Genomic DNA, 63,813 nt, shown 5'->3' with positions numbered 1-63,813 from the left:
AAAAGAATTTTAGAAAGATAACAAAATACGACTTATTAGTCAACTCCGAACATCTATACTAGTCTGACAAGCCTCTAAGAAAATCAATAAAACCAGCGAGCCATTGAGACATGCCCCAACTGACTACTACTCAGTTATCAAATGTAAACAATTTTGTGAAACCAACATCAAACATCACGTCCTCGGAACATGAGGACTCATCACAACAGAGAATGTAGAACAGCGTGTCCAAAGAATCACTGTCGAACCTGGAACTGAGTACCTGAACCTAGTTTCCGAGAAAATGCAAACCACACCGAAGATGCGGGTCAGTACCATGGAAAGGAACCAAGTATATGGGGGTGTATGAAGTTGTATAAACATCATCATCATAAATATTTATAAGAAATATGTAGGATGTATGAAAGACTCATATAGCCCAAAGAAAATCATCATAATCATGAGAGGATGAAATAAGTACAATAACACATGTGAGTCATCATATAATTTGTCAATCACTTTCAGTTCATCAAGAATATCAATTCTCATAATGTAAATATCATATAAATCTTTTGAAAGAATAACTTTCACAATTCCACTTTCAAATCACTTCACCATTCACCATAGACACAAGGAAATACACACACACTGGGAGATCCTATAACCAACATAAACCATGTGAGCTACATGGAGTCCAACGTACAACCCACATTGGGGAGAGCCGTTCTATCCTTGCCATCGGAGTAGGACTATCAATATCAAATCCATACAAAATAGTGACAACTATATAAATCAGCCTCAGGCTCACTCCTAAGGGGGCACGTAGTTTTAGGGAATTAAGGTCGTTTTATACCTCCGACTCGATGCTAAAGATTTCTCCCGGACTTAGCTCAGATCATTTCAAAGAAAATCCACAATATTCAGTAATATATAAATATACATCGGGAGCCATTATGCTTCTCATCTATCAAAATCAATCACGTTGTGGATTTCTTTCACACTCGAGTTCAAAACAACTCCATTAAGACCAAAAGGTCAAATCATTCAAAATATCTCAAATATTCAACATCAACGTGCTTATAACACACATTTTCTCAAAAAAACACAATTTCCAATGGGGATTCACGACCCAAATATCAAAATCATGATAAATATCGTTCAAGATTCATGATTTATATCTCCACATATGTAAATTCATCTTTCAAAATCATAAACATCAAGATTTCATAATAATCATCATAAGATATGGGTTCATGCTTAAAACTCATAAAAATCAAATAAAAATCATGCCTTTGTAAAGAAAATTACTTTTGGGCACAAGAACGAAAGAGAGTTCTTGTTGAAAAACCCCACATACCTTGAATGATGAACTTTAGATCGATACTCATTTTTGAGATGTTAATCGTGCCTTTGAATGATGGTTCTTGGAGTTCTTAAACTAGGAATCTTGAATAAATTTGCAGAATTAATGGTGAACTTTGGAGGTTCTTGAAGTTGGATGTAGGAGCTTAGGGTTTTCTTTTTGAGGGAATTTGATGAAATATAACATATAATGCTTCTAATAGGCTTTAATATAGGGTTTGGACGGATTTTGGATGAGGGGGAATGACTAAAACTCCCCTAAAAATCAAATAATTCTCGAATCTATCCTTTGGTGGACTGTTTTGATAGTCTGAAGTAGATTAACCATAACATTTTACTCCAATATCCAAATTGGATGAAACCAATTTCATTAGAAAGAAGACTCATATATTTCCGTTAATATATAGTATCTCACCCAGATCATTGTGTACGAGGAGTTATGATCGTTTGAAGTTGACCCAAAAATTTGCTTTTGATAGGCTGAAGTAGATCGACCATAACTTTTTGCTCTGATAGACAAATTGGATGAAACCAATTTCATTGGAAAAAGGAATCGCAGAGCTTTTCGTCGATATATAGTAAATCACCTAGATCATTATGTACAAGGAGTTGTGATTGTTTAAAGTTGGAGCAAAAATATGTCAGGCCTCAGTACTTTTTCCTACACGTTTTACTGTTCACTACTATTCACGGTTCGATCGGAATGTTCATAAATCGTCGCTCATGTGTCCATTTTGTATGATCCACATATCGTTGGAAAGCTCTTTCCATACTCTACGCAATGGTGGGTCAAAATCTAAGACATTCCACAGGGAAAAATTTATAATTCATTCTAGAAGATAGAACCCAACACGTTTACGCACAAAATTTCAACAAAAAATTTCCCGGGGTATTACATCATACCCCCCTTGGAAACATTCATCCTCGAATGATGCTAGACATGCCAAGATTAGATAGGGAATAGAGCATACACCTGAAACCATTCGTTAGACTCATCACCACATCATTTTTCACTCTGAATGCAACATAGAATGCATAAATTCAAGAAACTACGGCTGGACACATAATAAATGACAGCTGAACTGCTGCAACTTTTATCAAAAGTGCATGATTTAGGAAAGAACGGTACCTTCGGCTTGATCGGAGTTCTCGAAAAATAGGTGCGGGTACTTGGATCACATATCCACCTCAGCTTCCCAAGTTGCACCCTCAAGAGATTGGTTTCGCCACAACACCTTGACCAAGGGAACTTCTTTGTTCCTTAGTCTTCGGACACTGAAATCAAGAATCTCAACAGGAATCTCATCTAAAGAAAGATTTTTTTGAATGTCAGCACTTATAGAGGAATCCACTACCACAGCATTGCTAATATGCTTTCTAAGCATGGAGACATGGAATATTGGATGAACAGAGGACAACTCGGAAGGCAAATCGACCTCATAAGCTACCTTACCAACACGGCTAAGAATTTTGTAAGGACCAACATAACGGGGACTAAGCTTCCCTTTCTTTGCGAATCTCTTCACCCTCCTCATGGGTGAAATTTTTTGATACACTAGGCCACCAACTTCAAACTCAAGGTCTCTCCTTCTAACATCCGCATATGACTTCTGATGACTTTGCGCAGTTTTCAACCTTTCCCTAATCAACTTAACTTTTTCCATAGCCTCAAATACCAAAGCAGGACCACTCACAGCCGCTTCACCCACCTCGAACCAAGCTATAGGTGATCTACACTTCCTCTCATATAAGGCTTCAAACAGAGACATTCCAATACTAGAGTGGAAACTGTTATTGTAAGCAAACTCTACCAACGGTAAGTGATCATCCCAACTTTCCTTAAAGTCAAGTGCACAAGCACTCAACATATCCTCTAAGGTCTGGATGGTCCACTCAGCCAGACCATCAGTCTGCGGATAAAAAGCAGAACTCAAAAGCACTTGGGTACCTAGACCCTTCTGAAAAGCTTTCCAAAATTGCGAAGTGAACTGAGTACCTCTATCCGAAATGATAGACAAGGGAATTCCATGCTTTCTGACTAGCTCTCAGAAATAAAATCTAGCATAATCCTTAACAGTATATGAAGTATGAACAGGAAAGAAATGAGCAGACTTAGTCAACCTATCAACCACAACCCAAATGGAATCATGATAGCATCGGGAAGGAGGTAAACCAATCACGAAGTCCATATTTATCTCTTCCCACTTCCAGGTGGGAATACTAAACTCTTGCATCATACCACCAGGTCTTTGGTGTTCAACCTTAACCTGTTGGCATGTTGCACACTTAGCTACAAATGCTGCTATATCTTTCTTCATGCCACTCCATCAATAGATTTCCCGCAAGTCTCGGTACATCTTGGTGGCACCAGGATGAATAGAATATCATGCCCCGTGCGCTTCATCCATAATCCTCTGTCTCAGATCATCAACATTTAGGACACACAATCTACCCTGCAATCTCAATACACCATCTTCGTTTTGGGAGAAAACCTCTACTTTTTGGTCCTTGACTAACTCCTTCAGTTTGACCAAACTAGCATCTAAGTATTGCTTTTCCTTCAATTCCGAAACCAAGAAGGATTCGGAACTACTCTGAACCCCTATACTACCTTCAGCAGAGTCAAACAACCTAACCCCCAATCTATCCAAACGATGTACATCATGAGCCAACTCTTTCTTACCTTCTACCATATGCGAAACACTACCCATGGACACTCTACTTAGGGCATCCGCCACAACATTGGCCTTGCCCGGATGGTACAGACACTCATATCATAGTCCTTTAACAATTCTAACTATCATCTCTACCTAAGATTCAATTCTCTCTGGGTAAACACATATTGCAGACTCTTATGATCAGTTAAAACATCAACATGGACACCATACAAATAGTGTCGCCAGATTTTGAAAGCAAACACAACAGTAGCCAACTTAAGATCATGGGTGGGGTAATTTTTCTTATGGGGTTTCAACTGTCTAGAAGCATAAGCCATCACCTTACCCTTCTGCATCAATACGGAACCCAACCCAACTCTCAAAGCATCACAGTACACCACAAAACCATCAACACCATCAGGCAAAGTCAAAATAGGGGCTAAAGTGAGTCGAGTGTTCAACTCCTGAAAACTCTTCTCACAAGATTCGGACCACAAGAACTTCACTTTCTTTTGGGTCAACTGAGTCATAGGAGACGCTATAGAGGAGAAACCCTCAATAAAACGACGGTAATATCCAGCTAAACCCAAGAAACTTTGGATATCGGTTGGAGAAATAGGTCTAGACCAATTTCTAACAGCTTCGGTCTTTTGGGGATCAACTCTAATACCCTCGAAAGAAATGATATGACCCAAAAAAGCAACTAACCTTAGCCAAAAGTCACACTTATTGAACTTGGCAAACAACTTTTGATCTCTAAGGGTTTCCAAGACAGTTCGGAGATGATCAGAATGTTTATCCTCACTACGGGAGTACACCAGTATATCATCGATGAGCACTATGACAAACATATCTAGATATGGTTTGAACACTCGATTCATGAGGTCCATGAAAGCTGCTGGGGTATTAGTTAACCCGAAAGACATAACAAAAAACTCAACATGGCCATAACGAGTTCAGAAAGCGGTTTTCAGGATGTCACACTCCCTAACTTTGAGTTGATGATAGCTGGAAAGAAATTCTATCTTTAAGAAATAACTTGCACCTTGCAATTGGTCAAACAAATCATCTATTCTCGGAAGGGGGGTACTTATTTTTTACGGTGACTTTATTCAGTTGGTGGTAATCAATGAACATACGCAAAGAGCCATCTTTCTTTCTCACAAACAATACAAGAGCACCCCAAGGACAAACATTGGGCCTTATGAAACCCTTATCTAGTAGATCTTTGAGTTGCTCTTTAAACTCCTTAAGTTCTGCAGGGGCCATATGGTAAGGAGGAATAGAAGTGGGCTGAGTATCGGGAAGAAGATCAATTCCGAACTCTATCTCTCTATCTGGAGGTATCCCTGGGAGATCATCCAGAAAGACATTAGAAAACTAATTGACAACGTTAACAGACTGGAGAGTTGGAGTCTCAGACTTAGTGTCTTTGACTCTAACCAAATGGTAAATACACCCCTTGGAAATAATCTTTTTAGCTTTAAGGTAAGAGATAAAATGACTCTTGGGTGATACAGAATTCCCAGACCACTCAAACACGGATGCACCTGAAAACTGAAACTTGACCACTCAGATCCGACAATCAATAGAGGCATAAGAAGAATACAGCCAGTCCATACCTAAAATCACATCAAAATCTACCATGTCTAACTCAATCAAATCATCCAACAAGACTCTATGAAGAACGGTAACAGGACACTTTTTATACACTTTCTGGGCAACAATCGAATCACCCACTGGGGTAGAAACTAGGGTAGGATCAAGAATAATCTCAGGACTCATTTCAAAATTCACAGCAATCAAATATGTAACAAATGAGAAATTGGATCCAGGATCCATTAAAGCATACACATCAAACTAAAATATATGAAGCATACCAGTAACAATATCGGCAGAGTCCTCCTGTTCCTGGCGGGACGGTAAAGCATAGAATCTATTTTGGTGCTGCCCGCCAGCATTGCTAGAAGAGGCGCCCTAAGCTGGGGCTGGGCAAGTCGCTGGAACTAGAGCACTAACCGTCTGAGTCTGGGTCTGAGGGCGATAGTCAAAATGCCCTTGCCCATCCTATGGACAATATCTAACTTTGTGACCCATGTCACCACACTAGAAATAACTTTTCTTCTTACCCCAATATTCACCCGAATAAGCCCTACCACGCTTAGGAAACAGGGGACGATTTGGCTTACTGCCAGCACTGTACTGGGACCTAGATGCATATGACCTGCTACCTTGCTCCTACCTACCTCTAGGCACGAGAGCACTAGAAGATGATGGTGCTGGCATAGACGAACGATCCTTATACTGAGGGCGACTCCCTCCCTATGATTTAGTCTGACCCTGTTCCTGCTACTCGGACCTAGCTCTTATATTCCCTCTCATTCTATCTCTCTCCTTAATCTTGTCTGCCTCAATCTATTGGGCATGAGTCATCAGCCTAGAAAGATTCATATCACTATTCAGCATAGCATACCTATACTCCTTAACCACAAAACTAGACACTACAGTCATAAATTTACTCATACTAGCCCGATTATTAGCCGCTAAGTTAGGAGCATACTTGGCCAACTGATTGAACTTTAGACAGTACTCCCTAACAGTCATAGAGCCCTGTCGCAGGTTCATAAACTCTTCCATCTTCGCCTCCATTATCTCCAAAGGGAAAAACTTATCCAGGAATGCATCCTGGAACTCTTGCCAAGTTGTAGGGACAGCTCCCTTACCTCTACTTTTCCTCCAAGAAACAACCCAGTCATAAGCAAGGTCTTTCAACCTATACGCAACCAACTCCACACTGTGTTCCTCAGATACATGCATCACCTGAGTAATCTTCTGCACCTCCTCTAAAAATAACCATGGATCCTCATCAGACTTGGACCCATAAAATTCCGACAGATTCATCCGTATAAAGTCACGGATCCTGGCAGCAGCTGAATCACCTCCCTGTTATTGTGGAGCCAGGGCCGGGTTAGCCTGAACATTTATAGTAACAGCTTGGGCCAGTGCCTGAAAGGCTGCTAAAATTTAGCATGAGACCCATTTTTATTCAATGGGTCAGCGGGTTGAGGTTGCTGACCATCATTATTTCTTCTCGCTCGACGTAGAGGCATATTTCTGAAAGAGGAGAGCACAAATCAATAGCAGAGAGAGACACTTTAAGCATAATATACTTCTTAAAGAAAGAATCACATTTTTTCCTAAAATGTCTTGTAGCCTCTTACTCATAGATGTGGCGCACTACACACCGATGACCAAGACTCTACTTAACGCGGCTTATCAGACTCTGTAGGACACCTTAAAACCTTAGGATTTGGTATCAAGTCTGTAACGCCCTAGAAAATGGGTCTCGGAGCGTCAGATGGTGCTTCAGGCTACGAGTAGCCCTAAGATAACCCTTCGAGCCATTTTCATTCAATTTAACACAAATCAATGGGGTTTCCATAATAACCCTCAAATATCAACAGAGTAATCATCATCCAAGAATAAAAGAATTTCAGAAAGATAACAAAATACAACTTATTAGTCAACTCCCAACATCTATACTAGTCTAAAAAGACTAACAAAATCAATAAAACCAGCGAGCCATTGAGACATGCCCCAACTGACTACTACTCAGTTATCAAATGTAAACAATTCCGTGAAACCAACATCAGACATCATGTCCTCAGAATATGAGGACTCATCACAACAGAAGATATAGAACAGTGTGTCCAAAGAATCACTGTCGAACCTCGAATTGAGCACCTGAACCTACATTCCGAGAAAATGCAGCCCACATCCGAAGATGTGGGTCAGTACCATGGAAAGAAACCCAGTATATGGGGGTGTATGCAGTTGTATAAACATCATCATCATAAATATTTATAAGAAATATGTAGGATGTATGAAAGACTCACATAGCCCGAAAAAAATCATCAGAATCATAAGAATGAAATAAGTACAATAACACATGTGAGTCATCATATAATTTGTCAATCACTTTCAGTTCATCAAGAATATAAATTCTCATAATGTAAATATCATTTAAATCTTTCGAAAGAATAACTTTCACAATTCCACTTTCAAATCACTTCACCATTCACCATATACACAAGGAAACACACACACACTGGGAGATCCTATCACCAACATAAACCATGTGAGCTACATGGAGTCCAACGTACAACCCACGTTGGGGAGAGCTATTCTATCCTTGCCATCAGAGTAGGACTATCGATATCAAATCCACACAAACTAGTGATCACTGTATAAATCAGCCTCAGGCTCACTCCTATGGGGGCACATAGTTCTAGGGAAGTAAGGTCGCTTTATACCTCCCACTCGGTGCTAAAGATTTCTCCTGGACTTAGCTCAGATCATTTCAAAGACAATCTACAACAAAACAATTTCAGTAATATATAAATATACATTGGGAGCCATCATGCTTCCCATCTATCAAAATCAACCACGTTGTAGATTTCTTTCATACTCGAGCTCAAAACAACTCCATTAAGACCAAAAGGTCAAATCATTCAAAATATCTTAAATATTCAACATCAACGTGCTTATAACATACATTTTGTCAAATAAAACACAATTTCCAATGGGGATTCACGACCCAAATATCAAAATCATGATAAATATCGTTCAAGATTCATGATTTATATCTCCACACATGTAAATTCATCTTTCAAAATCATAAACATCAAGATTTCATCATAATCATCATAAGATATGGTTTCATGCTTAAAACTCATAAAAATCAAATAAAAATCATGCCTTTGTAAAGAAAATTACTTTTGGGCACAAGAACGAAAGAGAGTTCTTGTTGAAAAACCCCGCATACCTTGAATGATGAACTTTAGATTGATACTCATTTTTGAGATGTTAATCGTGTCTTTTAATGATGGTTCTTGGAGTTCTTGAACTAGGAAGTTGGAATCTTGAATAAATTTGCAGAATTAATGGTGAACTTTAGAGGTTCTTGAAGTTGGATGTAGGAGCTTAGGGTTTTCTTTTTGAGGGAATTTGATGAAATATAAAATATAATGCTTCTAATAGGCTTTAATATAGGGATTGGACGGATTTTGGGTAAGGACGAATGACCAAAACACCCCTAAAAATCAAATAATTCTCGAATCTATCCTTTGGTTGACTTTTTTGATAGTCTGAAGTAGATCAACCATAACGTTTTACTCCGATATCCAAATTGGATGAAACCAATTTCATTAGAAAGTGGACTCTCATATATTTCCGTTGATATATAGTATCTCACCCAGATCATTGCGTACGGAGAGTTATGATCATTTGAAGTTGACCCAAAAATTTGCTTTTGATAGGCTGAAGTAGATTGACCATAACTTTTTGCTCCGATAAACAAATTGGATGAAACTAATTTCATTGGAAAGAAGACTCGCAGAGCTTTTCTTTTATATAGAGTAGATCACTCAGATCATTATGTACAAGGAGTTATGATCATTTAAATTTGGAGAAAAAATACGCCATGCCTCAGTACTTTATCCTGCATGTTTTACTGTTCACTACTATTCACGGTTCGATCGAAATGTTTATAACTCATCGTTTGGGTGTCCGTTTTGGATGATCCATATATTGTTGGAAAGCTTATTCCATACTCTACGCAATGGTGGGTCATAATCTAAGACATTCTGCACGGAAAAATTTATAATTCATTCTAGAAGATAGAACCTAACACATTTACGCACAAAATTTCAAAGAAAAATTTCTCGGGGTATGACATATATAAGGCAATTAATCAAGCCAGTTACCTCTATAGTCAATCACACAAGTCCGAAGCATATCTTCCAATGTATGAATTGTTCTTTCCGCTTGTCTATCCGACTAAGGAAGGAAAGCGGCACTAAGAATCACCTTAGTTCCCAAACCTCTCTGAAACAAATGCCAAAATTGTGATAAAAACTGAGTACCTGATCTGACATGAAAGAAACAGGCTCCCCATGCAACTTTGCAATCTCTTAGAGGAACAACTTCGCATAATCCTCTGTCGAGTAATTAGTCCTCACTGGCAACAAGTGAGCAGACTTAGTCATCCTATCCACGATATCCACGATAACCCAAATAAAATAAAATTGATTCCTAGATCAAGAAAGACCGGTAACGAAATTCATATTTATCACTTTCCACTTCCACATAGACAACTCAATTTCTTGACACAACGCTCTAGGTCGCAAGTGCACAACCTTCACTTGTTGACACCATGAATTTAGCTACAAACCTGGCCATAACTCACTTCATATTTCCACTAATAAATCTCCTTAATATCATGATACATTTTTGTTGAACCAGGATGAATGGCATAAAGTCAGTCATGAGCCTCTGTCAAGATCCTTTCTCAAAATCTATCTACATCTGAAACACATAATCTGCCTTGGTACCTCAAGATACCATCACCAGAATCTCATAAGCTATAACCTTCTGTTGTCTGACATCTCCATTAATCTTCATTAAGACACAATAAATTACCTATTTCTCTGTTTTTTCAGTACTAAGATATTATGCACCACCTTTTGCACAAACATATGACTATCCTCGAAATCCAAGAGATGAACTCTAAGATTAACCAAACGGTGAATATCTTTCACCAAATCCTGCTTATCCTCATCTACATGAGCTATACTCCCCATGGATAATCTTCTATGAGCATTAACAACCACATTAGCTTTACCTGGATGGCAATGAAGACTCATATCGTAGTCCTTGATTAGCTCAAGCCAACTCTTTTGCCTAAGATTTAGCTCTTTCTGAGTGAATGCGTATTACAGGCTCTTATGATCTTAATAAATATCAACATAAATTCCATACAAATAATGTTTCCAGATCTTCAGTGCAAACACCACGACTAATAATTCCAAATCATGAGTGTATAGTTCTTCTAATGAACTTTCAACATTCTAGAAGTATAAGCAACCATCTTTCCATGATGTATTAATACACAACCTACTCCCACTAGGATGTATCACAATAAACCACAATTTCATCATTACCCTCGGGCAGGGTCAAAACTAGAGTTGAAGTCAACTTATCCTTCAACTTCTCAAAATTACCCTCATAAGCATTAGACTATAAAAACTTTACCTTCTTTTAAGTCAGCTCTATCAAAGGGGCAGCAATCGACTAGAAGTTTTCCACAAACCATCTATAATAACTGGCCAAACCAAAGAAGCTCTGAATATTGATTGGATTCGCAGTCATAGGACACTTCTTAACTAATGCAACTTTCTGTGGATCCACCATGATCCCTTCACAAGAAACAACATGACCCAGATAAGTCACAATATTCAACCAGAACTTACACTTAGAGAACTTAGCATACAAAAACTGATCTGTTAGGGTCTGCAACACAAGTCAAAGGTGATCAACATAATATGACTCACTCTTTGAATACACCAGAATATCATCGATAAATACAATCACAAACAAATCCAGGAACTAATGGAAAACCCAATTATAAGATCCATAAATACAGTTGGGCATTGATCAAACCAAAAGACATCATTAGAAACTCAAAATATATGTACCAGGTTCAGAAAGTAGTATTTGGGATATTCGTCTCCCTAATTTTCAACTAATGGTACCCAGACCAAAGATCAATCTTAGAGAATAATTTAGCACCCTTAAGTTTATCGAAAAGGCCGTTAATACTTAGAAGAGGGTACATATTCTTTACGATTAATTTATTCAATTGATAGTAATTAATACACATTCAAAGGTATCCATCCTTCTTACGCACAAACAAAATGGGTGCACCCTACAGGGACATACTAGGATGGATGAAACCATTGTCTAAAAGATCTATCAACTGCTTCATGAGTTCCTTTAACACAACTGGAGCCATTTTAAATGGAGGGACAGAGATAGGATGAGTGTCTGGAATAACATCAATCCCAAAATTAATCTCCTTATCAGGAGGAATACAAAGAAGATCATCAGGGAATACCTTAAAAAATTCACAGATCACATGGATAGTTTGCAATGAAGGACCTTCAAATCTAGAATCCTTAACATGCATTAAGTGATAGAGGCACCCTTTACAAACCAATTTCTGAGATCTAACATTAGAAATAAACCTTTCCATAGGTACTAGGGAACTACCCTCCCACTCAATAACCACTTCATTTGGGAATTTGAAGACGACCTTATGGGTACAATAATTTAAAGAAGCATAACATGAATGCAACCAATCCATCCCAAGTATGATATAAAAATCCAGCGTATATAACTCTATTAGATCAACCAAAGTTTCTATATCATTAATAGACACCATACATCCCCTGTAGACACTCATAGCAACCATAGAGTCATCCATCTAGGTAGAAATAAAAAGGTAATCCAAAATACACTTGGTTCCAATACCAAAATATACAACCACAAATAAGGTCACATAAGAGAGAGTACATCCAGGATTAAGAAAATAGTGCACATCACGAGAAAAGTGTTTCAACATACCAATAACGATATCAATGGATACCTTGGACTCCTAGCGTGTAGTAAGAGCATAGAGATAGTTTCGACCAGTGATAAAGTTAGAAGAAGACATAGCACCCTTTGGTGTAGGAGCTAATGCAATAACAACATGAAACTTGTTTGCTCCAAAACCAACCTTAGAAGGATAAGCTCTCTGCAGGTGACCAATCTTACCACACTTAGAGCACTTGTTTCTCCCTTCTTTGCAAAACCCACGGTGCATCTAACCAAAAAATCTATGAGGATATGATGGAGCTGACTGAGCCCCACTAGCTTGAGACTGGGTACTATCCTCCCTAAAACCATCACCACTCTACATACGGTGATCACCTAATAGCTTCGGGTAGGGAGCACTAGACGTTGAGTAGGAACCAAAGTTGACCCACTTCTTCTTAGACTATTTTCCTCTATCTCCACCATTTTTATGTTGACTTCCACTCTGATACTAATATCAAAACTTCATACTATACCTTTCCCCAAATTCAGCTTGGTTCTTCTACTCTACTTTAACTTGCTACATATGGACCACAAGCGGAGAAATATCTATATCCTTGTTTAACAAGGCAACTTTGATTTCTAGAATTAAGTCTTTGGACAACCCTAAAGAGAGCTTCCTCATTCTAGCCTTCATGCTTGAAATAGAACAAAAAAGGGGAAACAATCCTAAATGCTTCGTATCCCCTCCCTTATAAGTGTGGTGTGGTACACACCCATATAGGAGACTATATTCAACTCGACTTTGTTGGACACCCAAGTTCTAAAACTAGGCTCTGATACGATATTTGTCATGACCCAAACCAGAGCCTGGTCGTGACAAGTATCTCAATTCCTATGTGGACCAGAGATCACCCCCTGCACCTAACCAACCATTGCCGAGGACTAGTATAATTACTAAATTGCTAATTTTTTTATTTTTTTATAATAAGTTTAAGTGTTAACAACTTGATCTTAGCAGTTAAATTTTTACAGGATTAGCTGACTACAGGACTGGCGAGAGATAAAGAGTTGGTAGAGCCTTTTGTAGAACCATAACTGATATTTCAACAAAGGAAAAGAGCTCACTACCCAATTTAACAGGTTTAAATAGTTGAACAAAGAAATGATCCAGTTGATCCTATCGATCCAAATGTTAGAAATATCCCAGCTCCAGTTATCCTAGTTGTTCCTGCTCAACCTACTGCTAGACTTGTTCATGAGGTGGAAATGCCACTCACAAACCATATGAATAACAGTATTTGCAAGCCTGAGCCAAGTGGTCGATTTGAATTGAAGTAGAATATGGTGTAATTATTGAATTCAGTGGGGCAATTCTTTGGCCTTTCACATGAAGACCCGTAACAGCACATATAGACCTTCCTAGAAATAAGTGATACTTACATTCATGAAGGGGTGAATACTGATTATGCCAGATTGACACTCTTTCTTTTTTCTTTAATTAGGGAAGCAAAAAGGTGATTTTATGATGAACCACCACTGTCTATCACTTCATAGGACGATCTAGCTTAGAAGTTTCTTATATTTTTATTTTTATCAGGGAAGACTGCACATTTGAGTAGCGATATTTTGAGTTTTAGACTGAAAGAAAGAGAGAATCTCTACCAAGCTTGGGAAAGATTTAACGGTTTACTCAGAAATTTCCCTCACTATCATTAGTCTAATGATGTTCTTGTTCATATTTTCATTGAAGTGTTGGAGCCAAATACCAAGATTCTTTTGGATTTAGCTGCAGTGGATAAGCTCTTGAGAAGACTTATGATGAATTACATACATTGCTGAATAGGATTTCATAAGGGAATCCTTATTGGCATACTGATTCGAGAAGTGCTCCTAAGAAGGTTGCAGGGGTATTAGAGGTAGACCATTTTACTGCATTACAAGTACAGATTGCAGTAATGCAAAATCATATGATTACTCATCTTAATAACCTAAAGTTCGGGGCTCCACAAGCATCAGCTACAGCTAATGCAGTCCAACAGGCAAATTCTTGGTGTGAGATTAGTGGAAGTAGTGAGCATGCAGTAGATGCTTGTACGGCTAATCAAGATTCTGTCAACTATGTGGGGAAAGTGAATCATCAGGGATAACAAAATTTTTGTAATACATATAATACCAACTGGAGGAACCATCCCAATTTCTTATAGGCTAGAAAGCAGGCATAGAACACTAATCAATATAAGGGGCTAGTGCAATAAAATCAATAACAGGTTCAGAATAATTAAGCTGCTAATCAAACAAGTAATATAGAAGAGATGATGAAGCAACTTTTAGCTCAACAATTGTATTTTGTAGCATAAGTGAAGACTCTACAAGCATAATTTGTAGTAGAGTTGAAGAGTCAACAGTTGCTTACTAGAAATTTAGAGTTGCAACTCGGTCAGATTACAGGAGCACAAAATATAAGACCTCAAGGAGGCCTACCTAGCGACACAGAGGCAAATCCAAAGAAGGTAAATATAGTTACAAGAAGGAGTGGGTTGCAATTAAAGGAGGCGGTACATGAGCATGTTAGTCCCACAACCAATAATGATGACTCTAAAGACAAGGAGGAGCAAGAGGTCAAATAAAAAGTTGTATGTGATGAAAATCAAGTGGAGAAGAAGACTTTACCTTAACCTTCCCCTCAAAGGCAAAGTAAGTATTAAGAGGAGGCGAGTTACTAAAAGTTCTTGGATCTTTTAAAGCAGGTTCACGTAAATCTTCCTCTTATTGATATTCTGTAGAGTGTTCTAAAATATGCAAAATATCTAAAGGACATTTTAGAAAATAAGAGATAGTTGATAAAGTATGTTACAGTTGCACTTACTGAGGAGTGCACATCCAAGATTCAAAACAAACTACCTACGAAGCTGAAGGATCCAGATAGTTTTACTTTGTAGATCACAATTGGATAAACCATCAGTGCTCGTGGATTATGTGACTTGGGATCTATCATGAATCTTATGCATATATCATAGTTCCATAAGATGGGTCTTGGGAGTCCCAAACCCACTACTATTGTTTTACGGTTGGCAGATAGGTCCCTTGCTAGGCCGGATGGTATTATTAATGATATTTTGGTGCAAGTAGGATCACTAATCTTTCTATTGGACTTTGTAATTCTTGACTTTGAAGATGATCCAGTTGTCCCATTTATTTTAGGATAGCCTTTCTTAGGAAAAGGATAATCATTAATTGATGTAGTAGCATGGGAGATGATAATAAGAGTGCATGACAAATTTGAGGTTTTTGATATATACAAGGCACTGAAATTACTAGCTAAATATGAAGAGTTGTCTGCTATATCCATTATAGATCTCGAGTTTGATCAGTATTGGCAGATGATCCATTAGAGCGAGCTTTGGCGGGTCGTGATCTTTAGCAGATGTAGAGGCATTAGCGTTAATTCAAGTCATGAATTCAGCAATCATTGAAATAAGAAAATTACCTTTTAAGCCATTGAATAGGACAATTGGGTCATTCCCCAAATCCTCAATTGATGAAGCTCCAAAATTGGAGATTAAGTTTCTACCTCCTCACTTGAAATATGTTTACCTTGGTGACAATGATACCTTTCCTATTATTTTGTCTATAGGTTTATCTGATATACAGGTAAAGAAAATAATAACAGTCTTGAAAAGAAGGATGAAGGCGATTGGGTGGCAGATGTCTGACATTACATGGATAAATCCTGTTTTTTGTATACACAAGATACATATGGAAGAAGGTTTCAAACAAAGGGTGCAACAACAACGTAGGTGGAATCCAGTGATGAAAGACGTTGTGTGAAAAGAGGTCATCAATTGGCTCGACAATGGGATTGTTTATCCAATTTTAGACAGCAAGTGGGTAAGCCCAATACATTGCATCCTAAAGAAAAGTAGTATGATCGTGGTTATAAATGAAGCAAATGAGCTAATTCCCACTCGCATGGTGACTGGATGGAGAATCTGTATTGACTACTGGATGCTAAATGAAGCCACAAGAAAGGACCACTATCCCATTTCTTTCATTGATCAGATGTTGGATAGGTTGCAGGGCAGGAGTACTACTATTTTCTTAATGGTTACTCGGGTTATAATCAGATCGTGATTGCACCCAAGGAACAAGAGAAGACTATTTTTACTTGTTTATATGACACATATGCATTCAGACGCATGCCTTTTAGCCTCTACAATGCACATAAAATATTTCAGAGATGCATGATGGTGATACTCTATGACATAGTTGAAGAATTTGTCAGGGTATTCAATGACAATTTCTCTGTTTATGGTGATTTTTTTTATAAATGCTTGCTGAATCTAGATCGAGTCCTAGCTCAATGTGAAGAGATAAATTTGGTGCTAAACTAGGAAAAATGCCACTTTTTGGTGAAGGGGGGAATAGTCCTTGGCCATAAAGTGTCATGTAAAGGACTTGAGGTAGATAGAGATAAAACTAAAGTGATTGAGAAGCTGCCACATCCAGTAACAGTCAAAGGACTGTGAAGTTTCTTAGGGCATGCAGGTTTCTACAGGCGTTTTATTTAGGAATTTTTGAAGATTGCAAGCCCAATGTGTAAATTGTTAGAAAAAGAGGAAAAGTTTAATTTTGGGGAAGATTGTCAAGAAGCCTTTGAGAAGTTGAAAAAGAAGCTAATAGAAGCTCTTATTTTGATTTATCCAGATTGGGAGTTGCCATTTGAATTGATGTGTGATGCAAGTGATGCGACTGTTGGAGCTATTTTGGGGCAAAGAAAAGACAAGGTCATCCGTTCTATTTATCATGCTAGCAAAGTTTTGAATGATGCTCAGATGAACTATACAGTCGTGGAAAAGGAGATATTAGTGGTGTTTTACGCATTCGGCAAATTTAAATCTTACATGGTGGGCACTAAAGTTATTAGTCACACAAACTATGTGGCCATCAAATATCTTTGCAATAAAAAGAATTCAAAGCCTCATTTGATCCGGTGGATTTTATTACTGCAAGAGTTTGACCTGGAGGTTCATGATAGAAAAGGAGAGGAGAATCAAGTAGCATACTATTTGTCATGACTGGAGTATCATGAACATATTGTGGATGACTCTATTTGTATTCAGGAAGAATTTTCAAATGAGAAATTGTTGGCTCTAGATGCGTGTGAGCTTCCATGGTATTCTGATATTGTGAACTTAGTAGCATATTCTGTTTATTCTCCCAAATCCACCACTCAACAAAGAAAGAAACTGCTTCATGATTCTTGTTCTTATATATGGGATGAGTGGTATCTTTTCAAGTAGGGTCCTGATGGAATTATATGTAGATGTATTTCGAAAGATGAATTCACACAATTTCTACATAAGTGTTATTCATCCCCTTATGGTGGATATTATGGAGGAGAAAGAATAGCCCAAAAGGTTTTGCAATTTGGTTTCATTTGGCCAACATTATTTTGAGATGCAGTAGCTTTCGTAAAAAGTTATGATCAATGCCAAAGGTTAGGTGCAATTTCTAGTAGTCATGAGATTCCCCTAAACAACATCATTGAAGTTGAAGTATTTGATGTTTGGCGGATTGATTTTTTGGGAACATTCCCACCATCAAATATTAACTTGTACAAATTAGTGGTGGTTGATTACATATCTAAGTTGGTGGAAGCTATAGTTTGTCCGACTAATGATGCGAGAGTGGTACTAAAATTTATGAAAAAACATGTATTTTCTTGATTTGGCATGCCTCGAGCTATAATCAGTGATGGAGGTATGCATTTTATTAACACTTGGTTTAAAAATATTTTAGCTAAATATGGTGTTAGTCACAAGGTGGCCACTGCATATCATCCACAAATAAGTGGTCAAGTTGAGATGTCCAACAGAGAGATTAAAGAGATACTGCAAAAGACTATAAATGGGCAATGAAAAAATTGGGCCAAGAAGCTAGATAATGCATTATGGGCATTTTGAACAGCTTATAAGACACCCATTGGAACCTCTCCATATCGTTTGGTTTACGAAAAAGTATGTCATTTGCCTGTAGAGCTAGAACATTAAGCTTATTGGGCCATTAAAAAGTTAAATCTTGAGATAAAGGCCATGGGAGAGAAGAGATTGTTGCAGCTTGTTAAACTTGATGAGTTTTATATCCACGCTTATAAAAATTTCAAGTGTTACAAGGAGAAAACAAAGTTATAGCACGACAAGAAAATTTAGGACAGAATGTTTAAACCCGGACAACTTGTTTTGCTATTGAATTCAAGGTTAAAGTTGTTTTCGGGAAAATTGTGATCTAAATGGTTTGGGCCTTTTGAGGTGGTGAAAATAATGCCCCATGGAGCATTTGAACTTTGGAATAAAGAGAACACTAAGACTTTTTTGGTGAATGGACCACATGTGAAGCATTATTGGGCTGATCATGGAGATAAGCACAATGTGTCCATCACTTTTGCTGATGAGTGGGATTGAGCTAACTCGTGCCATGATGAAAAATAAGATGTTATGTGGGAGGAAACCCACAATTGTAATGTAATATACAGTTTAATTTTTAGTTGTTAAAGATAAAGAGAAAAATATAAAAAGATGAGTTGTGCCACGACAAAAACTAAGGCACTGAGTGGGAGGCAACCCACTTTCTCTTGTAATATTTTCTTGTTTTTGTTTGATTTGTAAGGATGAAAAAATTGGAACTAAGGAGAACATCATTGTTCAAGGAAGCAATCAGGTTTACAAAAATTGATGTGTGTAAGTCAGGTGCAAAAAATCAGGTTAAAAGGTTGAGAAATGCCTTGGGAATGTGAACTGGGAGGACAGCGCATCGCGAAGCTGGCAAAAATGGCAATTGTCAAATTTCAGTGGCCTGGCATGATACCCATGCATCGAAATGTCTGGAAAATTAACAATTGTCAAATTACAATGGCCTGGCGCTATACTACAATATCGCAGTGGGTTGTTAAGTGGAAATTGGCACTTTTCAGTGTACTGACATAAATTTCTAAATTAACCTAACCCAACCCGTCCCTCTATATATAACCCCTCAACCCTATATCCCTTAATTTCTCATCTTCAGCGTCGCCTCCCATCCCCTTAAACCAACTAACTCTCTCAAATTTCCTTAAGATTTTATCTTTCTATCAACAACTGAGGTAAGTGCTTCAAGGCTTAAATTTTCCCTCTGTTGAATTGAGAATTTCAATATTTTTGGGCATGAATTGGTTATATTCTTCATAATTGTTGTGCATTATAGCCCTATATGCTACAATTTTCCTTTAAAGTTTTGTGAATCCTTCATCATAGTCTTCATAATATTGCATTGATTTGTTTAATTGGTGAGATAGTGATGGATTAACTAAAGTGCAGGGTTATACTTAGGTTTTAATTGGGTAATTTGACTGCTTGGGGACATTAATTTATCAAATATGTGTGGTAGGACATAGGTTGAATTATATATTTTGGAATCCATGTGGTACATTTATTGGAGATATTTTGAGTTTGAGTTTTTATAAGAAAATCTTGTTGACCATACTTTACATTTTGTTGATTATACACAATTTACATTTTGTTGATTATACACAACGTATGAATGTGTTAAGCATAGGGTAATGTACGTCACCACGAAGAAAATTCTAAGTACCTTGCATGGTGATGATGGACTGATGTGTAACAATTAAGTGTGGGGTAAATTAAATTGGTGCTAGGCCTATGAGTGAATAAGATTTGCAAGTCTTGATTGACAATACGAATAGAGAGTTATACAAACTGTGGAATTTTGGGTTAGTGTGTGTGATTGAATCGTTATTGTAATATTGTGCACACCTTGATTGTCGACCCTTGATTTAATATATAGTGAAGTTAATGAATATTCCAACTTGTATCTACTTGTAATTATCTCACAATCACATTAAAGAGATGTAACGAATAGGGAACATCACTGTGGATAGTTGTCTATGATCTAAAATTTGATTTAATATATGAGGATTGCTTGAGTTAATGACCTACTAGGGTCCTAGTTTGTTCTGGTTTAGCTGAAATTTGATGTTGCTTAAATTATGGACCCATGTTCTAGTTCTAAATATTTAGAATATGGGGATGTCTAAGTACCCTATTCTTATGTAGGTGTAATTGAGCTAACAATTAAGTGTGGGGTGACGATTGTGACCTGCCCACACCTAGTTCAAGTTAGCACAACTTAAGACTCAATTACTCACTTATTTGTTGCATGTATAGAATGACAGGCACCATGGATCCCCAACAACTATAAGGAAAAACTAAGGCTGGTCCCTCTACACGAGCTAGGAAATTGTAACGCCCCAAAATCGGGTCCTGACACGTCACACGGTGGTTAGTATCACAAGTGACCCCAAGCTAACCCTTCTACTTGCATAACTCATAAGCAACTGAACAAAAAGTATAAATCTATACAAATCTATGGAAAATAACTCTTTTCTGAATATGATAGATACAAAACTAAATTTACAAGATTACAACTCTGCTTTTACAACCAAAACTAAAATGGAATACATCAACTTCTACTGACTGTCTATGAAGCCTCTACTAGTACTGACTATAGGTAGCTGGGTCATGACTCCCCACTATCCCAACTCAATACGGTTGGATAAAGAAAATACAACACTTCTCGAACTATATAACTAACTCAAGCCCTTGAATCAAAAGGACTCATCACCTACTGACTGGACGTCGCGAACTGACTGGATCTAAAGATGTACACTATACCTTGTACCTACATTCCGAGAAAATGTATCCCACATACGAATATATGGGTCAGTACCATGGAAACGTACCGAGCATATGGAGGTGCAATGCATTTATAAAATATTATCTTAATATCATCACAGTTATAAAATTATGCATGCTGATATAAATGACTCACTTAGCTCGAATTAAAATCATCATAATCATAAGAGAGTAAAATATATCGGGTGAAACATTTGAGTCATCATAATAAATATCAATTCACTTCCATCTCAATTCCAAATCATCAACGTAATCAAATCTCATAACAATTCTCTTTGGAATATATGTTCATTAAATCTTTCAAAAACAATGACTTTCTCAAACTCAGTCTTTCCAACAAATATGTTTTCATCTCAAATAGAAGAATAAGACTTTGAATACACACACACATTGGGATTCTCTTACAACCGACATAAACCATGTGAGCTACATGGAGTCTAACGTCTAACCCACGTTAGGGAGAGCTGTCCTATCCTTGCCATCGGATTAGGACCTTAAATCATCAATCCAAACACTAGTGATCACTATATAAATTAGCCTCAGGCTCACATCCTATGGGGGAACGTAGTTCTAGGGAAGTACCAAAACAGCTATACCTCTCGCTCGGTGCTAAAGACTACTCCCGAATTTAGCTCAAATATTTTCAAAAGAAAATTCACTAATAAACAGTTCAACAATTCACAATGAGAGCCATCTTGCTACCCTTTTTATAATAATCAATAAAAATGGATTTCTTTTCTCATCTCGGGTTCAAAAACACCCCTTTTTATGACCGAAAGGTCAAAGATTCTTCATCATCTCAAATCATTCAAACTCAAGGTGTTTATAACACATGATTTCTCAAAAACAACAATCTCAAATAGAGTTCAAAACTCATGTCTCAATATCACATTAAAACTTATCAAAATTCAAGCTTTACATCATAAACATATATAAATCCCTTTAAAATCTGGAAAATTCAGTTATAAAGTACAAAATATCATCATTCTCATATAATTCCGCTTCTAAAATATCAAAATATCATAATCTCGTGATAATCAATATAGGATATAAGTTCATTCTTCAAAATCATAGTAAAACATATGAAATCCATAACTTCGTAAAAGAAAGTATTTCTGGGCACAAGAATGAAAGAGTGTTCTTATTGAAAAAAAACCCCACATAACTTAAAATTGAAGCTTTGAATGACTTTTCAAATGACGTAATGCTATTCACGAACTTTTGGGTGTCACTCGTAGCCTTCGTAATGGGGATTCCGAATATGTAAAAATTATTGAATTCTCACGGTTAAATCTCTAGCTATTGGGGTTTTTATGTTGAAACCCTAAAGGTTGTTCTTGTTTATTTTGAAAGAAATTGAACTTATTTTGATGTTGTGGGAGTTTAATCCCATGTTATAGACATATATAGGGGTGTTTTTGGCACTTCAAAGTAAGGTATGCGGCACACAACCCATGGCAGATCTTAAGGTGTGCGTCTTACGCTTTATGGTAGAAATTTAAGTGTTCCTCGCACTCCCAATCACACACATTTGATTGGGCAGCGCATTGCCCATCGCACACCCTTACTGCCTCTCACAAAAATGGGCATAACTCTTCATTCGGGTATCGGATTTTTGCAAAATTGGTATTGTCGGAAAGATAATTAAATTATATACAATTTTATAGGTCTTGTTATGAAAAATTTCATGTATATTAAGATATATACACGTTTGAAGTTGACCCTTGTAGAATCGAATATCAAATGTTAGCCAAATCAAATGATCTTAGCTCAACTTGGGTCTAAGTGATTTATATGAATATTGTTGACCTCAAGATAACTTCACATACTAGGATAAATATCATGAAATCTATATTCACATGGGAATCACTTAGATTAGACCTTAGATGCGCAGGAACGGCGGTTAGAATTCTAGCACGAAAATATGAGATATTACAGAAATGGTGTAGGCAGTCTGAAAATCAACTTGTTGGGGTGCCACGTGCTACACCACGATAGCATAGGCAAAAAAGGAAGTTTGGGTTCAAGGCAGTCCAAAAGTAGGCAAGTAGTGGTAATCCAAACACACTAAATCCAAATACATTCTGAAGGTTTTTATTGACAGGGTGATCCTGTTAAGGGATTGCCCAAGAAAGGTGCGACGAATAGAGCATCTAAATATGAAATTTATCTTTCATTAGCCTACTGAGTGTAATTTATACTTAGTACATAAGTTTTATGCGAATTGGGATCCAAGTGACCTAGATCATGAACTGAAGATTTATGGTAAAAGGGTTCATTTCACAGCTACGGATATCAATAATTTATTGGGTATACCTGAAGTGGATGCAAACCAATTAAGGAAATTGATTATCACTCCTCTTTTGATCATATCAGACATTTGATATGCAGTACACGCTCATCTGCTAGGTGGACAAGGTACCGGGTTACTGGCTTGCATAACTCTTTTCCTTATGCACAAATAGACAAGGAGGCCTGAATATGGGGATGGATTTTATATCATTGTCTTATTAAAGGCAAACATCTAACAGAGGTTACACATCACCGGGTATGTCTGATTTATGCTTTAATGTGTGATGATATTGAGACTAATATTGGCCAGGTCATATTCTCAGCTATGAAGAAAGTATTCTACCACTTAGGGAGTAGCTATGGTTTTAGAGGACAGTTGACTAGGTTCTTAAGGAGGCTTAGGGTGGATGAGAAGGAGTTAGATTACAAGATGGATGTTGTCACTCGCCCGGTTGATATTATGACAGCTAGGAGCATTGCTGGGGCCCAAGTCCCAATCCTAACTATGGACAGTGTCATGCTCGGGCTGATGAGATATCTTCCCAGATGTTTGGTCTACAAATATTGTAGCTGCAGATAGGGGGAAAATCTACAACAAATTAAGAACTTTATGTTGTGGAGTTAGATTACCCCCTGGGCCATCATGCTAGAACTTTGTTATGCATCGAGCCTGAGTTCGTAGAACCTATTAATGATGATGTACCTACTGATGTTGAGAGATGGTACCAAGACTCAAATGTTGAGTCAGATGCTGAGGATCAATTAGATGAGGGTTAGGGCGATACAGAAACTGATGATACTTATGAAAAGGAAGGTGCAGATGATGTCATGATGGCGATAGTGCCCTTTGACTGAGCAGAAAGTATGACGCCAACTTGCCTTATGCTTATTGAAAGCACTGGGACATTGCTACTTTTAAGTGTGGATGTTTGTACTTCATTTTCATCTGTGATTTCTATCTTGGTTTATTTTGGTTGGACAATTTCTATTTTTTTATTTTTTTTAGAAAATTTCTATTCCTTTTATGTTTTATTGGATTGTAATAGTTAGTAAGTTGAAAGATGGATTTGTGCAATTTTCCCTAAAGGCATTTTTTGCATTTATCTATCAGTTTAAAGTGTTTGTTTTATTTATATTTGTTCTCCATGGCAAATTTCAATTTAAAGTAATTATTTTTGCCCTTTCTGGCAATTTGAAATAACTTGTCATAGCTAGTGCCTTCCCCTTTGATAGATGGATGATGACCGTCTTAAGGGGAGTTGGTCTTAAGAAGTAAATAATTGATGAGAATCCATCACAACTTTAAAGAAGTGATGTGTGTGGGCCATTTTTTGCAGGGATTTAGGCTGAATTGAATTTTAATAACAAAAGCATGTCTAAAATTTCAAAAAAATTTAATTGTAAACTGCTTAATCTCGATAGGTGAAATACGAGTTGTTCGTTTAATGTTGAATTTGACAAAGAACGAGATCAGGAATTGTAATGATCCGATTTGATTCCCTGCATGCACAGTGAGTGTGAGTATTTGTGTATATTCTACATGTATAAGAGTGTCTACAACTTGCCCGATGTGTTTGCAAAGAGAAATAAAGGGTGTTGGATGAAGGAAATGATTTAGGCATTTCTTTGTTAGCCTAATTATTAAAACTTTATTTACCTACCCTTATGCATGTCCTTAGTTATCCTCGTTGAACCTATAGCCTAATTTCTTTGGTAGCCTCATATGTAGCCAAATCCCTTCTTTGATAGGCCTTGAATTGATCTATAGCTCCACAGCACTTTAGTATATATGATTAAAGTAGTAGGGAGTATGAAATTGAAGTAGGAGAAATGTGAAAGTAAAGCCCTAAAGAAATAGTTATTTGTGTGTTTAAGTGTGATGGTTAGGAGTTATAAGAAATATGAAAAAAAAATTAGTTTTGTAGCCCGATTTTGTTACAATGAACTTTTTTTGGCCCTGGTCTATTTCGGACATTGTGCACCTCAACCAAGGTGACTAGCTTTATTTGAGAGTGGCTATAATAGGGGTGCGTAATAGTAAAAGGGTGTAAAGAAGAGCTGAAACTTGAATCATGGTGTAAAAGAAAAATACTCCTACCATAACTGTTGTTAATGTACTTGATAAAATTGGAGTGATAGAATGTAATGTGTAAAGGTAATGAAGTGGAAATTGGGTTGATAGAATGTGATTTTGATTTTGATTGAAGTTTATTAAAGCGCTTAGGGATATTAGTCACTATTTCCTAAATAGTTCCTACCAGTCCCTTAGCCTACATTAAAACCATGGAAGACCTAATTGATCCTAGTCTTAACACCCGACTATTAGAAGAGTAGTACACTAAGGGAAATCTTATGGTTCACTATCTATCATGTGTGAATTCTTTGTTGAGAGTGAGTGATTGAATTTTGATATTCCCTTAATATGAAAAACGGAAATTATGAGTGGTATGGGGAAACTCTATTGTTGTGAGGGTGCAGGCGGATGAAAATCCGAACCTCTTGTTGTGTTGTTTGATTAAGTGATTTGATTAAGTTTGCCAACAAAGAGAATGTCACTATTGAGATAGTGAGGTTTGAAATAAATTATCCATGAGCATAATAGTATTTTTGACATGTTTTGAGATTAAAAGTCATCGTTATAAATTGTAAGCGCCCAATGCAAGCATAACTCTTTGGTTGTGATGTGAAGATTGATTGAGAGATTATGGTTGTGGTTGTTCGAGGATGAATAAGGTTATAAGTGTGGAGTCGTTGTAGTATAGTGGTAAGTATTCCCGCCTATCACGCGGGTGACCCGGGTTCGATCCCCAGCAATGGTGCCAAAAACTTGTTTCCGCTCAAATGCACACGCAAGTGCACATGATCGTACAAGTAATATAGTGACTTAGACAGTCAGATATCCACGAGGACTAAGCAACTAGAATTTAACCCAACTTTTAGATTTAGACAACAAAGTATTAAGTGTTGTAAAGTATCAAGGTGTTTGTGAAATTGTGAATAGATATTATAAATAAATAAGAAATAGCAATTTATGACAATAGCAAAGCAAGCAACGGTTGTTACAGTAATGATGAGTATTCCAGGGTTGAGGCACATCGAACAATCATACAATTCTATCTTCTTATCGCATTCTACTTGGTTATTGGGTTGTTGATTTGCAAGGTTTATACTACGATCTTGGTCTCCCGACCTCAAATCTTCTATCTATTGAATATTGTAACTACAACTCCCGTAGAGATACAACAATTCATCTAGATTGATAAAGTTATCTTCTTTCCATTGAACTAAGCAAGGCTTCTAGGTATATCCTTATCCTAGATGCTAATTCAAACCCGTTATTTCATAAAAGGATAAGAACCTAGCTCCTCAATTTCTTTGTTCTATCCTATGATTCTCCTCCCGAATTCACATCAAAATATAGATTTATTTCAATGGTGGCCACTTATCAAAATAGTAAGCTCAAGAGATTAAGAACAACCCAGATGATAATCCAAAAAGAAATTAAGATAAAGAATATCTATGAGTAATCATGTTCTTGGCCTCAACCCCAGAATAAGGGTATTTAGCCACACATGCTTGAATTCAATATAAAAAATAAGCAATTAATCCTACCAAGAATTAATGTTAAAGCGATGAAGTTCAAAAGAAATTCTTAGAACCCTAAGAGAGAGAATTTTGAGTTTTTCCGCCGCTACTATGTTTTCCTAAGTCTCCCTAAATTGTTCTAAATTTTTCCTTTTATAGCTGGGCACAAAAGACTCAATTTGGACATTCGGCGCGTCACATCGTCCTGTCAAATGCCATATTCCTTGCGGATCTGGGCCTTAACAAAAATTTACTATTCTGGGATGATTGTGATTTGGTTCATCACCACGACGTGGTGATATCGCGAAGGGCTACTAGTTTGTGACAAATGTGAATTCTTCTTCCTTTGCGATGCACTAAGCTTCAGATTTTGAAAAACTTGCAACTGGAGTTTTACCACATCATGGTAGTATCGCGCCAGGCCTCTGGAATCATGATAATTGGGAAATGGCTCCTCACCACGACTTGGTGATTTTGCGGTACCTTGCTGGATTTTGACAAGTGACATAATGTCCCTCTCCGCGACGCGCTAACCACACCAATCGGAAGTTCTGACTTCCAATTTGTCCTGTTGAGCTATGTTCCAATGCCTTTGTTTTCTCTATTTACCCTTGCATATCATTAATGCATCCAATCATGTCCAATTTATCACAATCTAGCCCTGCAAATAATAATCATGTCCATTAGATAAAGAACACACTTCATGCCCTCAAAATAGCACATTATAGCTCTTGAAACAAGTCTAAATCTGGGTGAATATTGGTGCTTGGATATGTAAATATGCCCAAGATCAACAACCCAACCACAACACTTCTCAAAGTTGGATGAATTAAGAACATAAAATAAGATAGCGTCCAATAGCTTAAGAAAATTTTATTTCAAGTTCATGACCAACCATCGACCAGCCAAACGATCGACTGATCAACACCACCCAATAACCACAGTAGTCCAAACAATGTTTTCTAACAATATCCAATACTGAATATCAATAATGTGTCGAGACATGCCACCAACAATAGCCAAAAACTAAATCTAAGGAAATAGTCAAGTATAAAGGCAACCATAATCATGAAATGTGTTCTTCTAAAGTATAGAAGCACACCACTTCAATCTGACTCTCTAGCTGATCCCGAGTCCAATTCAATAAGCAAGAGATATGTAAGTATGGACAAATCTATTATCACATGGGGATACAACATCCCAAGTCATTTTATAGGGTGAAAGCTAGCGTGTTACTCACAGATAAGGATAACAGAAGGTCATGATCAATAATTAACATCATTCAAAACCAGTACACATAATCAAATGCATATATATATGCATATATATATATATATTTGTATATATATACTTCACATGTCGGGATAGTGAATAAGGTTTAACGTGCACTTAAAACTTTACCCTGGATTGTATAGCTCAACCGTCTTAACATAGTACCCACGGACTATATAAGCCCCTGCTCTCATCCCTTGGTATAGCACCAGTGCATGTAGCCACACAAATTAGAGAACAATCTCATATATATGAACATGAGGGACTCAAACCTCCAACATATACTAAGATGCCTTAACACCAAATCATGTATTGATTTATGGGGGACTTGAACCTCTATAATCATGAAATAATAATAAGGTGGACTCGAACCTCCCTGATCACTTTGACATCAGCGTCGGCAAATACGGTTTTCAGCATCGGTCACCTAGACCTCCACTTTTACGACTCAACTACACAACTATATTTATAGCCCAGTTAAAGCATTTATCACAAAATCCCATTCCTGAACCATATTCCATGTTAAGGCGTACAATTTTGGTATCTTCATACCAACTATACTTGCAAGGTAATAACAATATGTCAAGACTTAGGGATAACAACTCCCTTTGTTCATTAATACAAGGTGGGGAACATCGACTTCCTTTGTTCATTAAACCAGACCATTGTTTTTCAAATACCTCTTTATAACATGCAATAGTTCAAGACTAGTTCAATTCACATATTCCCACCTTTCTCATAACTCAAAACCAATTTCTCATTATGGGGTGGAGGTCATAACTATTTCAAAGTCACAAGTTTGGGAAAATCACAATTCCCTAATTCATCTAACATACCCATGAACCAACTATTTCAAAACCATAACAAGAACATCCGGTCGGGACATGACCCCGACCATAGCCAAGACAAAAGTCTAAGAAACAAAGATACTATAAAGAAGTCCATAGCATGAAATGAAGCCTTTCGGAGTACGGATGCTCACTACTTTAGTCTGACACGATTATTGGCCTCGAATCCACATCACTGAGTATGAGGAGTAGTATGGTCGGTTCCTGCATCACATGAAGATACATCATTCGAAGATGGGTTAGCGGGTGAACACTAGCATATACTCAGGATAAGGATAGAATAATGTCGTTATTTAAACTAAAGTAAATAACCATATGTAATCACATCTATACATATATATATATATATATCATGATGGGAAAGGTAACCAGGTTTAGCATGTGTTTAAAACCTTTAACATGGGATTGTGTATTTTGGCCGTTGTAAAACCACCCATGGGGTATATGGGTTCATCTCCCCTTACTGTAAGGGCCTCGGTGCGTGTTAGATGCACAAAATAGAGAATAACCTAAGATGATTAGTACATCTCTCAAAATATAAGTGTTACATCATGCATACGGTCACTAAGACAAAACTTACATCGGCAAACGTGAGTTCCAGTTTTGGTCCCCTGAGACCTCTATCTTCTATGGTTTTGCTAACACTCCCTCTTTAAGCCTATATTAAAACTATTCACACATAACCAACCATCTACCAAGGAATCTTATTTATTAGGAATTACCCATTGGTATCCTTATACCAACACTAAAGCTTGCATGTTAAACCATTTATGCCCTACCAAAGCCATTAAACCAATTTGAATCTAAAGTTTCCAATTAAACCATTATAATGGCCACCAAGGCCTTTCCAATCCATTTAAAACCAACTACGCCAATATAAGTTCCTTTACCATATTATGCAAGGTAATGTTTTCAATAAAAATCAAAATATGTGACAAAAGCATTCACTTTGGCATTTTAACAAATATGTCAAGGGCATAAGGTTTCCAAGATCCAAACCCTAGTATCAATTGGCCATTCCTATGCAACCATATCTTCATACCATAATTTTAACATGAAAACCATAAGAAAAGAATGGGAAAACATTATCCAACCAAGAACAACCAATACCTCCAATATATAATTCAAAACCCAAAACAATGTTATAATAACACGATGAAAACCATTCATTAAATCATTCTTTTAGTTGAACCAATAATGAGGGAAGAGTAACATGCCTTACACAATAAGGAAGACAGAGAGAAACCAAGCTTTAGAGACATAATTAATTGCCTTGTAGAAAAACCTAACCTTCTTTGGACTAAGAGATTGAGAGAGATTTAAGAGTGTTTGAATTTGAATAATAGGTTAAGAAAGCCTCCAAAGGTGATTTATGCAATGGGGTCCAAAGGAGTTACTAGGGGGAAATACAAAGAATACCCCCCAACTTAAACTGTAAAAATTCCTATAGGTGGGTACGATTGAAATCCTCGGCTCGTAACCACATCATATGAGTGGTATGATCCTGTCATGCTAATGACAGAAACCAAAGGGACTAATACAGGAATGACTCATCACCAACCATATGAACTATACCCACTAAGTCGCAACCACAACAGAAGTCCAACCACTATATTCTGGACAACTTATAAGTTGGGTCACCTGACTGGTACCCATAATATATGAATCGTATGGTAAGTCGTATGATGATCTAAAAGCTCATGACTCGAGAAATTTGTAAGGGCTATAACCCAAGGTGTTTCAATTCTCCCCAAATTGTATCATTCATCCCCGAATGATGGAACAAGGTAGCACAAGCCTAATTTAAACCCCTAAATGTCTCTACTCCTAACTTTGAGATAGAAAACAAAACACCAAGGAACATATTCTTTCTACCTTTAACAAAGACAAAAAGCAAAGAAGTTAAGAATAAACACATACCTTGAGCATGAATTTTTAGAATGGGGAATAGGAACTGATACTTGGACCTAATGTCCTCTTCAGCTTCCCATGTAGCCTCTTCCACCTTGTGGTTCCTCCATAGAACCTTTGCCGAGGTCACATCCTTGGTCCGTAATCAATGAACCTGACAATCTAAGATCTCAACCGGGATCTCTTTATAACATAAGAAATCTAAAATACCAATATCCTTGACTGGCATAATTTGCGATGGATCACTTATATATTTCCTAAACATAAAAATATAGAATACCATATGAATGGAGCTCTAACTAAAGGGAAACTCCAACTCATATGCCACATCTCCAACCCTCCTAAAAATGGTATATGGACCAACCTACCAAGGACTTATTTTTCCTTTTTTCCCATATCACATCACAACCTTCATGGGAGACACCTTCAAAAAACCTTATCCTTAACCTCAAACTCCAACTTCTTATGCCTCACATCCGCTTAGGATTTTGAAAACTTTGGGCAACCTTAAGCCTATTGTGAATCACCTTCACCTTTTTTGTAGCTTGGTAAACCAAATTCAGGACAAACATATTTGCCTTACCAACCTCAAACCATCCTATAAGAGAGCTAGACCTCCTACTTAAAGCGCCTCAAATAGAGCCACCCCAAAGCTAGAGTGGTAGCTATTATTGTATGAAAACTCTACAAAAGGTAAATTTTCAACCCAACTACCACCATAGTCAATCATGCAAGCATGAAGCATATCCATAATGTCTGAATAGTTTTTTTCGCTTTCCCATCTAACTGCAAGTGAAAAAAGTACTACGACTCACCTTGTTCCCCAAAACTCTCTAAAAAATAACCAAAAGTTAGATGAAAATTGAGTAACACGATAAGAGATAATAAAGACCATAACTTTTTGCATCTTAACAAACTATTGGAGGTACAACCTTGTATAATTCTCAACCGAGATTATTTGGCCATAAAATTTTCCAAGTATTTGGCCATAAAATTTTCCACATCACTCTTCATACTGTTCCACTAATATATCTCCGTGAGATCATGATACATTTTCATCGAACCAGGATGAACAACATAGCATGACTCATGTGCCTCAGCCAAGATCCTTTCTCGCAAGCAATCCACATCAGGAACACATAATCTCCCTTGATACCACAAGGTACCATCACCACTAATTTCGAAGGCCAATACATTTTTCCCACATACATCACCCTTGATCCTCATTAACACAGGTTCTAACATCTACTTCTCCTTGATTTTGGCACCAAGAGACCACCGCTTCACTACCTGCATAAACACACCACTATTCTCAAAGTCCAAAAGGTGAACTCTAAGGTTAGACAAACAGTGAATATCCTTCAACAACTCCCACTTCTTATTATACACATGAGCTAGAATCCCCATGGATAAGAAGCTAAGAGCATCAACAACCACGTTAGCTTTACCTGGGTGGTAGTGAATACTCATGTCATAATCCTTAAGAATCTTAATCCATCTCCTTTGCTAAGGTTATTCTCCATCTGAGTAAATACATATTATAGGCGTTTATTATTAGAGAAGATATCTGCATACATCCCATACAAGTAGTGATGCTAGATTTTCAATACGACCACCACAACTAACAATTCCAAGGCATGAGTTGGATAATTCCTCTCATGCACCTTCAACTATCAGAAAGCATAAGCTATTACCTTACCATGCAGTATCAAAACGTACCAAGCACCACACGGCATGTATCATAATAGACCACAAATCCATCTGACCTTCCGACAAAGTAAAGACCAGCGCCAAAGTTAGCTTATCCTTAAACTTTTTGAAACTACCCTCACAAGTATTACCTTGAATGATGAACTTTAGATCGACACTCATTTTTGAGATATTAATCGAGCCTTTGAATGATGGTTCTTGGAGTTCTTGAACTAGAAACTTGGAATCTTGAATAAATTTGCAGAATTAATGGTGAACTTTGGAGGTTTTTGAAGTTGGATGTAGGAGCTTAGGGTTTTCTTTTTGAGGGAATTTGATGAAATATAACATATAATGCTTCTAATAGGCTTTAATATAGGGTTTGGATGGATTTAGGGTGAGGGGGAATGACCAAAACGCCCCTAAAAAATCACATAATTCTCGAATCTGTCCTTTGGTGGACTGTTTTGATAGTCTGAAGTAGATCAATCATAACGTTTTACTCCGATATCCAAATTGGATGAAACCAATTTCGTTAGAAAGAGGACTCTCATATATTTCCGTTGATATATAGTATCTCACCCAGATAATTATGTACGGGGAGTTATGATCATTTGAAGTTGACCCAAAAATTCACTTTTAATAGGCTGAAGTAGATCGACCATAACTTTTTGTTCCGATAGACAAATTGGATGAAAACAATTTCATTGGAAAGAGGACTCATAGAGCTTTCCGTTGATATTTAGTATATCATCCAGATAATTATGTACAAGGAGTTATGATCGTTTAAAGTTGGAGAAAAAATACGCCAAGCCTCAGTACTTTTTCCTGCACGTTTTACTATTCACTACTATTCACAGTTCGATCGGAATGTTCATAACTCGTCGCTCGGGTGTCCGTTTTGGATGATCCACATATCGTTGGAAAGGTTATTCAATAATCTACGCAATGGTGGGTTATAATATAAGACATTCCACACAGAAAAATTTATAATTCATTCTAAAATATAAAACCCAACACGTTTACGCACAAAATTTCAATGAAAAATTTCCCGGGGTAATACACGAATTCCTTCCACATAGGTGGTATACATAACACATAAGATATTTTACATCTCATCTAGAAAACCTTAATGATCCTCCTCTACCTTTACTCCAGTAAAGGTCAGAGGGTTCAACCTCATAAACTGACCAATCCATGTGGCCTCAGAAGATAGAGTAACTGATGTACCACTCTCAGCCTGAGAAGTTACCAACTGAGCCAACATATGAATACACTGATAAAACTTAGCATTCGTCACATTATCCTGGGGTACTAGAGGAGGACTGGAGGAAACCAATGGAACTCTAGGAGGGCAATCACGAACTGGACCCCTAGACTGGGTCTGGACCATAAAAGTAGAATGAGTCTTATCAATATTGTCCTTAGGTAGGACAGAGGAACTTCCATGAGCTTCATATCATCGAGAAGGAATGATATAAAAAAATAACAAACAAGGATTATAAGAGAATTAAGGACCATAGACTCTACAGCTCAAAAATAGAACACAAGAAAGTGAAACATTCCTAAATTCCTCATAGCCTCTCCTATATGAGTGTAGCGCGGTACACACCCTTAAAAGAAACACTACTCGACATGGCTTTATGGACTCCTAAGTGACCATGAACCTAGAGATCTGAAACCTATCTAACATGACACAAACCAAGGCCTAGTCATGTCAGGCATCTCAAGTTTGACCTAGATCGGAGACCTCCCTAAATGCCCAACCATAATTGACCATTATCATATGCAGGATGAATTACGAACATATAAAAACATAAAACAAATCAATTGAAAGACATTTTACAAATTTCATAACCATAACCAACCAAATATCCAATCAAATATCCCACCGGTGTCAACAGCAATACCAATACCAATGTAAAGATTGGAACCAATACCAACATTGCTCATGCCCATAGTAGTGACACAAAGCCTCAAACTGAAATCCAAGAAAATTTGGTTGGGAAATTCCCCCAACCATAGCCAAAACTAATGTTTAAGAAACGAAAATACTATAAAGAAGTCCATATCATGAAATAGAGCCTTACGGAGTATGGAAGCTCACTACTTCAGTCTAACACGAATGCAGTCCTCGAATCCAAATCACTGAGCAGAAGAAGTAGTATGGCCGGTTTTAGCATCAAGTGATGATACAACTCCTAAAGACGGGTTAGCGGGTGAACGCTATCATGTACTTAGTATAATGATAAAATAATACTATGATTCAAACCAAAGTAAATAACCATTTACGATTATATTCATACATATATATATGTATATATATCATGTCGGGAAAGAGAACCGAGTTTAGCATACGTTTAAAACCTTTAACCTGGGATTGTGTAGCTTGGCCATCCTATAACCACCCATGGGCTATATGGATTCAGTCCCCCAAGATAAAAAGGACCACGATACGTGTTAGCCACACTAATTGAAGAATAACCTGAGATTACTGGTATATCTCCCAAAATATAAGTGTGACATCTTGCAAGACCTCTACCTTACATGACTTTTCTAATATATCCCTATTTAATCCCATATTAAAACCATTCACACATAACAAACCATTTACCAAAGAGTCTTATTTATTAGGCATTACCCATTAGTATCATCATATAACCACTAGAGCTTGCAAGTCTAACCATTTATGCAATACCAAATCGACTAAACCAATTTGACTCCAAAGTTTCCAATTAAACCATTATAATGGACACCAAAGCCTTTCCAATCCATTTAAAAAAAACCAAACTAATTTAAGTTTCATTACCATATTAAGCATTACAAAGTTTTCGATAAAAATCAAAATATGTGACAAAATCATTCTCTTTGGCATTAGAGCATACATGTTGAAGGCATATAGTTTCCAAGATCAAATACCAAGTATCAATTGACCATTCCCATGCAACCACATGTTCAAACCATAATTTTAACATGAAAACTATAATAAAATCATGGGATAACATTATCCAACCAAGAATAACTAAAACCCTTAATATATATTTCAAAACCCAAAACAATGTCACAATAACACCATGAAAACCATTCATTAAATCATTATTTTAGTTGAAGTAACAACGAGGGAGGAGTAGCATGCCTTAGAAAATAAGAAAGACGGAGAGAAATCACCCTTTAAAACCTTAATTGATTGTCTTGTAGAAACCCCTAACCTTTCTTAGACCAAGAGCTTTAGAGAAATTTTAGAGAGTGTTTGATTGTGATTAAAAGGTTAAGGAATCCTCCAAAGGTGTTTTATGTCGTGGGGTCCAAAGGAGCTATTAGGGGGAACTGTCCAGAATACCCCCAACTTAAACTGTAAAAATTCCTGTAGGTGGGTATTATTGGAACCCTAAACTAGTTACCACATTATACGAGTGGTATGGTCTAGTCATTCCCAAGATAAAGACCGAAAGGACTGATACTGGACAATATACGACTTGTCTACACCACTCGTACCCTATCCTTATGGCTCTTAGTGAGCCACTAGTACTCAGAGCCAAGTCAAGTTACTAAGTTTCAAATTAAGTGATAAAATAACTCATCACCAACCATACGACTTGTATCCATTAAGTCATAACCACAATAAAAACCCAACCACCACATACTAGACAACTTATTAGTTGGGTCAGCTAACCCATACCCACACCACACAACTCGTATAGTGAGTCGTAAGATGATCAAAAATCTCAAGACGCGAGGAATTTACTGGGGCTATTACCTAGGGTGTTTCAAAAACCTCCCAACACATAATAAGGTGACTTAAGCACCCGATCACATAATGATTTATAGGAGACTCAAAACTCCCTAATCATGAAATAATAATAGGGGGAATCAAATTACCTTAGTCACTTTGACACCAGCATTGGTTAACGTAGTTTCCAAGGTCGGTCACCCAAACCTCCCCTTTCACGACTAATCTACACAACCCTACTTATAGCCTAGTTAAAGAATTTATCACACAATCCCATTCATGAACCACATTCCACACTAAGGCAAACATTGTTGGTATCATCATACCAACTACACTTGTAAGGTAACAACAATATTCCAAGACTTGGGGAAAGCAACTTCCTTTGTTAATTAATACAAGGTGGGGGAACACTGACTCCCTTTGTTCTTTAAATCTGGCCATTGTGTTCCAAAATCCTCATTATATTATGCAATAGTTCAAAACTAGTTCGATTTCACAAATTTCCACCTTTCTCATAATTTAAAACCAATTTCACATTATGGCGTTGGGGTCATAACCATTTTGAAGTCACAAGTTTAGAAAAATCATAATTCCCTAATTCATCAACAATACACATTTACCCATGAGTTAAAAACCATATTTATTCAACAATATGCATTCAAAATGCAAAACCCTTATTGTCAAAACCAAACCAATTCTATGTGAATAACAATTTAATATATTTGATTTTTAACAAATTAACAATGAGGGATGAGTCATACCTGAAATAGTAAAATGTATGGAGAGAAATAACCTTTGAAAGTACTAATTAATTAGCATCTTGAAAACACCAAGTATCCTTGAACATAGGAATTTGAAAGTATTTGAAGAGTTAATTTTATGAGTTTCTATGTGCTAGTGTTACCCTAAAGGGGTTATAAGACATGGTTTTTCAGTTTGATAAGAGGGGAAATGAATAGAATGCCCCTAACTTAAAAGCTGAAAAAAGTCATCTTTGACTACGAGTCAACCATCAACTCATAACCACTCCTTATGACCCGTTGCCATGAGTTGTAAGCAGGAAAGTCTTTAGGAAACCACCCACTGCAGACCTTATAAATCAACCATCCATCTCATAATAGGACCTATGACTCCTAGTTCCTAATTATAATCAACACTGAACCCAAATTGGGGTATGCACTGGACATCGTATGATTACACCTAATGACTCATAACATCCCTTTATGTCTCTAAGTGAGCCACTTGTACTCAAAGAAGAATCATGCCACAAACTTACTGATTTGGTACTACTCTTCCTATTGAGTCATCAATACACCCTACGACTCCAATGTTCCAATCGCAACCAAGGCAGTGAGCTCAAAGATTAAGCAATTTTCAAGGGACAAAAATTTGAGCTGTTTTAATTCTCCCCTACTTGGATCATTTACTCTAGCCTTTAATGATGGTCAGACAAAAATAAATCTGGTATCAGTTCTTTTTACCTACAAATAAGAGAAATACATTTGATGTCAAACAAGAGAAGAAGAAAAAGAACATTACAAAAGGGTAATACAAAATTAGAAAAATCAACAGATGACCAATCTGATGCAACAGATTGCCCATCTGCTCAACCGATGAGGTATCTATTGTAACAGATAGATGATACATTACAACAGATGGGTCATCTATTGAAATAAATCAAACCAGCCTTGCTACTAGTTTGATTTCCTCAAATAGTTACTTTATTTGTATAAAAGGGTAAAACAAAATTGAGTGAATCAATAGATGACCAATCTAATGCAATAGATTACCCATCTGTACAACCGATAAGGTATTTTGCAATAGATATAAAAACAACGGTTCATTTATTCAAGACTTAAAAGTTACCTTTCCTTCAATTTTCTCAATAAATAGGAATTTGTTAATGGGTAAATCATCAATAGCAATAGATGTAAATATCTAATTTAAATGACATACAAAGAAGAAGACGAGATAGAAAGAGCAATAGTAAACCATACCTGCAATTTAAAAAAGCAAAGGGATTAGAACATCCAGTTTAGTGGAGAAAAGATATTAACCGGTTGAGATTTGAAAGGATCCTCATCCAAAAGAAGAGATAAAAAAAAGGCAAAAAGAAAAGAAAGAGAATTGAGAATAAAGAAGAAAGAGTGATAGATGAGTTTAATTGTCTTGAGTCTTACTTATGTTATGGTTGAACTAGAGAGTATTATTCTAGATATGGCTTTTAAATATTCATTAATAACTTTTTACTTTTTAGGGGCACGAGGAGACAGTGATATTGAAAAGACCAGATAAGACTACTCGCTCAGGAGATTTTTGAGTTATCCAAGTAATATTTTTGCCGCCTTAGTATTTTAACTTTGCTTATCTCGGATAGGAAATACCTAAATTGCTTTTTAAAAAAAAGGGTGTTAAAACATCTAAGTGGTATAAATAACAATTTTTGTTTGAAAATTTTCAAAGCTCGATTATCCATCTCAACAGATGTGTAATATGTTGTAACAGATGACTTAATCTGTTTGATTAATTCCAACAGAAAAGACATCTGTTGCAACAGGTTGAACATTTGCTTTTATACAATTTCAATTGATTTCACATGTTAGACTAATACCTTTAGGGATTGTTTGGTAGAGTGTATTGTAAAATACAATACATGCATTAGTTATACACTCTATTGTGTATTGAAGTGTGTATTAGTAATACGCTATATTTCTTATGTATTAGTTATACAAAGACTTTAAATACATGCATTAACTTATTAAATGACCTTAATACCTCTCAATTTCCCTCTCAAAATATTTCACCATTCCTTTTCCCACCATTTTAATTTGCATTAGTGAATCTTTTCAAAATATTTCACAATTTCTTTTCCCGCTATTTGAATTTACAACAATGAATGGTTGATTTAAATAACTATAACATATTTTTTTCTTTGCTTCAAGAATCTTTAAAAAGATTTTTAAAAAAATTGAGACTACTTCTTAATTTTACGTCTTGTATTTTATTTTTGGTTCGACTATGTTAATCCGTCGGCGTAACAATTTTGTGCAAAGACGAAGTCCTTGCAACTAATCCTAAACCTCTATATAATAGTTCAACAATATTAATTATGTTTGAAATAGCAAAAGAACTTTGTTGCAAAAAAGTATACAAAATCAAAGAAGGGTATTTTTGTAAACAAAAATTTCTTTTATAGAAATTATGTAAGATGTATTATTTCTTATACATCAAACCAAACAATGTATAAGAAATAATACATGCATAACTAATACCAGCATAAATAATACAAGTATTACGAATGCAAGCATTACTAATACACTATATTTTGCGTTGTTCTTATACACTCTACCAAATGACCCCTAATTGATTAATCTAAGACCAGGGGTGAGTTCTCATAGGGTCAACTACAACTTCAATTGAGTTTTTTGGCAATTGAATTATGAGATGGTATTGTGTTCCTCCCAACCAGAGTCGTCGATCGATCACTCTGAGCTAAACCAATTCTTACCACCTCATATATTATATTAATACCTTAAATTGATTAATCTAGGACTAGGGGTGAGTTCTCATAGGTTCAACTACAACTTCAGTTAAATCTTTTGGGAATTGAATGATGAGGCAGTATTGTATTTCTCCTGACCAGAGTCATCGATCAATTACTCTAAGCTGAACCAATTCTTACTACCTCGTATGTTAGACCAATACCTTAAATTGATTAATATAGGGCAAGGGGTGAGTTCTCATATGGTTAACTACAAATTCAATTAAGTATTTTGTCAATTGAATGATGAGACGATATTGCGTTCCTCCTGACCAGAGTCGTCGATCAATCACTCTGAGATAAACCAATTCTTACTACCTCATATGTTAGACCAATACCTTAATTGATTAATCTAGGACCAAGGGTAAGTTCTTATAGGGCCAACTACAACTTTAATTAGCCTTTTGGCAATTGAATAATAAGACGGTATTGTATTTCTCCCGACCAAAGTCGTCGATAGATCACTCTGAGCTGAACCAATTCTTACCATATTATATGTTAGACTAAAACCCTAATTAATTAATCTAGGACAAGGGGTGAGTTCTCATAGGGTCAATTACAACTTCAATTGAGTTTTTTGGCAATTAAATAATGAGACGATATTGCGTTCCTCCCGACCAGAGTCATCGATCGATCATTCTGAGCTAAACCGATTCTTACCACCTCATATGTTAGACCAATACATTAAATTGATTAATATAGTGCCAGGGGTGAGTTCTCATAGGGTCAACTACAACTTTAATTGAGTCTTTTGGCAACTGAACAATGAGACGGTGTTGCGTTCCTCCTGACCATAGTCGTCGATCTATCACTCTGAGCTGAACTTATTCTTACCACCTTATATGTTTGACTAATACCTTAAATTAATTTATCTAAGACAAGGGGTGAGTTCTTATAGGGTTAACTGCAACTTCAATTGAGTCTTTTGGTAATTAAATAATGAGACGATATTGCGTTTCTCCTGACCAGAGTCGTCGATCGATCACTCTGAGCTGAACCAATTCTTACCACCTCACATGCTAGACCAATACCTTAATTGATTAATCTAGGACCAGGGGTGAGTTTTCATAGGGTAAACTACAACTTCAATTGAGTCTTTTGGCAATTAATTATGAGACGGTATTGCCTTTCTCCTGACCAGAGTCGTCGATTGATCACTCTAAGATGAAATGATTCTTACCACCTCATATGTTAGACCAATACCTAAATTGATTAATCTAGGACCAGGAGTGAGTTCTCATAGGGTCAACTACAGCAGATGGCAGCCCCTATTTGATAATTTACAACAAATGGGTAATCTGTCGCAATAGATTACTTAATCTGTTTGATATTTTGCAATAGATGAGTATCTGATGCAATAGGTTGAACATTTATTTTTATACAATTTCAATTGAGTTTATATACCTAAATTGATTAATCTAGGACCAGGGGTGGGTGAGTTCATAGTGTCAACTACAACTTTAATTGAGTCTTTTGGCAATTGCATAATGAGAGGGTTAAAAATTATGCATATCTTTTATAATTTTAAAAAATAATTAAGATTAATTTGGAACAAATTAACATTTTCAAAACTTGTGATTTTTTTCCAAAATACAAATCACCCATTTGCAATAAAAACATTTCATCATTTCAAATCTCAAGTTATCGCTCTTTTCTCTTTCTCACTCAATTATACAGTACAGACAACAACTACAACTACTCAACAAATTGCTCTACCCTTCACAACAGATCAATTTTTTTTTATTTTTGCCCACATAGGTATTATTTTTGACTTTATTCTTGCTTGTATCAGTCATTTTTCTGTCTTCATAGGTAACAGAGTTTGAGAAAGTTCTATATTTGTTATTTTTTCTAAAAAGTAAGGGTTTTTAAGTTAATGAAGAAAAAGAAAACTTTTAGTTGTATTATCTTTGAGAATGGGTTTACAATTTTGAGTTTTGATGGTAAAATCGTAGGAAGAACTCAAAAAAACCCTAGTTTCTATTGCAGCATTCTGTTAACTATCGTTGTATTGTTGGATGGTGTTTGTGGTATTTATGGTGGTGGTGGTGGTGCTCATCGACATCGTGGTGGCACTGGTGGTGGCTGTTGGTGGCATTGGTTGGTGGTGTTTATGGTGGTATTGATTTGTGGTATTTGTGGTGGTTTTTGATAGTGTCGGTATTAGTGGCGTTTGTGGAATTGGTTGGTGGCATTTGTGGTGGTGGTGGCTGTTGGTGTGTCGTTATTGGTGGTGTTTGTAATGTATTTTTTAAAATTTATGCATACATCAATTGTAATGTAATTTTGTTTTTCTGATGTTTGTAGGTAAAACATGTCTCCCAAAAGAAAAGAAAGTGAAAGTGGATCAATGTCTGAGCACCTCCAAAAAAAGACTACAGTATAGAGGGATTCAAAAGAGCTTCCTAAACAATCTCAGTCAGGGAAATAAAGTAAAGCTTTAGAGATATATGAAAGCAACATTTAGAGAGGTGTACAAGGGTCTTTAGATGATGAAAAAGAAAATGAAAGTAAGAAAGAAGAGGAATTAGAGAGTGAGAAAGAGAAAGAGAAAGAGAAAGAGGATGATTATCAACATAATGATAATGGATCACCAATGGGGAATGAATTAATATTGACATCCCAGCATGATCCTATCAAAACTTTTAGTATTGACAAGTTCCAAGTTGCGATGTCGATAAAGGACAAAAAAGAAGAAGAAAAACTAACTGGTAAAATTGTACTTAAATGTTAGATGGGGAGTAAATTTATTTGTTTTAGGAAAATTATGAAGGATGAAAACATAGACGAACTTTTTAAGAAGAGCTACTTTGGACGCTTTCTTGAGCTGGCTGAGGACGCCCCTGCCCATTTTCCAATGAGGATGATATATGGTCTTCTCAAGCGCAGAATTAAGTATGTGGGGGATGATGATGATCTGAATGAGGGGGCAGTAAAAAGATGGATGAAATCTAGATCAACTACTGTGGCATGTCGGTTTGTTTTGGCTTGCAAGAGTTTGCCATAGTAACAGGCTTGAGATTCCATTGTCCATAAGAACCACCTACCACTAAGGGAATACCCCGCAAAAGATCCAAGGCAAGAAAATTCAAGAAAAAAATAGATGGGTTGTTTGACATTGCTCGACGTGGCTACAAAGCATCGGATTTGTTGACAGATCTCATGGATAAAACTATACCAAAGCAGTACAGGGAGCAATTGTGCTTAGTTTGGTTTGCCCATTCGGTTATATTGGCAAGATATGTCAACAAGGTCATAGAAGATGATTTATTGGCACATGCTAAGGATTTTGATAAATTCAACAATTATCCCTGGGGATATGACAGTTTCTGCTAGACTGTCCAATATTTACTGACAAAGCTATCCTCAGGGATGATCATATTATACGGCTTTCCTTGGGCTTTCAGGGTATATTTAATCACTATTTTAACTCATCCATTAAGTTATATTGAATACAGTTAGTTATTATGACTTTTTTTTGCTTGCTTCCTGTTTACATTTTTTAGGCTTAGGCATTTGAAGCCACTCCTCCCCTCCGAAAGTAGGTAATAGATTACCCAGATGAGGTTTTTCATCCAAGGATATTTAAGTGGCTGGCTGCAAAGAGCAATACCAAAATTAAGGAGGCTGATCTCTTTAACCCTTCGGATGATGCAGTACGTCTTCTTTAAGTAAAATAATTTTACTCAATGAAAGATATTGAATAGATTTTATATCTGGTGCAACACATGTTATATCTAGTGCAACAGATGTTATATCTGATGCACCAGATGGGACATCTGTTGTGATAGATTACCTGACCTATGCCAACTGATGCAACAGATGGATAATCTATTACGACAAATGATTTATATCTTGTATCAGATTACCCATTTGTTGCTTTAATTCTCTGAAGTCGACTCCTAATAGATTAACCATCTACTCCAAATTATGCAATAGATGTGTAATTTGATGTAACATATTGTTAATACACATACAAATCATCTGTTGTGTAACATGTAACCCAACAGATGACCCATCTTATGCAACTAGTGCAACATATTGGTAATCTGTTGTGACAGATGATTGATATTTTGAGTCAGATTATCCATATGTTGCTCTGGTTCTCTGAACCCAACTAAAATAGATTTAACCATCTACTACAAACTATGTAACAGATAGGTAATCTGATGCAATATATTATTAACTTGTTACAGAAGTTGACTGTTAAAATATTAACACAACTTTGAAAATTATTATATTATATGATTTAAATATATCTATCTTTTTTTTCTTGGTTGTGCATCCATGGATCATTCCTGCTGAGGAGGAGTCGTTGATGACTTCTTATATTACTCTAGGTTATATTGATACCATAGCAGACCCAACGGTGGAGTTATTAAGGAAGGAATTGGTTGGAGCTACAGCCATAAGAAAAGCAGTTAGGCAAGGTTAGCCTAATGTTGAGGGTCTTCATGACCAACCTACTAAGGTTGATCCGAGTGCTTCTTCTGGTGGAGTTGTTGGTATTGGTGGTAGGCATGCTGTTACTGCTACCACTCATGATGATGAGCATGTTGATTCTCAAGAAAAAATAAATATGTTTGAAAACACCCTTTTTCACCCTTACACAGGTCCCTATCACCCCTCTTCACCCTCGTGTTCTAGTTGCGAATATGGAATGTTCAAGGACAACCAGGATAAACTCTTTGAAAAAGTAGAGGCTATCTCTAAAGCTGTCGAGGAATTCAAATCCAAGAGGGGTGTCATACCATCCAAGAAATTGAGGGAGTGATACACTCCTACAGTGTTGTTTAGGAGAAAGAAAAGAGCAATAACCGACATACTCTCCTATCAAAAATAAAAAATAATTGCAACTTCTCCCTCTCAAAAAGCTGTTGAAGTTGAGGGGCCATTCAAGAAGGTGGACATATACGTGGAACTTGGCGCCAAGCTAGGAGCACTAGATTACCCCAGGCCTCCCTTTTCCCCCCAAGACTTCCAGACTATGACAGATTATGCGTATGTGTTATCAGGACAAGGCAAGTTTACTTTTACTAGCCTAGCCTTGTAATCTAATCTACCCTATGAAGAAATATCTACGCAACAAATGTGAAATCTATTACAACAGCTAGGTACTCTGATGCAACTGGTAGTGGTTCTGTTGCAACTTACTATCCATCTGTTGCATAAGTTATGTTGGATTATTGATTCACAAAACCCTATGCAATAGATGGACCATCTTTACAATTACTAACATATTTGAAATTGTCTTCTTATATCACAGTATGTTGACAAAATTCTATACCTCATGAGGAAAAGGCAATTAATGTACCCAAAAGCTTATGACGTTGCCGATAGGATAATGGATCTCGACTTCTATAAGAAACTCAAGGATAAGTATGATTAAATCAATAATGTCGTATTAGACTATGGCACGAGATTTGATTTCTTAGTTTCTACATTGTACTGGGATGAAGAAGAAATGATTAAATATTTTAGAAGAGAGAGGCTAAATCTACACGACAAGAGTTACACCGAGGCAAAGAGAATTCTTGCAGTCATTAGCGTGAACGACATACATTATCGATTGTTAAGATACTACTCGAGGAGGGAAAGATTAAAGTTTATGACTGTAACGAATCTCTCGTCGATGATGTCGATCTTTTTCTCCTTGTTCAGCCACTGATGGAGTTGTTACCCATCTTGTTGAAAGAGAGTAAACTGATGAATCATTTTCCAAAGAAAGTATTAATGAAGAAATCATGGGATTTTGAAGGTCGAAACTAGGGCATGACCCTTCCAAAAAATAACGTCAGTTACGCGAGCGGCTCGCACGCTCTTGCACACATCGAATATGTGTTGACCGACACAGAAATGGCCGAGCCAACGACCTTTCTATACGACAACGCTGTGGCAAACCTGTAAGAGGTCTGGGCTAATGGGGTACTAACTGGACGCTTGGAGCCTGTGTCTATAGAAGAGCATATGAAATAACAGTTTTTTATTTCAAGTAACCCTTCACTTTACTTTAAATTACATGTACATGTAGTGGCAATAATATTTTTTGATGAATGAAAGTTGAGTTTTTTATAATGCAATAGATTGTCAATCTGTTGTAAATTATATTCTATCTGTTCTGTTAGATAGTTTATCTGTTGCAATAGGTTGGTCATCTGTTGCATTATGCCGATGTTATTTCTATCTAATCTAAGTCTAATTTGTTGCAACAGCGGGAAGACCTATTTGATAATTTCCAACAGATGACCTAAATTTTACAACATATGCCTAAATTTGTTTGATCTTTTGGAATAATTACACGCTTGAATATCCATGTGCTCGACAACACCAAACCAGTAGCAAATACACCACCATGAAAATTTTAGCAATTAGTCTTGAAAATCCATGTGTCCAACACCACCAAACCAGTAGCAATAACAGCAATAATGTAGTATCTTCTTGCTCGATTTTGTTTCTCTTCAAAAGCCTTGACTTTTTTCAACAACCTCCAGATTACAAGATTTGCTTGTGAAAGGTGTCATTCTTCATATCAATCAAAGTAATCGTATCCACCCAATTTCTATAAAAACAAGAACACAATTACAAAATAATTACAAGTCAATAATTAATCAACTAATTAAATAAAAATAATATTATCTTTAAAATTTTACAAGTAAAAAACCTACAACCTAGATTTTGCTGAGTCCAAAAAGTCTTCAATAGATCTTCATGACCGCACTTACAATATCAAAAATCATTATCACAAAAAACAGAGGAAGATGCACTCGACATTGTCAAGCTCAGTTGGAAAAATAAAAATAATAAAGAAAAGAAAGACCAAATGCAAATAATATGAAGAATTTAAATAGATAAAAAAAAATAATAACGAAGAAGAAGATTTGAGAATTTAGGGTTAAATTTTAGAAAGAAGATGAATATATAAGATATTGGGGGAGGGGGATGACCGTTGGGGGCAAAATCAGACGCTAAGTCAGCAAAAAGTGCCAACCAGACACATTTGTGCCTATTTTATTTTATATGTTTAAAATGAACACTGTCTACTTGATGCCTATTTTATTTTAGGTGTTTGAACTGAACACTATTGGTGGGTTATCCCTTTTTATTTCAATTCACTTTTATTTTTTATACATGTAGTGGTAATTTTTTTATGTCCAATGAAAGTTGAATTTTTATGATGCAACAGATTCTCCATCCATTGTAAGAGATATTTACCTGTTCTGACATATAATTTATCTATTGCAATAGGTTGCTCATCTATTGCATTATGTCAGTATTTTGTGTTTCTATCTAAGTCTATCTATTGTAACAGTGGGAAGACCTATTTGATAAATTCCAACATATTACCTACCTGTTGCAACAAATGTCAAATCTGTTTAATATTTACAACAGATGATCCCTCTATTACAACAGATACATTATCAGTTGCAATATTTGAATAAAGTATTCCATTTCAATTAATAAGTTCAAATCTAAGGAAAAAATAAAATTCATAGATAAAATAAAATAAATTGAAACCTTAAGAAGTTAGCTGAAATAAAATCAACGAATAAATGAAATGTAAAAAAATTGTTATGGGTACAGATCTCAACAAATACATCAACAATTTAAGTATTGATGCCAAGGATTCCTAAGGAGGGGTGAGGTTATTATTTTGACAGACTCAACTCAAGCTGTAAAGATCTACTCAATATGGATAAGTTGTTCTTCATCCGGTGCTATGAAATTTGACTTTGCTCGTCATGGATCTTTATTGTTGCTTACGTATGGTTTCTGCGCTTTCTATTCTCTGTATTCTATAAAAGGAGTAGAGTAGCATATTGTCAATGCTGTTCCGCAGTAGCTCTATATCTACCTGGAAAGCCAGAATTGGTCAATGCTAATCACAGAGATACAACAAAATATAAAAGGATAACTTATCTGTTCTAGCAAATCAAACAGGTCTTCTTCCTATTTTAAATTATCCCAAACAAATTATATTTCTGTTGCAACAATGAATCAATTATTGGGTCAAATTTCTACATAATATGATAATTTTCAATGAATGAACCATCTGTTGCAACATATGACTCATTTATTACAGTAGATAGGTCATCTGTTGGTATAAATAAAAGTATTATGAAGAGCTGTTTGATTTGCTAAAATATATGACACATATGTCACAACAGATACTTTATCTGGTGCAATAAGTTAGTCAACTATTGCAACAGATGTATATATTTGTTTGATAATTTTCAGTAGATGTGTCATCCGTTGAAATAGAAATATGTCTGTTTGTTAGTTGGAAGACACATATATTCACCTTTTTCAACTCGTGCTACTCTTCTTTGGATATTGTACATTGCTCGGTGCAACACACGAACAGAGGAGTTGCAATTTTAGATGCTTAATAATGCCATGGAAATCATTTTCCTTCTCCTCTTTGCCTTAATCTCTAATGGAGTGGATGGAAATAAAATCCACTTTGATGGAATGACACCCCTATTAGATATCAATTCCTTTATAGAAGCAGTTAATGTATTGATAGCATTAATCACTACATCATGTTTCACCGTGCAGTCTTGACATTTACATGCAGAACATTCGCTAGATAAGGCAAAATCTGTATAACCAGTATGATCATACTCATAATAGTTTGTTTTAAATACTGTAAGAGGAGTATTATTAGCACCAACAACAGCACCACTACCATTATCAACAGCTCCATCACCACTAAGACCATCAACAACAACAAGCCCACCCTCTAAAATTGTTTTTCTTATAATGGTTGTTGCTCCAAACAATTCCATTTTTATTCTGTCTATGACCTTAGGGTCCGATAAAGTTTGTACAGACCGTAAAGTAAGAAAAATGACATCTTCAACTCTTGATTGGTCGGAACTAGCGACGGTTGCACAATCTAATATAAATTATTACATATATTAGAACGATGATTAGATCATTCAAAAAAATCATTAATTAAAATAAAAAAATTAATTATAATTAAACTTACTGCATCCTTCGGTAGGTTGAACCGATCAAGATATTTTGCATTTTTATCAGTTTTGGCCGACAACCATCTCAAGATTCTTGGACAGAAAACTTCTTCCTAGTAGTTCACTTGTTTTCTCAAATGAGGAATGGCTTCAAATTCCCAAGCCTATAAAATAACGCCAAAAAACCAAAATCATTATTGAGTAAAAATAAATAAATGATATTATAATAAAAGAAAGAAATAAAACATTTACAATGAAAGCCCATGGAAAGCCATATAAGTTGACTGTCTTTGGCGCTAATGGAGTCAACAAATATTGGACAGTCATTTTGAAGCTTTATAACCCCAAGGATAGCTGTTAAACACCTCAAGATCCTTGGAGAGATTTATTAAACCAACGCTTATGTTGTTTTTAACGTCTCTCGTCCAAAGAATATTATGTACAAACCAAACCAAGTACAATGACTGCTTGTGCTTCATTGAAAATTCTTTACCTTTCAACGCTTCTATCAAATTTTTATTTTTAAAGCTTGGACCAACAATGGACACCAGGTCATCACAATCACACGACTTGTCTTTGCCTATTGGGTGTGCGGGGTGCTTTTTTGAGTTAGAATAGGTATAACTTGAGAAGAAGGATAACATTTTAGTTTGGTAACTATGGCAAACTCCTTCCAACTAAAACAAACAGGCATGCCACAGTAATTTATCCACACTTCATCCATCTTATCTTTATTTACATACATAAACCTACGCTTGAGAAGTTCATATACCATTTTCATTTGGAAACGGGCATTGTTGTCCTCCAGCAAATCAAGATATTTCCCAAAGCAGTTGTCCCTGAAATAAGCATTCAATTTTTGTTCTCGAAGTATTTTTCTGAAGGCGTCGAAAGATTTTCCCATGGCTGACTTAACCACGAAATCACCCGTTAAATATGTAGCACTATCGCACTGCATTCTCACAGGATAAAGATCAATGCTGAAGGTTTTGACCAACTCTTCGATGGAAGGGCTATTAGTATTTGGATCATCTCTTTTGCAACATTCCTCCTCCCCGTGTTCATCATATTCTGCTCCTGATTGAGATAACGCTTGTAAAGAAAGCTCATAGAGTGGTGGATGTAGCCTAGCTGCTTCACTTGTTCCTTTACTTGGACTTAATTCGGCTTCTGTTCTTTTGGGAGCCATATTATCTAAAATTAACAGGAACATAAAAAAAATATATTATAGTTAATTAATACATTGTTAAAAAAAGGATAACAGTAAATCTAACAAGCAAAATAGTAAAATAGTAAAATAATAATTCCAACAGATCGGTTATCTGTTGCACCAGGTGGTATATCTATTGCAGCCTATAACAAACCTATTATAGCAGATGAGCAATCTATTGCAATAATACAAAATATATCACTCATCTTTTAAGATAGATAAATGGTTTGTACGACATATCACATATGTTTCAACATGAGTGATCTATTGGAATAGTTAAATAACCTGTTGCAATGGATGAGTAATTTATTGCAACAATACAAAACATATCACTCATCTATTGAGAAAAATAAATGGTTTGTGCAGCAGATCATGCATCTCTTGCAACATTATCTGTTGCAATATATGAGTGATTTGTTGGAACAGTTAAATAACCTGTAGCAACGGCTGAGTAATCTATTGCAATAATACAAAATATATCACACATTTGTTGAGAAAGATGAATGGTCTGTGCAACAGATCACACATCTGTTGCAACATATGAGTGATCTGTCAGAACAGTTAACTAATCTACAGCAATAGCTGAGTAATCTATTATGAAAATACAAAATATATTACTTATCCATTGAGAAAGACGAATGATCTGTGCAATAGGTCACACATTTATTGCAACATGAGTAATCTATTGGAACAATTATCAACTGTCAATATTGTTTAGATTTTTTCCAATATTGGGTCGTCTATCACAGCAAATAAATGATCAGTTGGAAAAATCATGTCTTGGACATGTCCTATTGAAAGAGTTGATAGGATTTTATCCAATAGAAGGTTCATCTGTTGCATTAGATCATTAATTTGATAGTTCTTCCGTTGTATTAGATGGTTAATTAGTTGCATCAGATTTTTTTTCTTAATCTGTTGTAATATATGGTTAATCTATTACATCAGATAGTTAAACTGTTGCATCAAAAGCTAAATCTATTGCATCAGATAATTAATTTATTGCATTAAAATTGTAATCTAATGGTTCCTCTGGTGCATCAGATAGTTAATCTGTTGCATCATCTGATAATTTTGTTGCATCAAATGGTTAATATGTTGTACCAGATGGATAATTTGTTGGATAAAGTAAAAAATAGTAGCACGATTTTGTTCCACACAAAAACAGCAATATCACTATTTTTACCAAGAACAAGAACAGAACAAATCAACCCAAATCATTGTTTTGTTTTTGTAAACACAAACAACAAAAATTAAACTTCAAAAAAATTCAACAAATAACAAAAAATCATAATTCACTTCAAAAAGAGGAGTGAAGAAATGCCAGAAATTAGGGTTTTGTTCAAACCATATTCCAAATTAAAGCAACAAATATTGAAATTGTTAACCAATACTATAAGAGAAGTTGGCTCAATTTTCTCATTTTCTTTAAAACTAAAAAGGCCATAAGTTTTTACCTATGAAAGAAGAAAAGGAACGATAATGAATTCAAAGTTGATGTGGCCAGAGAGCAAAGTTGTCACGTCAATTGAAGGTTGAAGAATTCAAAGTTCTTGTGGCCAGAGAGCAAGGCTATCACGTCGATTGAAGGTTGAAGTTGAAAAGAAACTTGAAGCCCAACCATTTGTCATCGGATGTTGAAGTTACTGAGTATTGAAAGGAGAAATTTGCAGAACTGTTGGTTGGAAGAGAATTGGGAGAAGCTGTCGAGAGAGACGAGAGAGACTGGTTGATTTAGATTGAAGAGAGGTGTGGGTTGGGTTGATTTGTATTTTTGAAAAGATTAGAAATTTTTGAAAATATTAATCAAGTCCACGATTAACTTAGTCAAGTTTCCTAATGATGTTTGACCCTTTAAGTTGGTCAATGTCACCAATCCTTCATTCAAGACTTAAAAGACACCTTTCCTTCAATTTTCTCTGATTTCTATATAGAACCCACCTTTTTGTATTTTCTTCATTTTTTTATTTGTTCTATTTTCTGAAAAATTAAAAAATATAAATTTTGATTGATATTTTAAGATGTATTTTTTAATTAAATTAAAAAGAAAAATTAATAATTGATAATACTTTTTATATGATTTTTGAATATTTAAATTTTAATTTTAATAATTAAATTAATCAAATGTAATTTGCCTCTAAAACTTTGTTAAATTAACTCACTAAAAATGAAGAGAGTATATAAACAGGAATAAAGGGAGTAATAAAAGAGATACACCAGAAGTAACACTATTTATTCTCTCTAGTTATTTTTTTCTTTGTTCTTTTTTTTGGTGGAGGGAGAGAATGGAGATTTATTCATTACTACTAAATGTATAGTTGGCACATGGCTAGCCGTAGAAAGTTCTTCCCCCAACACTACAAATACAAATATCCATAGATATGGGCATACATTGCCCTACAAGTGCAGTTCCCGCCTTGTTTGATTCCAACTGCATCCGAACAAACATTGGTGGAACTACCCATTCTTTACAAAAATAGTCTTGAACTAACTTATTTCCCTCCTTAGCTATCCTGTTCGCAACAAAATTTGTACTCTTTTCTTCATGGGGGACCAGCGGATTCCCCATCAGCTGCAAAAGAGCCCAGCAAAGACGGATTAAGCTATTTTCATTAGTGCAGTTGTCGTTTATTTCTTCATAAAGTTGCATTGAATCAGCTGCTATGACTAGTTGGGTATTGTTATTTTTGACAGCCAACTGCAGATTCATAAGTTAAGCCATAGCTTCAGCTTCAAATGCATACTTTACATTGACGAAAGCACTAAAACCTATCATTCATTTCCCATGGGGATTGAGTATCAAACCTCCATCTCTTCCTTTTTTGGACTTGGCATTGAATGAGCCATCTATATTCAGCTTTAATCCAATGTTAGGATCTTGCCATTTCTTCTTCTCTATATATTTTGTAACTAGTTATACTTATCTGCATAGTAAATGAATTCCATAGCTCGCTTATAGGGGATGTTAATGTGGATGTCATTGGTTACTTTCATTCAGTTAATACTTTGTTTTATAACATGTTATTAGTATGAGACTCTGTCATATCAAATAAATTCTTTTAAAGGTAATTAAGGTAAGAACTTACATTTATTAAAATAATGTCGAATCTATCTAAACGTGAATTTATTACCTTGGATAAATAGGGCAATTCCTACTTATCTTAAGAACTTGATGTCGAAATTCATTTGGATGTGATGGATCTGGCAGACACTATCAAAGATAAAAATCAAGCTTGTACAAAGGTCATAATATTTCTCCATCGTCACCTTAATGAGGAATTATAAATAAAATATCTCACTGTTAGGGATCCTCTTATAATGTGGAGTAATCAACAACAACAACATACCCAGTGTATTCCTACATAGTGGGGTCTAGGAAGGGTAGAGTGTACACAGACCATACCATTACCTCAGGTGAAGTAGAGAGGCTATTTCCAATAGACCCTCGACTTAGGATCGATAACAGTATTACCAACACAAAACATAAATACATATAAACTAGTACAGTATGAAAAATTAACACCACTAGCCACAAGATAATACTAAAAACTATCTAACTAAAACCATAGACATTACACAACATCACGACCTAGAAACTTCAAACACAAAAGAACGCTCTCCTACTGTTACCAATGCACTCCCACCCTAACATGTTTCTATCAAGGGTCATGTCCTCCATAAGTTGTAAATGCTCCATATCATGCCTAATTACCTCCCTCCAATATTTCTTCATCCTACCTCTACCCTACCTAAAACCATCCATATCTAAGGTCTCACACCTCTACACTGGAGCATCAGATCCTCTTCTTATTATGTGCCCAAACCAACGTAACGTCACTTCTCGTACCTTGTCCTCCACCGAAGCAACTTCAACCTTCTCCTGAATAATCTCATTTCTCACCCTATCTTTCCTAGTATGGCCACATTTCTATCGTAACATCTTCATCTCTGCCACCTTCAAATTTTATATGTGGGAGTTTTTGACAGGTCAACACTCTGCTCCATACAACATAGCCGGTCAAACTGCTACTCTGTAGAACTTACCTTTAAGCTTTAAGGGCACCTTCTTATCACATAAAACTCCCAAAGTGAGCCTCTATTTCATCTACCCTACCCCAATATGATACGTCACATCCTCATAAACCTCATCATTTACCTGAATCATAGACCCTAGATACTTAAAACTCTCTTTATTCTGAATGGCCTGGGAGTCCAGCTCTACAACCATGCCAGCCTCTTTCGCTACATCACTAAACTTACACTCCAAGTACTCTGTCTTGGTCTTGCTCAACCAAAATACTTTAGACTCAAGTGTTTGTCTCCAAATATCCAACTTATCATTAACTCTTCCTTGAGTCTCGTCAATCAGTACCATATCATCCATAAATACTATACACCAACGCACCTCCCCTTGTATATGTCACGTCAAAACATTCATCACCAAGGCAAATAAAAATAGGCAAAAAGTCAATCCCTGGTGCAATCCTATCAAAATTGGAAAGTTCTCCAAATCTCTACCTACCGTCCTTACAAGAGTCTTTGTACCATCATACATGTCCTGAATCGACCTAGTGTACGCCACGGGTACCCTCTAGCCTCCAAAAGATACATAACCACTTAAAGATGGTTGTTCTTCCATAGACACGTTATGAATAGATTCATTTGAGATTATAAGATTTTAAAAATATAACTGTGTATACTTCTGCCATGTTTAAAATTATTTCATAATTTAATTTATGTGGAGAAAATATAACAAATCATGATATGCTAGAGAAAACTCTCCTACTTTTCAGCCTCAAGTTTTTTCCTACAGCAACAATACCTAGAAATAGGATTTAAAAAGTATTCTAAATTAATTTTGCATTTTCTTGCGGTTGAAAAATATAATGATCTTTAGATTAAAAATCATGAAAGTTGATATACTGATAATGCTTCATTCGCTGAAGTGAATGCTGTAATTTTTCACCAACTCAGGTGTGAAAAAAGTCTTGGCCCAGTTGTGGTGATCATCCTACACCAAATAATAACATTCCTCACCAACAGTATCATAAGAAGGGTGAAAAGTCTAAAGCGGTGCAAAAAATAATTTAAAAAATAGATGTTATTGATGTGAGGAAAAAGGACATTGGTCACATATATGTTGTACTTCAAGGCACCTGGTTGATCTTTACCAAGCATCCCTGAAGGAGGTGGATAATAATTAAGAAGTAAACTTTATCTCTAAAAGTAATATTGAGTCTATGCATTTAGATATTTCTGATTTCTTTGAACTCTCTGAAGGAAATATAAACCACCTTGTCTATGATTAATCTGTAATAGTCTAAGTATTTTACTTTTGTGTTGGTTGTATTAGTTTACATTCCTGTTAGTTGTGTTTCTATAGTCTTGTAAATAAATAAAGGTCATGACTCGATTTCTCAAGTTATGATGGCACCTAATATAACTCATCAGTATGTAAGTCAACCCGTAGTCCGGAACAGCTAGTAACGGACTATCAAGAGAAATGAATAAAATAACAGAAATGAATTTAAATAAAAGTGTAATATAAAATACTTTCACGCCCCGAGCCTACACACTAGACATGACATGGTACTTGAAACCATGAGTGGCCCAAACTAATCCTTAGTCTGACATGAAACATAAAATCTGAACTAAAAAGTAATGCGAAAGCTGAGACATGAGATACATTTTTATAAATAAATAATGAAATAATTTCATGACTGAGAAATAAATTATTTGAAGTATGAGTATAAATATCTGACTATCTAGGAAGCCTCTACTAATACTTGTTAATTTGTGCCCCCCCCCCCCCAAGCTAACTCTAAACAACTAAAATAAACTAAAATAGAATGAGAACTCTAAAGAAGTTGCCCTCGAAGGATGAGGACTCACCAACACTGACTGGAATCTGCTTGTACTTGCTAGCTTAGAAACTATGAGAAATACCTGGGTCTATATTATGAAACAATGTAGGCACAAGAAGTATGTGTCAGTACTTTGAATATTCTGGTATGTAAAGTAGTAAAGTAATACAGCTTTAGTATCTCATACTAATAAAGCTAGAAACTGAGACATGAATAATATAATCATAAATAGACCTGAAATAACTAAAAATGTAAATGACTAACTTGAAGCCTGAAACTTAAAGTAATATAAGTGAAATCTTCTAAAAATATGTTCATAAAACTAAAATTGAATGACTAAAGTCTAAATAAAACTTTTTTAAAAAATAATACTCTATTAAAACTCTCTTTAAACTAGTTGCCTCGGTCAATCATACACTATCTTAAAATAAATACGTTTTTCTTTTGGGGAGTTTCTCTTAACTGACATACTATGTAAGCAATATGGAGTCCTATGTCTTTCCCATATTGAGAAGAGTTGTCCTACACTTTGCCAGGGCATAAGACAAAACATAACTTATGGATCCAACTCTTAGCCTGAAGGCAAACCTCCGGGTGACGATGTAGTTATGGGGGATGTGACCTCGGACTCATATCCAACTCGGTGCTAAATAATCCTCCCAAAACATACTAGCTTCTCATAATGTAGTCGTAAAAATACTTTTTTAAAATCATGCTTGACCTATAATATCGTATCAAGAGTATATATATATATATATATATATATATATATATATATATATATATATATATATATTCTGTGTGAGCCTTGGCTATAAATCTCTTTTAACTTTTCAAGATACGATAAGCTTTTCTCTTTTCAATACATGATAATAGAATAAAGATATTCTATAAAATTTTCATTAATATAATTTTCAAACTTTAATATAGAACTTAATGAAATCATGAATAATTATTTAAATCGTGAAATAGACGCTTAATAACTTATAAGTAATACTATTTATTCTCTCTAGTTAGTTTTTGCTTTGTTTGTTGTTACTTTTATTAAGTGATACTTTACTTGATAACACATTATCAACACGAGAATTCATTATCTCAAATAAATATTTTTAAATGTAAGAACTTACTTTTCTTAAGATAATGTTGAATCTATCTAAACGTGAATCTGTTGCTCTTACTTTTCTTAAAATAATGTCGAATCTATATAAATGTGAATTTGTTGTCTTAGATATATTGCGCAATTCCTACTTATCCTGAGCACTTGGTGTTGAAATCCATTTGGATAGGATGGGTCTAGCAGACACTATCAAAGATAAAAATCAGGCATCAAATCAAGATCATATGAAGGCTATGATATTTCTCCACTATCACATCAATCAGGGATTAAAAAAAGAATATCTCACTGTTAGGGATCCTCTTATACTGTGGAACAATCTAAAATATATATGACCACCTGAAGATGGTTGTTCTTCCACAGACTCGTTATGAATGAATTCATTTGAGATTACAAGATTTTAAAGATATAACTGTATATAATTTTGTTATGTTTAAAATTATTTCATAGTTAAAATTTATGCAAAAAAAATCACAAATCATGATATGCTAGAGAAAATATTCTCCGTCTTTTTAGCCTCAAATTTTCTCCTGCAGCAGCAGCAGTACCTAGGTATGAAATTTAAAAATATTCTGAATTAATTTCGTATTGTTTTATTGTTGAACAACATAATGATCTTTTGATTAAAAATCATGAAAGTCGACCCACCAATACAGCTTCATTCCTTGAAGTAAATGATGCAAATTTTCCCCAACCCATGCGTGAAAAATATCCTGTCCTATTCATAGTCATGAACTGTAACACCATGGATTCTGAACCTCGGATGCTACACAGTGCTCATAATCCTGAAGGACCACAAGCTAACGCATGACTGGTACCTGCTATAATAATTGAATAATAATACTGTATAATGCAGAAATTTGGCATAAACTTTTCATAAGGTTCAAAACTGAAATACAACTATGTAAGGTATAACAATACCAAAACTAAAACAACTATCTGAAAATACTCTAGTCTACAAAGCCTATAATTTGTCTGAACTTTGGAGTTGATGGGACAATCCCCCAGCTAACTCCATCTACTGAAATACTAAATTTAATGCAATAATAAAATAAGGAACATCCTTGAATGATGAGGACTCACTGCTAAGTCTACTGCTGCTGGATGAATTTGAACTGCTAAGGGTGCTCAGGAGCTTGTGCGTCTGAACCTATGGTATAAGACACCATAGCGCAAGAGAAAAGTATGCGTCAGTACGTGGGAATGTACTGGTATTCTAGATGAGGTAAGGATAAATACAAAGGTTTATATGCATGAATAATAACTAACTATATGATATGCAAGAGCTGGATTATCATACGTGGAGGATCTATAACTACTAACATACTGCGCATACTGTGTCTAAGTATACTAGAACTGAATCGTATAACAGATTATACTGATAATCTGAGATCACTGATAATTTGTATTACTGATAACTAAGTTTGCTAGTACTATATTACTGATGACTATTGTAGGGTCGATCCTATCTAACGGATGACCCTTGAGATCAAGCCTATCTAGTGGGTGATCTCTGAATCTGCTGATACTGATACTGATTGACTATATCTAATAGTTCTAAATCCGTAGAACTATTTGAGTTCTTTACTGAGCTGAGTGACTATATCTGACAGTCTTGATTTCTAAAATTCTAAATTGAGTTCTGTTTTGAAGACTGAGACTGAAATTGAAACCATCTAATCGACATACCTTGAATATAAACTAGTGGGGTCCAACCTGTAACCCCAGCTAGAAGAATTTCAGTACCTTGCCATCTAAGGGGTGACCCTAAACAAGAAGTCAAGCCTAATCTAAGGGGTGACCCATGGGAGGTAGCCAAGCCTTAATCTGATGGGTGACTCCTCATCCTGCACTGGCTACACAGTTATAGAGTGCAGGGACTTCTACTAACGACTCTTCCTAACTAACGAGGAAGTCATCATCCCTGCTCTCGCTCGATGCTGAATCCTACTCCCAACTAAATAGACACTGAACTGATTCTTAAACTATACTAAACTGAGCTATCAATTACTGATCATGTTACCTGGCTGATCTAACTGAGTGTACTAGGTTTCATTGACTGATGGTATACTACTGAATTCTATTATCTGACTGAATGCCACTGAGTTTCTAAACTGACTACTGAAACTGGATTGGACAGATACTGAGATTACTGAGTTTTTCTAAGTTTTGTAAATGACGAAATTCTACTAATCATGGCATGACTGATACTATTCTGTAACTGATACTGGATTTAGGCAAACAGCTAAATTATCAGGTATTAATACCCCCAGGACTCGATAGCATGGATAATATAAAGCATGATAATTTTTGAATAACATGACAATAGTCTATTCATCATACAATCAATGAGGCATTTCTTCAAACACTTAAAAGTCATGAACTTTTACATGAATAGGAATGCATATTAGTATGTCATGATTCATTCACTAAGGCCTTTCATCTTTCACTTAGCATGCATAACTTGTACATAAATGGGGATCTCATGTTGACATGCTATAATGGCACTACTTTATTCACATAGGCATTTTATCAAACATATGGGGAACATGCTCTGGTTATATAATAATTTACTATATCTAGGTATCGTGGCTACATCAATGAACTTGCAACTTAAAGGATTTATCATGAACATCATGCAAATCATCACATACTAGGATCAAATCTTGGAACTTGTAATCTAAAATATGAATCAATACCCAACAACAACATAAACATGAACTTTAATTCAGGTAAATCATGAAAACTTATAAATACATAATCTTGTACTTTGAAAAGAGATTCTTGGGCTTCATGGGTGGAAGAGACCTATGAATAAACATCTAACATACCTTAATTCGATGAGTTCTTGAAGTTCTTGGAGGGAATCTTGAAATTCACCTTTATTTCTTGAGACTAAGGTTAGCTAATTTGAGAGAGAGTGCTTTTGTTCTTGAGGAATAGTGAACATAATAAGCAATTTTGGCTATTATGGGTATAAATCCCATATTTAGGTTGATTGAGGGCTTTGGTAAATTACCCAATGGTCCCTGAAATTAAATAACGAAACCTGATCAAAATCTCAATTTTAAATGCTGGCGCGATGCGGTGAAATCACGCCAGCTCAGTGGAAAGTGGACGAATGAGAAACTGGTTGGTGGTTCGACGCGGTGGTATCGCGTTGCCACTTTGGATGCGAACTAGAAGGGCACCACGAAGCGGTGGAATAGCATTAAAACACTGGAAAAGGACCATTTCCATTTTGAGCCTTGGTGCGACATGCCATGATCGCGGAGGCTCACTGGATTTTAACGATTGTTATTTTGACTAGCTCCGCGAAGCACTAATGGCTCAGGTGGTACACTATCTTACTAAAATAGCCTTAACTCTTCGCCCGAGTGTTAAATTTGGGTGAATTTTATATCGATGGAAAGATTATTCAATTTTCCACACAATGAAAAGTAGAAATCTTAAAAATTACATAGGAATAAAATGGTATTAATTTTTAAAGCTAGTTCTTAACATTCTAGGAGCGAATTTAAGCTAGGAAAAACTATGGGGTGTAACAATATCTCCCCCTTGGGAACATTCGTCCTCGAATATGGCGATAACTGAATTAATTACATGATTGAATTAATTAATGAATGCGTAACTGAATTTGCAACGATAGTTGATACTAAGATTATAGCTGTAACTGAACATGAGACTAAGTAGATCTAAGGAAGACTATTACCTTAAGCTGAGAACACTAATAAGCCTAAGATCAATTACTGAACATGCATGAACAGAAACATGAGTACATGAATGAGTTTGAAATGTGATACGCGAACTGAATATTGTGAACTGAACTGAGCCCTTAAGTACCCAGCTTATGGCTGAGATTAGAACTAGAGGGTCAACTATGAGTACCCATTACCTCAAACTAGATTTGTTATGTGAAGATAAAATGAATGGTTTAGATCATGATAGCTCGGGGGTTATAGTGCATCTCCCCCTTGGGACACTGTGTCCCTCTAAGAATGCTTACTCTACTAAGATACTGGGGCGATACACAAGGCACCTACGGACTGAATCGTGACTGAATATATGGAATCTGCAAATAATGCATAATTTATGAACTCGCTCTCTAACGGGTGACCCCTGAGATCAGGCCTATCTAGTGGGTAATCTCTGAATCTGCAAATACTGATACTGATTGATTGTATCTAACAGTCCTAAATCTGTAGAACTATTTGATTTCTTTACTAAGCTGAGTGACTATATCTAACTATCCTGATTTCTGAAATTCTAAACTTAGTTCTATTCTGAAGACTGAGACTAAAACTGAAACTATGGGAAGTAATCATCTAACCGACATGCCTCAAATCTGAACTAGTGGGGTCTAACTTGTAACCCCAACTAGAAGGGTGTCAGTACCGTACCATGGGTAAAGATACTACTATGGTCAATCCTATCTGATGGGTGACCCTAAATAGAAAGTCAAGCATAATCTGACGGCTGACCCCTGGGAGGTAGCCAAGCCTTAATCTGATGGGTGACTCCTTATCCTATGCTGGCTACACAGTTTTGGAGTGCAGGGACTTCTACTAACAACTCTTCCTAACTAACAGGGAAGCCGCCATCCCTGCTCTCGCTCGATGCTGAATCCTAATCCCAACTAAATAGACACTGAACTGATTCTTAAACTGTACTAAACTGAGCTGAATCTATTACTGATCATGTTACCTGGTTGATCATACTGAGTGTATGGGTTTTTTTGACTAATGGAATACTATTGAATTCTATTATCTGACTGAATGCCACTGAGTTTCTGAACTGACTACTGAAACTGACAGATACTGAGATTACTGAGTTTTTCTAAGTTTTGTAACTGATGAAATTCTAATGATCATGGAATGACTGAGATTATTCTGTAACTGACACTGGCTTTAGGCAAATAGCTAAATTTTCGGGTATTAAATACCCTCAAGAATCGATATCATGGATAATATAAAGCATGAAATTTTTTAATAACATGACAATAGTCTATTATTCACAATACAATCAATGAGGTATTTCTTTAAACACTTGAAAGTCATGAACTTGTACATGAACAGGAATGCATATTAGTATGTCATAATTCATTCACTAAGGCCTTCCATCAAACACTTATCATGCATTAACTTGTACATAAATGGGGATCACATGTCGACATGCTATAATGGCACTACTTCATTCACATAGGCATTTTATCAAACATATGGGGAACATGCTTTGGTTATACAACAATTTACTATAACTAAGTATCATGGCTACATCAATGAACTTGCAACTTGAAGGAATTATCATGAACATTATGCAAATCATCACATACTAGGATCAAATCTTGGAACTTGTAATCTTAAACATGAATCAACACCCAACAACAACATAAACATGAACTTCAATTCAGGTAAATCATGAAAACTCATAAATACATAATCTTGTACTTTGAAAAGAGATTCTTGGGCTTCATGGGTGGAAGAGACCCATGAATAAACATCTAACATACCTTAATTCGATGAGTTCTTGAAGTTCTTGGAGGGAATCTTGAAATTGACCTTGATTTCTTGAGACTAGGGTTTGCTAATTTGAGAGAGAATGCTTTTGTTCATGAGGAATAGTGAACATAATGAGCAATTTTGGCTATTAAGGGTATAAATCTCGTATTTAGGCTGATTGAGAGTTTTGGGAAATTACCAAATAGTCCCTAAAATTAAATAACAGAACCTAAACAAAATACTAATTTTACATGTTGGCGCGACACGGTGAAAAGTAGATGAATGGAAAACTGGTTGGTGGAGCGATGCGGTGGTATCGCGTTGCCACCTTGGATGCAAACTGGAAGTGCACCGCGATGCGGCGGAATCGCATTGGAACACTGAAAAAGGACCATTGACATTTTGACCTTTGGGGCGACGCGCTATAATCATGGAGGCTCACTGGATTTTGACGATTGTCATTTTGTCTAGCTCTGGGATGCGTTGATGGCTTAGGTGGTACACTGTTTTATTAAAATGGCCATAACTCTTCGCTCGGGTGTCGGATTTGGGCAAATTTTATATCAATGGAAAGCTTATTCAATTTCCCACACAATGAAAAGTCAAAATATTGAAAATTACATAGGAATAAAATGGTATTCATTTTTGAAGCTAGCTCTTTACATTCTAGGAGCAAATTTAAGCTAGGAAAAAGTACGGGGTGTTACATGAACGTGGTCGAGAAATAAACTCTAATCCTCATCAATGGTTTCATAAGAAAGGTGAAAAGCCTGATGTGGTGCCAAAAGAAATTTAAAAATAGATGTTATTGATGTGGATGAAAAGGACACTAGTCACGTACATGTCGTACGCCAAGGAGTCTGGTGGATCTTTACCAAGTATATTTGAAGGAGATGGATAATAATATAAAAGCAAACTTTATTTCTAAAGATAATGTTGAGCTTATGCATTTAGATATTGCATATTTATTTGAACTCCCTGAATGAAATATAAATCACCTTGTCGATAGCGAATCTGTAATAGTCTAAGTATTTTACTTTTATGTTGATCGTATTAGTTTATGTTTTGTTAGTTGTGTTTCTATAGTCTTGTAAATAAAAAGATGGAAAAGGTACAAAATATCC

The 63,813-nt window shown here is 35.9% G+C and overlaps 2 non-coding genes across 2 annotated transcripts; one reads left to right on the top strand and one right to left on the bottom strand.

Moving 5' to 3' along the window:
* Positions 1-14,024: 14,024 nt before the first annotated feature.
* LOC124886816 lies at positions 14,025-14,131 on the bottom strand. The gene has a single exon (XR_007044223.1). It is a non-coding gene; the product is annotated as a small nucleolar RNA R71 (small nucleolar RNA).
* A 12,071-nt stretch (positions 14,132-26,202) lies between these two features.
* Positions 26,203-26,274, top strand: TRNAD-AUC. Its single transcript has one exon. It is a non-coding gene; the product is annotated as a tRNA-Asp (tRNA).
* Positions 26,275-63,813: the final 37,539 nt, after the last annotated feature.

The sequence above is a fragment of the Capsicum annuum genome, chromosome 8 (assembly GCF_002878395.1).
Source record: "Capsicum annuum cultivar UCD-10X-F1 chromosome 8, UCD10Xv1.1, whole genome shotgun sequence".
NCBI classification, from domain to species: Eukaryota; Viridiplantae; Streptophyta; class Magnoliopsida; order Solanales; family Solanaceae; genus Capsicum; species Capsicum annuum.
The sequence above is the reverse complement of the archived record's forward strand: the minus strand, read 5'-3'. Positions and strand labels throughout refer to the sequence as shown.